We start from the raw sequence: 51,128 nt of genomic DNA on the forward strand, positions 1-51,128 counted from the left end.
TTACCAATGAACACTTGGAGGAAACAATAGGAGGAAGCTTTCTTGCTAAGTAATACTCTCAGACAGAAAATATCATTAACTTGTCGACTTTAATGAACATTTTCAATCGCACATTACTTCTTAAATGGCCGGCAGAGGTGATCTCCATTTGTGGCCACATCCCCCACGCCAGCCCGGGCAGGATGAGTGCGATGAGGACGGAGGAGAAAAGGTTGACGTGGTTGTTGTCTAAGATGGGTTTCCCACAGATCCACTGGGTGGTGGCAGATTCATAACTCACCACCTTCCTGATGCCCGAGTCAAAGCCTGGAGACGGACAGAGCGAGAGAAGACATTAAAGCTTCATTTGAAAACATATAATCTCTGTTGTTCTTCTCTTCAAACTGCCCACTCTGCGCTTTCAACCATGGTGGACTGATTTTACAGAACATCCTGTACTACTATGTTTTTTCATGATTTCAAATGACATGCTATACTGTGACATTTTTTTCATGATTTCGGATGACATGCTATACTGTGACATTTTTTCATGATTTCAAACGACATGCTATACTGTGACATTTTTTTCATGATTTCGGATGACATGCTATACTGTGACATTTTTTTCATGATTTCGGACGACATGCTATACTATGACTTTTTTTCATGATTTTGAACGACATGCTATACTATGACTTTTTTCATGATTTTGAACGACATACTATACTATGACTTTTTTTTCATGATTTCGGACGACATGCTATACTGTGACATTTTTTTCATGATTTCGGACGACATGCTATACTGTGACATTTTTTTCATGATTTCAGACAACATGCTATACTGTGACATTTTTTTCATGATTTCAGACGACATGCTATACTATGACTTTTTTCATGATTTTGAACAACATACTATACTATGACTTTTTTTTCATGATTTCGAACGACATGATATACTGTGACATTTTTTTCATGATTTCAGACGACATGCTATACTGTGACATTTTTTTCATGATTTCGGACGACATGCTATACTATGACTTTTTTTCATGATTTTGAACGACATGCTATACTATGACTTTTTTCATGATTTTGAACGACATACTATACTATGACTTTTTTTTCATGATTTCGGACGACATACTATACTATGACTTTTTTTTCATGATTTCGGACGACATGCTATACTATGACTTTTTTTCATGATTTTGAACGACATGCTATACTATGACTTTTTTCATGATTTTGAACGACATACTATACTATGACTTTTTTTTCATGATTTCGGACGACATGCTATACTGTGACATTTTTTTCATGATTTCGGACGACATGCTATACTGTGACATTTTTTTCATGATTTCAGACAACATGCTATACTGTGACATTTTTTTCATGATTTCAGACGACATGCTATACTATGACTTTTTTCATGATTTTGAACGACATGATATACTGTGACATTTTTTTCATGATTTCAGACGACATGCTATACTGTGACATTTTTTTCATGATTTCAGACGACATGCTATACTGTGACATTTTTTCAGGATTTCGAACGACATGCTATACTATGACTTTTTTCATGATTTTGAACGACATACTATACTATGACTTTTTTTTCATGATTTCGGACGACATGCTATACTGTGACATTTTTTCATGATTTCGGACGACATGCTATACTGTGACATTTTTTTCATGATTTCAGACGACATGCTATACTATGACTTTTTTCATGATTTTGAACGACATACTATACTATGACATTTTTTTCATGATTTCAAACGACATGATATACTGTGACATTTTTTTCATGATTTCAGACGACATGATATACTGTGACATTTTTTCATGATTTCAAACGACATGATATACTGTGATATTTTTTTCATAATTTCAAACGACATGATATACTGTGACATTTTTTTCATGATTTCAAACGACATGCTATACTGTGACATTTTTTCATGATTTCAAACGACATGCTATACTGTGACATTTTTTCATGATTTCAAACGACGTGCTATACTGTGACATTTTTTTCATGATTTCGGACGACATGCTATACTGTGACATTTTTTTCATAATTTCGGACGACGTGCTATACTGTGACATTTTTTTCATGATTTCGGACGACGTGCTATACTGTGACATTTTTTTCATGATTTCAGACGACATGCTACACTGTGACATTTTTTTCATGATTTCAGACGACATGCTATACTATGACTTTTTTCATGATTTTGAACGACATACTATACTATAACATTTTTTTCATGATTTCAAATGACATGATATACTGTGACATTTTTTTCATGATTTCGGACGACATGTTATACTGTGACATTTTTTTCATGATTTCAGACGACATGCTATACTGTGACATTTTTTCATGATTCCAGGCGACATACTATACTGTGACATTTTTTCATAATTTCGGACGACATGCTATACTGTGACATTTTTTTCATGATTTCGGACGACATGCTATACTATGACATTTTTTCATGATTTCGGACGACATGCTATACTATGATATTTTTTTCAGGATTTCAAATGACATGCTATACTGTGACATTTTTTTCATGATTTCGGACGACATGCTATACTATGACTTTTTTTCATGATTTCAGACGACATGTTATAGTATGACGTTTTCTGATGATGTCAGACGACATGCTATACTATGGTGTTTTTTCAAGATTTCAGACGATATGCTATACTATGACGTTTTTTCATGATTTCAAACGACATGATATACTGTGACATTTTTTTCATGATTTCGGACGACATGCTATACTATGACACTTTTTCATGATTTCGAACGACATGCTATACTATTACATTTTTTTATGATTTCGGACGACATGGTATACTATGACATTTTCTGATGAATTTGGACGACATGCTATACTATGACGTTTTTTCATGATTTCAAACGACATGATATACCGTGACATTTTTTTCATGATTTCAGACGACATGCTATACTGTGACATTTTTTTCATGATTTCGGACGACATGCTATGACATTTTTTCATGATTTCGAACGACATACTATACTATGACATTTTTTTCGTGATTTCAGATGACATGCTATACTATGACTTTTTTTTCATGATTTCAAACGACATACTATACTATGACATTTTTTTCATGATTTCGAACGACATGCTATACTGTGACATTTTTTCATGATTTCGGACGACATGCTATACTATGACTTTTTTTTCAGGATTTCAAACGACATGCTATACTGTGACATTTTTTCCATGATTTCGGACGACATGCTATACTATGACATTTTTTCATGATTTCGGACGACATGCTATACTGTGACATTTTTTTCATGATTTCAGACGACATGCTATACTGTGACATTTTTTTCATGATTTCGGACGACATGCTATACTGTGACAGTTTTTTCATGATTTCAAACGACATGCTATACTGTGACATTTTTTTTCATGATTTCGGACGACATGATATACTGTGACATTTTTTCATGATTTCGGACGACATGCTATACTGTGACATTTTTTTCATGATTTCGGACGACATGCTATGACATTTTTTCATGATTTCGAACGACATACTATACTATGACATTTTTTTCATGATTTCAGACGACATGCTATACTATATCATTTTTTTCATGATTTCAAACGACATGCTATACTATGACATTTTTTTCATGATTTCGAACGACATACTATACTATGACTTTTTTTTCATGATTTCGGACGACATGCTATACTGTGACATTTTTTCATGATTTCGGACGACATGCTATACTGTGACATTTTTTTCATGATTTCAGACGACATGCTATACTATGACTTTTTTCATGATTTTGAACGACATACTATACTATGACATTTTTTTCATGATTTCAAACGACATGATATACTGTGACATTTTTTTCATGATTTCAGACGACATGATATACTGTGACATTTTTTCATGATTTCAAACGACATGATATACTGTGATATTTTTTTCATAATTTCAAACGACATGATATACTGTGACATTTTTTTCATGATTTCAAACGACATGCTATACTGTGACATTTTTTCATGATTTCAAACGACATGCTATACTGTGACATTTTTTCATGATTTCAAACGACGTGCTATACTGTGACATTTTTTTCATGATTTCGGACGACATGCTATACTGTGACATTTTTTTCATAATTTCGGACGACGTGCTATACTGTGACATTTTTTTCATGATTTCGGACGACGTGCTATACTGTGACATTTTTTTCATGATTTCAGACGACATGCTACACTGTGACATTTTTTTCATGATTTCAGACGACATGCTATACTATGACTTTTTTCATGATTTTGAACGACATACTATACTATAACATTTTTTTCATGATTTCAAATGACATGATATACTGTGACATTTTTTTCATGATTTCGGACGACATGTTATACTGTGACATTTTTTTCATGATTTCAGACGACATGCTATACTGTGACATTTTTTCATGATTCCAGGCGACATACTATACTGTGACATTTTTTCATAATTTCGGACGACATGCTATACTGTGACATTTTTTTCATGATTTCGGACGACATGCTATACTATGACATTTTTTCATGATTTCGGACGACATGCTATACTATGATATTTTTTTCAGGATTTCAAATGACATGCTATACTGTGACATTTTTTTCATGATTTCGGACGACATGCTATACTATGACTTTTTTTCATGATTTCAGACGACATGTTATAGTATGACGTTTTCTGATGATGTCAGACGACATGCTATACTATGGTGTTTTTTCAAGATTTCAGACGATATGCTATACTATGACGTTTTTTCATGATTTCAAACGACATGATATACTGTGACATTTTTTTCATGATTTCGGACGACATGCTATACTATGACACTTTTTCATGATTTCGAACGACATGCTATACTATTACATTTTTTTATGATTTCGGACGACATGGTATACTATGACATTTTCTGATGAATTTGGACGACATGCTATACTATGACGTTTTTTCATGATTTCAAACGACATGATATACCGTGACATTTTTTTCATGATTTCAGACGACATGCTATACTGTGACATTTTTTTCATGATTTCGGACGACATGCTATGACATTTTTTCATGATTTCGAACGACATACTATACTATGACATTTTTTTCGTGATTTCAGATGACATGCTATACTATGACTTTTTTTTCATGATTTCAAACGACATACTATACTATGACATTTTTTTCATGATTTCGAACGACATGCTATACTGTGACATTTTTTCATGATTTCGGACGACATGCTATACTATGACTTTTTTTTCATGATTTCAGACGACATGATATACTGTGACATTTTTTCATGATTTCAAACGACATGATATACTGTGATATTTTTTTCATAATTTCAAACGACATGATATACTGTGACATTTTTTTCATGATTTCAAACGACATGCTATACTGTGACATTTTTTCATGATTTCAAACGACATGCTATACTGTGACATTTTTTCATGATTTCAAACGACGTGCTATACTGTGACATTTTTTTCATGATTTCGGACGACATGCTATACTGTGACATTTTTTTCATAATTTCGGACGACGTGCTATACTGTGACATTTTTTTCATGATTTCGGACGACGTGCTATACTGTGACATTTTTTTCATGATTTCAGACGACATGCTACACTGTGACATTTTTTTCATGATTTCAGACGACATGCTATACTATGACTTTTTTCATGATTTTGAACGACATACTATACTATAACATTTTTTTCATGATTTCAAATGACATGATATACTGTGACATTTTTTTCATGATTTCGGACGACATGTTATACTGTGACATTTTTTTCATGATTTCAGACGACATGCTATACTGTGACATTTTTTCATGATTCCAGGCGACATACTATACTGTGACATTTTTTCATAATTTCGGACGACATGCTATACTGTGACATTTTTTTCATGATTTCGGACGACATGCTATACTATGACATTTTTTCATGATTTCGGACGACATGCTATACTATGATATTTTTTTCAGGATTTCAAATGACATGCTATACTGTGACATTTTTTTCATGATTTCGGACGACATGCTATACTATGACTTTTTTTCATGATTTCAGACGACATGTTATAGTATGACGTTTTCTGATGATGTCAGACGACATGCTATACTATGGTGTTTTTTCAAGATTTCAGACGATATGCTATACTATGACGTTTTTTCATGATTTCAAACGACATGATATACTGTGACATTTTTTTCATGATTTCGGACGACATGCTATACTATGACACTTTTTCATGATTTCGAACGACATGCTATACTATTACATTTTTTTATGATTTCGGACGACATGGTATACTATGACATTTTCTGATGAATTTGGACGACATGCTATACTATGACGTTTTTTCATGATTTCAAACGACATGATATACCGTGACATTTTTTTCATGATTTCAGACGACATGCTATACTGTGACATTTTTTTCATGATTTCGGACGACATGCTATGACATTTTTTCATGATTTCGAACGACATACTATACTATGACATTTTTTTCGTGATTTCAGATGACATGCTATACTATGACTTTTTTTTCATGATTTCAAACGACATACTATACTATGACATTTTTTTCATGATTTCGAACGACATGCTATACTGTGACATTTTTTCATGATTTCGGACGACATGCTATACTATGACTTTTTTTTCAGGATTTCAAACGACATGCTATACTGTGACATTTTTTCCATGATTTCGGACGACATGCTATACTATGACATTTTTTCATGATTTCGGACGACATGCTATACTGTGACATTTTTTTCATGATTTCAGACGACATGCTATACTGTGACATTTTTTTCATGATTTCGGACGACATGCTATACTGTGACAGTTTTTTCATGATTTCAAACGACATGCTATACTGTGACATTTTTTTTCATGATTTCGGACGACATGATATACTGTGACATTTTTTCATGATTTCGGACGACATGCTATACTGTGACATTTTTTTCATGATTTCGGACGACATGCTATGACATTTTTTCATGATTTCGAACGACATACTATACTATGACATTTTTTTCATGATTTCAGACGACATGCTATACTATATCATTTTTTTCATGATTTCAAACGACATGCTATACTATGACATTTTTTTCATGATTTCGAACGACATGCTATACTGTGACATTTTTTCATGATTTCGGACGACATGCTATACTATGACTTTTTTTTCAGGATTTCAAACGACATGCTATACTGTGACATTTTTTTCATGATTTCGGACGACATGCTATACTGTGACATTTTTTCATGATTTCGAACGACATGCTATACTGTGACATTTTTTTCATGATTTCGGACGACATGCTATACTATGACATTTTTTCATGGTTTCGAACGACATACTATACTGTGACATTTTTTTCATGATTTCGGATGACATGCTATACTGTGACATTTTTTCATGATTTCGAACGACATGCTATACTGTGACATTTTTTTCATGATTTCGGACGACATGCTATACTATGACATTTTTTCATGGTTTCGAACGACATACTATACTATGACATTTTTTTCATGATTTCAGACGACATGCTATACTATGACTTTTTTTCATGATTTCAAACGACATACTATACTATGACATTTTTTAATAATTTCGGACGACATGCTATACTATGACTTTTTTTTTTCAGGATTTCGAACAACATGCTATACTGTGACATTTTTTTTCATGATTTCGGACGACATGCTATACTGTGACATTTTTTTCATGATTTCGGACGACATGCTATACTATGACATTTTTTCATGATTTCGAACGACATGCTATACTGTGACATTTTTTTCATGATTTCGGACGACATGCTATACTATGACTTTTTTTCATGATTTCAAACGACATACTATACTATGACATTTTTTTCATGATTTCAAACGACATGCTATACTGTGACATTTTTTCATGATTTCAGACGACATGCTATACTGTGACATTTTTTCATGATTTCAGGCGACATGCTATACTATGACATTTTTCAATAATTTCGGACGACATGCTATACTATGACTTTTTTTTTCAGGATTTCGAACAACATGCTATACTGTGACATTTTTTTCATGATTTCGGAACGACATGCTATACAGTGACATTTTTTTCATGATTTCGGACGACATGCTATACTATGACATTTTTTCATGATTTCGAACGACATGCTATACTATGACATTTTTTCATGATTTTGAACGACATGGTATACTATGACATTTTTTGATGAATTTGGACGACATGCTATACTATGACGTTTTGTCATGATTTCAGACGACATGCTATACTATGACATTTTTTCAGGATTTCGAACGACATGCTATACTGTGACATTTTTTTCATGATTTCGGACGACATGCTATACTATGACATTTTTTCATGATTTCGGACGACATGCTATACTATGATTTTTTTTTTCAGGATTTCGAACGACATGCTGTACTGTGACATTTTTTTCATGATTTCAGACGACATACTATACTATGACATTTTTTCATGATTTCGGACGACATGCTATACTGTGACATTTTTTCATGATTTCAGGCGACATACTATACTATGACATTTTTTCATGATTTCGGACGACATGCTATACTGTGACATTTTTTCATGATTTCAGGCGACATACTATACTATGACATTTTTTCATGATTTCGGACGACATGCTATACTATGACATTTTTTCATGATTTCAGACGACATGGTATACTGTGACATTTTCTGATGAATTTGGACGAAATGCTATACTATGACATTTTTTCATGATTTCGGACGACATGCTATACTGTGACATTTTTTCATGATTTTGGACGACATGCTATACTATGACTTTTTTTTTCAGGATCTCGAACGACATGCTATACTGTGACATTTTTTCATGATTTCAGGCGACATACTATACTATGACATTTTTTCATGATTTCGGACGACATGCTATACTGTGACATTTTTTCATGATTTCAGGCGACATACTATACTATGACATTTTTTCATGATTTCGGACGACATGCTATACTATGACATTTTTTCATGATTTCAGACGACATGGTATACTGTGACATTTTCTGATGAATTTGGACGAAATGCTATACTATGACATTTTTTCATGATTTCGGACGACATGCTATACTGTGACATTTTTTCATGATTTTGGACGACATGCTATACTATGACTTTTTTTTTCAGGATTTCGAACGACATGCTATACTGTGATATTTTTTTAATGATTTCGGACGACATGCTATACTATGACATTTTTTCATGATTTCGGACGACATGCTATACTATGATATTTTTTTAATGATTTCGGACGACATGCTATACTATGACATTTTTTCATGATTTTGGACGACATGCTATACTATGACTTTTTTTTTCAGGATTTCGAACGACATGCTATACTGTGATATTTTTTTAATGATTTCGGACGACATGCTATACTATGACATTTTTTCATGATTTCGGACGACATGCTATACTATGATATTTTTTTCAGGATTTCAAACGACATGCTATACTGTGACATTTTTTCATGATTTCGAACGACATACTATACTCTGACATTTTTTCATGATTTCGGACGACATGCTATACTATGACATTTTTTCATGATTTCAGACGACATGGTATACTGTGACATTTTCTGATGAATTTGGACGAAATGCTATACTATGACATTTTTTCATGATTTCGGACGACATGGTATACTGTGACATTTTCTGATGAATTTGGACGACATGCTATACTATGACATTTTCTGATGAATTTGGACGACATGCTATACCATGACGTTTTTTCATGATTTCAGACGACATGCTATACTATGACATTTTTTCATGATTTCGGACGACATGCTATGACATTTTTTCATGATTTCGGACGACATGGTAAACTATCACGTTTCTTTTGAGATTTCAGACGATATGCTATACTATGACGTTTTTTCATGATTTTGGACGACATGCTATACTATGACATTTTATTAAGATTTCGGATGACATGCTATACTATGACGTTTTTTCATGATTTCGGATGACATACTATACTATGACATTTTATTAAGATTTCGGATGACATGCTATACTATGATGTTTTTTCTTTCGGATGACATGCTATACTATGACGTATACTAGGATGATTCAAAGTTCTAATAGTTACGCAGATTTTGGGGGGAATATTTTTACAGACTAGTGACTGACATATTAATGAATGAATCAGGAAAAAAACATACATTTTTATTCTTGATTTATTCACATTATGAATACCGGTAAATCATCAGCCTATTATTCATACTTTCTATGTAAGTGTGCACTGTATACACAGGTGTATGCTTGAATGCCACTGTCAGCATGTGGCTGTTACACAGTCTATCCACCAGAGGGCGTTCCAACATTACCAATGAACACTTGTAATTACCAACAGGAGGAAGCTTTCTTGCTCAGTAATAATGTTAGGCACCAAATATCATTAACATGTTGAGTTTAATGAACATTTTCAATCACAGATCAGGTCCTAAATGGCCAGCAGAGGTGATCTCCATTGTTTACATCACTCTTTTGCCTATTCTGATATTTTAACGTAAGAGGCAAAGCAAAGTGAAATTTGCTAATTAGAGAAGACGATTAAAACACAGACATTTGAAGAGTCATGTCAGGATTTTATTTGAAATACTTTTTTGGCTTTCAGTTTATATTATGAGTAAGCAGTCCCACTTCTTGCCTGTCCATCAGTAGTATCTGTTTTATTGGGATGTATATGTGCAGTCATCTGTAGGACATCGTTGAGTTAATGTATGAAACACTACACAAAGTTTTCATCACTCTATTTATTTTCCTCTTCATCAGAGCCTCTCAGCATGTCCAACATAATGTCCCGTATTAATACAGGAGGAGAGTGTTGTTGTTTTAACCTTTAGTGTGACCAACACATTACTCAAATGTCTTTAATAATTCTGTCTGTGATCGGTCGTCTGGCTCCGTGTTGTTTATCCGTCTGTCAGTCTATCGTGGCCACATCCCCCACGCCAGCCCGGGCAGGATGAGTGCGATGAGGACGGAGGAGAAAAGGTTGACGGCGTTGTTGTCTAAGATGGGTTTCCCACAGATCCGCCGAGTGGTGGCAGATTCGTAACTCACCACCTTCCTGATGCTCGAGTCAAAGCCTGGAGACGGACAGAGCGAGAGGAGACCAGGTTAGAGAAGCAGCATCAGTTGCCATGGTGATCTAGGCAGATTTAAAGAGAGGGATGTACCATGATACCACTGGTCCTACCTGAGTACTGCATGTGAGCTCCCAGGAAAGAGTCCAGCATCGACCCCAGCAGGCCAGCCACACCGCCATACATCATGATGGGCCACTGAGGGTCCGCCAGGTGCAAGTCGCTGACCACTAGAAGCTGTGTTGCATAGTACGCTGCGCCCACCGTGAACCCACCGAGGAAGCTGGCGACAAGTCCGACAGTCGTGACCCCTCCGTTTGTTCCTGGAGGGCACGAGAGCAGAAAAATAATAAGTAGATCGCAATAAGCAGAAGAACCAGTGTGAACATGTTCAGTCCATAAACTAGCTCTAATCAATCAAAAACATTTCAGGGTCAAATTTAGGAAAACCATTAATTTGACCATCGATACAAAGAAACTGTGTGTGCTGCTGAACTTTTGCCTCCTCCGTCTGCGTCATCATATACATCCACACAAACAGCCTTTTACACTGAAGTCACACTTCACTTTACAGTCGAGTACAGTAGCTGTAGGTCAGTCGATTGTATCACAGACTGGAAAACTGATTTCATGTCAATGATATCACAGCAAACAATTCAATTCAATTCAATTTATAAAGCCCAATATCACAAATCACAATTTGCCTCACAGGGCTTTACAGCATACGACATCCCTCTGTCCTTAGGACCCTCACAGCTGATCAGGAAAAACTCCCCAAAAAACCCTTTAACGGGGAAAATGATCTGATGACACTTACACAGCAGACAGGACGGATTAGTGTTAAAGATTTAAGGAGTTAGGACTGTAAGCAGCTGAAACTTCCTTCAGTGTTCACTGTTCAGGAGCTGAATTATCCACAGATGTCTCTTCCTCGCCAAAACAACAAACCAAAAGGACTCATCTGATTAAATTTCAATCAGATTGGATCAAAACCTAAATGTGGATTGTTCATAAGAAAACAAGGATTAGCAATTCAGATTAAATCACATAATCCTGTGACTTTGTGGATGTGTTGAGCACCCAGTGATTGTTTTCAGCCTCTCACCTGCAGGAACTTCCTTCCAGGTGGTGATGAGTCTCGGCTGTGATTGGCTGAGGACGGGCCCCACCTCTGACGCCCAGGTGTCCCCGGTGCTGCATGCGAGCGCGCCCAGTAGAGACAGGCACATCCAGGAGGCCGAGTACTGTTTGCTGAAGTCAATGGGGATCTCACCTGGACCCACCTGAAACATGGCGGCCATTTTAAAGAGTCAGACACCACATTTACATACAACTGAAAGCATTTAAAGGATCAGCAGTTTGTTTTTTTGTAATTTCAATTTTTTTGTTTACAGTCAATTCTTATACCACATGTCGCAGTGGAAAGCTTTCCTGCTTATGAGCGCGGCGTGTTGGAAAAGCAACTGTACTTTACAGACAGAGAGAAAGAGGGTGACTCGGTGGAGAGACTGTGGTGGAGGAGAAAACTGGTGGTACTTTCCATCCATCCATTGTTGGGCTCATATCGGGGGGACGAGGAGTCTGCTTACAGGGACGAGGTACAGAGACTGTGCTGGACTGGAGTGGTGCTCAGTGAATAACCTCACACTGAACACCACTGAAACAAAGCAGATGATTCTGGGCTTCAGGAAGAAGCCTGACCCCTCTGCACCAGCAGAGCATGTGTGGAAAGAGGGAGTCCATGTTTCTGAGGATCTCTCCTGGTCACCCAACACCACGGTGACAATAAGAAGACCACAAGCATGCCCACTAGCTCACCTAGTAGAGCAGGCACCACATGTACAAAGCATGTTGCTGCATGTCATCCCCAGTCTCTCCCCCTTTCATGCTCAAATAAAAGCCCCAAAAATATCTTTAAAAAAGAGCACAACAGAGGCTTTGCGTCCTCAGGTGAAACAACATGGAGAGGAAGCTGCAGGTGGCGTTCTACAGGACAACCATCGAGAGCGTCCTCACATACGGCGTCTCTGTGTGGTAAAGAGATAAAAAGGCTCCGCCCTGCCCTGGAAGAATTCGCCACTTCACGCTACATCAGCAGTGCAAAAAACATCATAAAAGAAGGTGAACGGGACTTATGATGCTTGTTAAGGTCGCTTCACGACACGACTGTTCTCTAATAAATGGTGTGTGTTTACCTCAATCATATAAAGCAGTGCCAGCTCTGTGGGAACTCCTCCATTACAGAAGACCTGGACCCAGTTCCTCTGCCCCCCTGACACAAACACAGAGGTTAACACATTTAAATATGAATATTAATTTAAAGAAAAAAAGAGAGCACACCTTCATGTCTCTCACCTTCTTTGTACTCGGCGTCTATTTTCTTCTTCTGTGCTCCTCCCCAGCGGGTCAGTTTGGAGGAGGTGATGAAGAAGGCCAGCAGGGCGGAGAAGAAGCTGTAGTTGGCCATCGTCAACACAAATCCCACCAGCAGGGCTGAGAACACACACGTCATGTTAGAGGAACTCTTTTTTACTTCAACAACAGATGAATGTTTCTTAGAAAGCTGATCCATGTTCTCACTTCCTGTAAACACATCTAAGTCTTCAGTAACGATGATCTCAGATGTTCCAACACTCAGCAGAGGGCCATTTGACGTCATCTACTTTCTAACACATTTGACTTTTTATGTATATCAAATTGATTCATTAGGGCCACAAAGATTCACCCTGTCCTGACGACGAAGATGACGGCCTTATGAAATCAAACAAAAGGTTAATTTTTTTGGTCATTAAATAAAAGTTAAAAGAAAATGCTCATCTGTTCTCTAATAAGAAGCTTTGGTGTGAAAATGTGACCCAGAAAACTTCAAACAAAAATAAGCTTCACGTCAAACCTCTTGGAAAATCTCTTCAGTGACTCGATGATCTTTAACTATATCAGCTGCTTTTATAAAACACAGCACGAATCAAAGGAGAAACTGCTGCAAACATGTTGGACGTCTGCAGCAGACTCTTTGGCTACAAAGACTTTCAGTTGTATCACAACATGGAGGACAGGATGTGGAGATGACCTGTGGTAAACTTCCCTCCATCAAACCAGCAGCCAGATCTGCCTGCTCAGACTGCATCTTATATGGCGCCAACATGGACACAAAGGTATCGAGAGAGCCGCCCAAATTGTCAACAGTCATGGTTTGGTTTTGTTTGGTTTGGTCTGTCAGCCCGGCAGCAGGGATTTGCATCTCCATGACAACAGGTCCACCTGCTGAAGGTGTGTCTTTAACTGATGATGGCTTGTCTTGAGTGATGAGGTGTAAAAGCAGCGAGCTGATCCACGCCTAAAGTCCACTGTTATTTTGGCAGCAGGGCAGGTGAAAGAAGTTTACCTGTTGGAGGTGAGCTGTTTGTCTGCAGCTCTTCATCATCATCATCATCATCATCCTCATCATCATCATCATCTCACTGTGGCTGTTTCTGATTTCACTCTTCCTCCCTGCCGTATCATTAGACTTGTCTTTACTGAAGAAAAGCTGCTGACAAAGTTCTGCTAATTCGGTGATAACACATTCCATTTCCTGTAGATTCTTCACAATAAAAGTCTCCTGTTATTTTGTCATGTAAAAACTTTTATTGTGAAGCAGCAAAATAAGGAAATGTTGAGTTTTGGAGCAACAACTTCTAACACATAAAGTACAAACAGGATGCAGGAGAGAAAACACACACAGAGACTCTTCGCCTGTCTCTCTGGTCTCCTGCAGACAGACGGGAGAGTCTCACATCACACACTTGTTTCGGGGGGAGAAGCAGTGTCTGACTTTTGGACCTTCTCTGGAGAAGGTCCAATTCTGGCGCAGCTTGGTGTGGCACATCTAAACTGACAACGGAAACACAAATCGCTGCGGCATGGCTTTACCCAGCGCGGCCGAGAGTGACAATGGAAAAAGGGTGCTGCTGTGAGGTGACAATGCTCAACACTGCACCACCATGCCGCCATTTTTTAAAAACAAATATATATATATATATATATTTTTTTTTTTTACATATTACACATATTTTTTTTACTGCTATAGTTACTCATCAGATCTACATGAAATCATTATGATCAATATTAGACTTAAGACTTTCCTCTTTGATAAAGCTTATAGTTAGGGCTGGCTCAGGCTTGTCCTGTACCAGCCCCTAGTTAGGCTGACTTAGGCCTAGTCTGCCGGAGGACCCCCCTATAATACACCTTCTACTTGCAATGGGGTATTTTTATAGTGTTCAGGGTTGGAAATTAGAACCAGCCAAAGCAGCTGCTACATTTGCTTCATTCACCACCTAGAAAACAATGGTGATCAACAGATACTGGACCCAGCAGCATCAGTGGCAGGTGGACAGACGACAGATCACTGAAGTATTTCTGATGAATACGACCTCTGAAACAAACCATTATGAATGTCTTACATTCAGCCCAGAGCTGTGTGTGTTATGTATCGACCAGTAAAAAGCTGTGGTTTTAATGAGATCATGGAGCGTTCCTCCCAGTATGACTCAGTGTCTACAAGAGATACTGATGGTTTGATTTCTCAGAATCCTGAAAGACTGAAGGAACATGAGTGGTTTTACTGAAGGCATCACTGAGATGTAAAGAGACTGATAACTGATTAATGATACCCTGCAGGAGTCAACGGGATCATGCGTACGGTCCTGTGTGTGTGTGTGTGTGTGTGTGTGTGTGTGTGTGTCCGTAGCTAATCTCACTGACCACCAGACCAATCAGAATTATATTTTTGTGTGAACTTTGAGTGTTCCCTCAGAGACATTTTGTGGTTGCACTGATCCACAACTTTCAAAGAACCTGTTTCACTGACTTCAGTGGCTGCAGACTGTTGCTGATTCCTCTGTGATGTGTGTGATCAATAAAATCATGTAGCAAAGGGCATCTCTCCAGACATCGTCTCGGCTAAAAACAACGAGGCTTCCTGTCTGTTACAGGTCACGTTCTGAACTTTGTCACGGCTGAAAAACATCCCTAAAATCAGTTTGGTCTCATCATGAACTGAAGCTCCTGCAGATTAACGGAACACTTCGCCCTGACATGATCGTTTATATATCAGTTACTCAGCCTGTGTTACGTTGGATTCATAGAAAACTTTGTTTTTCTCTGATGCCTCTACGGTGAACGGAGAATCAAAAAACTGACGAATAATCCAAGTTTCATTGATCCATTCGCATCATCAGTACTTTACAAACACATGACTTTTACCTGAAAAGATTAATATTTAAAACACTTCCACATACAATAAGGTGACTGATGCTGGCTGATTGGCCAAATGAGCTTTTCCTTACAGGGATGATGAAGTTTCCCTCCACCACAGTTCTAGTGAACCTGCTGCTCTCTGTAAAGAACTGAGAGAGGGGTGGTGGTTGGATTTTAAATACCAGGCTGGCATCTCTGAGCTTCAGGATGTTTTCCCAGCTTGGACATGGACAGCTAGGGCATGCTTTTCCAGGATGGTGCAGTGGTGGTGGCGAATGGGTTCATTGTCTAGAACCTTCAAAGCCTGTTTATAAACTGACTGGATTGGTGACAGGGTGGTTCTACAGGTCTGAGACCAGCTGGTTAGACAGGATGTAAGATGGGACATGATTATTGCATTGAAGTAGAGTTTTGCTGTTTCCATGTTGAGGCAGTCACAGATGTATTTGAAGTTGGCGATGTAAAACTTTATGGTCTGTGTGACTTTTTTTACCTGCTTTTTGAAGGTGAGGTTTGAGTCCAGGGTTATGTCGAGAACATGCAGACAGTTTTCTTTGCATTAAGGTGGAGACAGTTATCGGAGAGCCATTTAACTATGTGAGTCATTACTGTGTTCAGTTTGTATGCTGCATGGGTTTTGTTCCCAGCATGTACATAAACTACTGTGTCATCTGCATACAACTTATTAAGGTTTGAGATATTTGTACCTAACTTGAATACTTTATTCATAAGTTTATGCTACTTTACACTCTGCAGAGAAATTCTGCAGCTTTCTTTCTCCAAACACACCTTTGTTTCTATTTTACCTTCATCAGTCCTCAGGACAAAAAGCATCAGGCGTGTCTCGATGTTCCTTCACTAACCTGTGAGTCTGAATTTATTGGTGAGGACACAGGACAGGTTTTCTTCTGATGACTCTTTCATGAAGGTCATACCTTACCAGGTGTGTCTGCACAGTACAACAGTGCACCACAACTCTTCCTTTCTAACAATCCTACGAGCAACTCTCTCACAAAGTTTTCAGCTTGACCTCCACAGTAGGGATGTCACAATTATAGATTTACTTGGTCTGATTATTGTCAGAGAAATAATCACGGTTTTACGATTATCACGATTATTATGCATTAATTGATTTCACACTATTAATGTGTAAAATCACATGAACACATAGATCTTTAAGTTTCATTTATTTCCATTATTTTTTGTTTAAATTACAATTTCATGTCTGATGAAGTGCCTGGGCCTGAAACGTTACGTGTGGTGATATTCACATGAAATCTTCGGAGCAGTATCTAGTGTGCAGGCTCACTTAACTTCATAGTTAACCAGCATGGCTACCACAGCATCCTGCAGCGACATGCCATCCCATCCGGTTTGCGTTTAGTTGGACGATCATTTATTTTTCAACAGGACAATGACCCCAAACACACCTCCAGGCTGTGTAAGGGCTATTTGACCAAGAAGGAGAGTGATGGAGTGCTGCGGCAGATGACCTGGCCTCCACAGTCACCGGACCTGAACCCAATCCAGATGGTTTGGGGTGAGCTGGACCGCAGAGTGAAGGCAAAGGGGCCAACAAGTGCTAAACACCTCTGGGAACTCCTTCAAGACTGTTGGAAAACCATTTCAGGTGACTACCTCTTGAAGCTCATGGAGAGAATGCCAAGAGTGTGCAAAGCAGTAATCAGAGCAAAGGGTGGCTATTTTGAAGAAACTAGAATATAAAACATGTTTTCAGTTATTTCACCTTTTTTTGTTAAGTACATAACTCCACATGTGTTCATTCATAGTTTTGATGCCTTCAGTGAGAATCTACAATGTAAATAGTCATGAAAATAAAGAAAACGCATTGAATGAGAAGGTGTGTCCAAACTTTTGGCCTGTACTGTATATCTTCCACACTGCACACTGACACTGAAACAGTCTGATGACTAAAAAAATGATTTGACCTCACGCTGTGTGCACACAAACTGCAAAACTATCCATTAAAAAAGTTTTTGAGACGTGCCTTAGCTTGTCACGTTGCACTGTAAGCCCAACTCGTATCATACCACTACGCCATTAATTGCAAATGACACGCTAACATATAATTTTTAATTCAATGTTACAATAAATAAATCGAGATTGAGGTATTTTAACCCAGTTATTGTGCATTTACCTTTACTTGCCCATGTAAAGCCGGGTGGTTTCCCGCAGGTGTTGTATCATGTTGCTCGTGTTTGATCCTTTGGCCGCGACTTTTTTGCGGCATGTTTTACAAACTGGAAAGCCGTCGTCAATAATGATCCCTTGGTCATTTTGCGATAGCCAAAATGATCCCACACGGCTGACTTTATCTGTTTTCTGGGGGGGAATAAGTCTTCATACTCCATCACTCGGAGACGCCTATTCAGCCGTACCGCTTGTGTAACTTTGTTTTCGTTCCGTGCGACTGCGAGTGGCGCTGATCTGCCTACTGTATATGGTTCCGCATAATCTTTGGAGAGTGACAGTGTTGAGGAATCTTTACGAAGAATTAACGTGGTGTTTAAAATCGCGGTTAATAGTGAAATCAAGTAATCGTGACATCCCTACTCCACAGTTCCTGTTAACTGCCATTTCTTAATGCCAAGACCAAGTGAAGACTTCTTCTAGTCTTCATCAGGTCTTTGAGTGTTCAGAGTGCAGGCAGCTGTTTAGAGGAGCCCATGGCTGCTGACTGTTGGGACAAGCTGTCAGGAGTCATCTGCTCTGTCCTCACCATGACTGTCAACAAGCTCACTAAGGTCTGAGACCCTGGGAGAAGTTGTCTGAGAACTCCAATGTCTCGGGGTGTCCAAACTTTTGGACGATGCTCCTTTAACTTTTTTCACTCTAAAACTGTACAAAACAAAAATAAAACACTGATCTTATTCAAAAAGTTGAAAAGCATGTTTCATCTTTAACTTCATGCCTTTTGGAGATCAGCTCATCTTCTACTCACTGAACTACTCACAGTAAAAGACACTTTGACCAGGCACTGTTAATCCTGTTTTTACAATGAACACTTGGGCTGACCTGAACGCTTTGAAGCTCTGATCACTGCTGTGGTAATCGACGTCTAAATCAGTATTCAAATACTGGCATTAATTGACTAGATGTTGAAAAAGTCAAATGTCTGGAATAGTTTCAAACCTCTGAAGTTGTAGGTCAGAAAACCAAAAGTTTGAGCCGAGGTGAAACACATCGTCCCCTCTCTACAACCTTCACATTTCACAGTCACTCAATCTGCTGTTGACACAAATTCATCAGTGCAGCTTTATGGACACACCTCCCAGAGCTCCTGAGTGGGTCAGACTGCTTCTCTTCAGCGCCCGGAGCGTCAGCACAAGAGGAACCAAGATGGAGAACAGCCATCGCCACGGTGACACAGGCTGCAGTGTTCCTGTAAACAGACACGCACACACAAACTCAGACCACCGTCACAATCGCTGTAACATTCTCCACCTGAGAGAGATCTGGTGGTTTCACACGTTTTCTGAATGAGAGGATCGTTTGACAGCAGCACAAAACCCCCTCAGTTTAATGAACACGTGCAGCGAGCAAAACTAAATCCCAACGAGCTTGTAACCGTCCATTGGGGTCGCTCTGGTGACAGGAAGGCAACTCTGCAGACACAGATACACTGTTTATGTTTTTATGGGCTGATCCTGCTGTTTTTGTTTGAATTTTGTTTTTTTCTTCAGAAATGTTTTTGCAGATTTCTGCGAGATGTCACATCACAGACACATCAGACTTTCACCAATGACTGGAAGTTGCGTGCAAATGCTGCCAAGAAATATGACCCCAATTAGCCAGATGGTGGTAATTAGACTTTACATTTTGGAAAGGCCGAATTGCAGTTCGTCACAGAAGTCAGGCTCAGTCTGCTCTACAAAAAAACCTCAAGTCTGACCTCCTAGATGTTCTGCCATTCTGAATTTCTGATGTTTATTTTTCATGTGAAATTATTTTGAAATTTCTTAATAGGGGGCGCCTCCACGCAATTTTGAAGTTTTCAAAAAATTATTTTTTAACATCTCCTAAACAGTACGTCTGACTTGTACCAAATCTTCTGTGGATCGTTACTGGATGAAGCTCATTGATAGTTATCACAAGCTTGTTGCAACCACCAGGGAGCACTACAAATTCAAAAAATGGGCGTGGCATTAACACAAATCAGACTATAAATCAGAAACTGTTTGTCCAATTATTAGAAAATGTCCAGGATATATACCCTGGAAATCCAGAGTTCTCCCTAGAGCACAATTTGAATTTGCTCAGCGAGTCACTCTGGCAATCAGTAATGATGCTCATTACCCATGCACAGCTGCAACAAAGTAGTCCGGAATCAGTCAGTAAACATTGCAAGATGGCTACGGATGAACACCAGTTGTTTAAAACAGCTTTGGCCGCTACAATGAACGAGTTAGACTTGGCTTTTTCTCTAAAAGAGGAACAGAAGACGGCGCTCAAATCTTTCCTTTGCAAGAAGGACGTTTTTGCTGTTTTGCTGACAGGATACGACAAGAGTCTACTCTACCAGTTAGCTCCGCTGGTAGCTAAGCTCTGGATACGTCACCCCGTGTGTTGTTCTGATTGGTCGTAGTGTTATCCAATTGCATGCAGTGATATTTTCAAATGCATGCTTGGGGCCGCCCCTCGAGTTGGGCCATTTGCATTACTCATAGCCAGACCCTAAATCTTTCTAGATTTTAAATTTTGAATTTAAAAAAAAAAACCCAACTCATTTTTGACATCTCCTCTTAAACTGTACGTCCAATTTGTGCCAAATTTTCTGTGAATCATTAATGTATGAATCTCATTTTTAGTTATCATAAGCTTGTTGATATCTCATTGTATTTTGAAAATATTGACCTATGAACTTTAAAAGGGACAAAGCTCAGCATGTTTCTGGACCTAACTCCACAACCGTTTGGCCAATCATCACAAAACTTGCAGAATATGTCTACATAAGTACCTGAATTGAATCCTAGGAGTGTCATTTAAATCGAACACTAGGGGGTGCGACAAATGCAAAAAACGGGCGTGGCATTATCAAAAATCAGACTATAAATCAGAAATGTTGTCCAATTATTACAAAACTGCAAGATGTGTTAAATGATAATGCTGAGCCACGTGTGTAAAATTATTTTCCAAAAATGTTCATTGGCGCGGCCATGAATAGATGAACGTTTGTCCAAACATCACCAAACTGGGTGGATGTTAATAAAGCTATCGAAACAAGTGTCCAAAATGTTTCTGCTATTGACCCCCAGGGGCCGACAGTGTCGCCAAAGAAAAGCATTGCCCAGCAGAGATGTGGACGTGAATGAGAATCTGTTAAATCGTCATAAAGCTAGGGGTGGGTGATAACAATATTCTTGACGATGTGACAGATTTCAGAAAAAAATTAAGAACACAGAATCACAACTAATTAAGTGATCTAGTTTCACAGTTTGCTTCAAATATTCTGTAAAAACGAAAGAAAAATTATCTCTCGTTTCTTTAGTTTGTGAACAACAACAGTAACTCAGAGTGAGATTCAGATTCTGTTACAATATTAATAGTTCAACTAAATCTTATCTACCACTAATTACACATTTAAACAAATGTCCCCTGGGATCTATATATATATATATAAATCATCTCTACCCATCAGGCTGTAACCTGTGACAGGCTGTTAGGACACAGTCACATATATAGAGTTTATTCACGTAGGTTTCCAACAGCAAAGGAATTTTTCATATCATATAAAAAACTAAACCGGTATTATCGTGAACAAGATGATGTGACACAGCCCTACATAAAACCTGTCAGTTATCTTTAATGCAGGTGTCAAAGGTCGTGACCCTTTGCAGTCCATGCTGGCCTGAACCCCAGAATTACTGTTTTTATTGTGCAGTTTTCCATTACATATTTATTTTTCTGGACCTTTGCAGTACATGCTTTTTAATTTACTCTCTCCATGTTTATCATGCACCAAAACACTGGGGCAGATTCTTCTAATTGCGAAAGTTATTTATATGTAAACCCGATGACACCCTCCTGCTCAGATGAAGAATTTATTGCGGACACGGTCACGCAAGAAAGCTACTAAAAATTACACTGATAAGATCATGGCTGAAGAAACAACTCCAAACTGGACAGAGTGTGACGTTACACGATTTATGGGAAAACCATAACAAATGGTGCTGTTGAGGATGATTCAGGAGAATTTACTGTGGTATTTGGAGCAGAGCACATGATTTGATCTGACTTTTTTTGAGGACATTTTTCAGAATAAATTTTAAAGGTTTCACGTTACCAGATGTGTTTCCACTAAATGTTTCTCAACACATAATAAAAACGTAAACACTGCAGTGTTAGCGTTCACCAGACCTGGATGTTTGTTCAGACTCACCGTAGTAGGTGCTGATGGTGAGGGAGACGACCCAGAAGAAGAGGGACAGTGCCAGAGTGGCACACAGCACGATCATATCAGTCATCATCTTGATGCTTTCCTTCATCAGCACGTCATTATCAGAGTCCATGTTGACGGACATGCCGAGCTGCAGACAGGACACACGGTCGGATACATGATGTCAGCGTGCACAGAGAAATTCAGGCATTTGGTAACTTTAAATCTTACATATCGTGTTTATCTGTCATGGTTACATTTTACTTGCCACCTTTGTGCTGAAACTTGGGCCACAGCAGCAGGTGGTCAGGTCGACCTGCAAGCTGAGCAGGAAGTGGATTCACCGCGCAACACAGCTGTTAGTCTTTACACGTGACTCAAGAATAAAAGTTTAAGATGATGTGACTGAACTGTTTGAAGCTCCAAAGCATCATTCAGCATGTTGACATTTGGATTCTGAATCAAAAGTGGAATGCTGCGCAGCTTTTTTCTTCGATGGTTGATTAAACAACACTAATATTATTAGTATTATACTGTTAGTAGAATTAGAGTCCAGTTGTGGCTGCGTATCACTGTTTGAGACTTCTGTGATCTGAGCATTTCTGATGACACCTGTGTGCTGTCCAAAAGTCCAAAAGCTAAAACCATTATTGAAAACAGAGAGCTGTGAAATTCACAACATGTTTTTATCAAACCGAATATTCTGCTTCAGTCGCATTTATCAATTCAGTTCAATTTAATTTAAATTATTTTTTTGACCTGAGCTGGATGAGAGTAGGAAGTGAGGGAGTGAAAACTGAGTTATGATGTTATAAAATATGACGACAGACATTCAAAGCTTAATTTGAAAACCTCAAAAAAAATTTCAATGTAAAATATTACATTCTGTACAACACTGATTTTTGTTCAACTAAAGGTTTGTGGAACGCTCACGTTTCTTGTTAATGTTTCCCAAATGTTTATAATAAAGGCAGACAGTAATATTTTACCATGACTGAAAGAAATACAAAAAATAGAAGAACAGCACCAGGTTACAGTGTGTGATGTCAGACAGCATGATGACATCACAGAATAAAAAGAAGCGTGACATGTAACACATCAGCGTCGGCCTCTAGTGTGACATATAACATACGTGTCAGCAGCTCTTTATAAACAATAACAATGACATCACATGTCAATAACAATCATTTAGTGTCCCTGTTATGTGGCGGCTGATCTCGTCCTCTGCTCGGAGGGTAAGGAGCTCCTGGACCTCACTGTTTTCACTGTTTGTTGACATTTTCAGCCGCTGTTCTTTTTCTTCGAGTTAGCTGCTAACTGCTATCAGCTGCCGTTCTTATTTTTTGAGTTATCTGCTAACTGCTTACAGCTGCTGTTCTTCTTTTTTGAGTTAGCTGCTAACCACTAACTGCTACTTTTTAAATCTCCTGCAGTGGGTCGTACGTAAAACACATTGTCAAAACATCACGCCGCCCATGATCACGTCCTGCCGGCTGTTCTTTTTTACACAGATGTCATTTTGGCGCGGTTACTACCTACAAATTTGGCTTAAAGGCAAAACAACTCTGTCCCTCCATTCTGTGATCGTAACTTTAATATAGAATGGAGTGACAGAATAACAGCGTGATATTTAGAGTATAAACTGAAGATGTTTTGATATCTGCCATCGTTGTAACACAGCAGCACACAGAGAAGTGCCTCTCTCTGTTTTTTAATTGTTGTGAGCTTTTTCTGACCTTTAACTTTGAAATGTTTATTTAGTTATGAATATTTGAGGTTATAGAAAAATTCTAAAAGGACCGATTCACAATGTCTTCCTGTCTGTTTCTTGCTCATGCTGACCTTTACAAAAATCCCCTCCTGATTGTCAGTGTCAGCGCTGGGGCACAAAATCCACACAGTCCTCGTTCTGTGCTAAAATGTATTTGGATTTTTATCCGAGGGGGATAAAAGGCTTCAGCAGACCAGATTATTATAATAACGTGGATGTCTCAAGTCTTCCTGGTACAAAATTCCCTTTATATTCCCACTATCCTTTGACCACAGCTCAACAGGGAAACTGCTTGTGGAAACACAAAGAGGGAATTGTACACTGAGGAGACTGTAGTTTTATGAGGTACCCGCTGAAACTGTTCAGACTCCTGAGCACTCAAATTGATTTTACTTTGTAAAACAAGGACTGATTATTTCTTCCTCCATCACTGACACTGCACCACAAAGAGATGGTTCAACAGGAGGAATGATGACCGCCAGCAAAACCAGTTTCAGGTTTCATGTGGTGGAAGAAGTATTCAGAGCCTTTACTGGAGTAAAAGTACTAATCATGTCAGCATGTCAAGTATCATGTCATGTCAAAAGCATGTACAGGAGAGCTGTCAGAAAAATTTAGTGCAGTAAAAAGTACATTATTTCGCTCTGAGATGCTGAGGAGAAGGTGAAAGTAGCAGAAAATGGAAATACTTTAGTAAAGTACAAGTACACTGAATTATGTACAATAATTAGTGCAATAATTCACTTATCTTTACATACCAGTTTTACACATTTATATGTGGCACAAGGCACATATCTTTATATTTTTACACACTTCACACACTCATATCAAAGTTTTATATTTTAAATACTTTAGACACTGGTGTTAACACTGAAGCATAATGCACATTTTTTACTTTTGTATTTTTGACATAGTTTGCACTTTGTACTTCTTGTTTCTAATCCTATAATTCCATATGCTTTACATCAGAACGACTGTGACAAATAGACTGAGGAACAGCTTTTTCCCCAGGGCTGTGGCCTCCATCAACCCCCTGCACTCACATACACACCAGCCCCAAACTGAGGAACTGACCTTTGCACTTTGAACTGCACCGTTGCACTTTACCTCACCTTGCTGCTGTTTTTACACTGCCTGCTGCCTCTTTTATCGAAGTTTTTATACTGCTGCTATATCTCTCACACACTTTATTGTTTTTATACCTTACTGACGTCTTTTTATATTTATATTTATATTTATATACTGTCTGTCCTTTTTATTGTGCTGTTATCTTGCCGAGGGTACTACACGTAATTTCGTTGTGCAGTGCACAATGACAATAAAGTCTTCTTCTTCTTCTTCTTCTTCTTCTTCTGTGAGGAATCACAATTTCCTCCTGGGGATCAATGAAGTATTTCTGATTTTGTTTTGAAGTATCTTTTTCATATTTTAACGGTATTTTTTCTTTTTAATTTTACAATTATGTTAATAAGTTTATTGTATATTTAATGCAAACACCAAACACCAAAGCAAACTCCCTGTCAGTAACAAACCTTGTTGGTAATAAATCTGACTCTGATTCATTTCTCCACCTGTGGACTGTTGTTTGAAGCACACTGAAAAGGTTCATTAACTGCTGCACTTTAACGCTAACGGAACCGAGGTTAGCTAACGTTAGCTCCGAGCTAACTGTCACCTGTGCCTTTAAATCCAGTTTTGTAAATTATGAGTGAAACATTTAAACAGAGATATTTCACAACATGTCAGTCATTATTTTATTAACACTTTCTGAATGTTTGTAAACTCACCCTTTAATTCAGGAGCCATCGTGACTTCTGTACAGAAACCTTTATCCTACTTCAGAAGCTAACTTTAACTCCAGCTGAGACGAAACTGAATCTTTCTCCTTTAAACAGCGGCCTACAACACAAACTGTTTCCCTGATGATTAGGGTAACTAAGATCAAATACAATAGTGAGTAACAACGAAGTGACTGTGGCTCGGTGATAAAACACTCAGACACCGGAGGGGAAGACAAGACCGAGACATTTAGTTAACGGACCGACTTCCGCAAACAAACCGTTGACAGCTCTTAAAGAGACAGTAACATGAAACCAACCCAACGAGCGTCTTTAAAAGAGAAGTACACACATTTACTAAATTCATTAAACACACAGTTAACACACATTAAACACACAGCAAACACACATGAAACACAGATTAAACACAGATTTAACACACATTAAACACACAATTAACACACATTAAACACACTAAACACACACCAAACACACATTAAACACTAAACACACATCAAACACACATTAAACACTAAACACACATTAAACACACATTAAACATGGCTTAATAGAGACAGTCTCAAACACAAATCAGCTTCACTATAACTCGCAGCATTCACAGACAAACACTTGTCTTTATCTGGACACATTTTCCCCACAAATACAACATGCTAACGTTATTAGCACAAGCCTATGGCATTTTACATTGTATAAATTAGCCTAGCAGCTAGCAATCTTTTCCTCTTCTCATTTAAAACCAGGGACAGCAGCAACATGTAACAAGCATAAGGGCACACATTCGGCTCCATTACAACTCACAAGGTTCACTGACAAAACAACTGTCTTATACTAAACACGTTTTGCAAACAAATACAACATGCTAACATTATTAGCACAATCCTATGGCATTTTACATTGTATAAATTAGCCTAGCAGCTAGCAGAGATTTCCTCTGCTCATATGAAGCCAGGATAAATCACACACAGGACTTAAAAAGCTATTTTAGTGGAGGCTTTATTGTCTTCACAATTTATTGTTTCTTCTCTGTGAAATTAAAGTAAATCAAATCTTCCACTGAGGGAAATGGTTTCAGCTCACAGAGACAGACAGGAGGTCTGCGTCACTGTGACATTACTTTTCTGGGGAGGTGCACGTCAGGCTGCGGCGTAGGTTACGGCGTCCATTCAGCAGAAGTTTAAATTAGCTTTTACTCCTGCGGTCTGAGAAAGTCCAAAAATATTGATGAAACTAAACAACTCTCTCCCCAATCCAAACACTAACTCAATTTATGATGTCATAGTGGATTGTGGGGCAGCTCCACAGACAATGATAAGATAACTTTATTTGCCATTTGCACACATGCACACAGTCTGGGTACAAAGGACTTCTTGTGCAAAAACACTCAGAGCCAAGTCAGAAATAGACATGTAATAAATAGTAAAAAAAATTACGTGCACACAACAAGGTATAAAAAGTATGATAAATACAAAAGTGTAAACTCCACCTGCAGGGCATTCAGAAAGTGTCACTGTGGTTAGTTCGTCCCTATTTGCTTTTGCCATCAGTCACAGTGAAGAAGCTGTTATAGCATCGTGTTGTGTGTGTGTGATTCTGCCGTCCGCTCTGCCGTGTCTCAGGCTGTGTGCTGAATGTCTGTGCCTGAGGAGGGTGTAAGCTGAGTGTTGTATGTCTTTAATGCATACCTTTGTTACAACCTCTTTGCTCTAAATGCGGGGCTTGAGTTTAAGGGGAGCACCTCTACTGCAGAAGTTTCCAGCTTCCTGGAAGAAAAAGAAGCACCACCTTTCTTTTGGACATGATGCGTTGATGACAGATCAAAACGTTCAGAGACAATCCCTGATCACACCTGGCCAGACATGTTAAGCCAAAATCTAAAAACCCTGAAATCTCAGCTTTTAAAAACTCTCCATTCACATTGAAGTAATTTGCACACACTGCAGGTGAAAATGTGGTTAGGTGGGAATCACCAGAGACCCCACGGTACGATATTATCACAATACATTAGTCACGATACAATATTACTGTGATTTTATACATTTTGCGATATGCTGAGTATTGGGATAAAATATACCGCAATATAGTCCCCTTTTCAGCTGCAAATTATGTCCCCAAAGGAAAACTTTGTCAGATAAAATAAAGTAGTTAGTCTGTTCATCTCACTTCAGTCATTTTTATTGCAGCAAAATTAATCTAGTAAACTGAAACAGCTATTGATTTTATTATTCTAGATGCTAAAGTAAAAAGCTTCAAACTTAAGTCTCTTAATTTTACAGATACTTAAACACTGTTCAGATATGTAATGCTGGTCTAAAGGAGACCTGCGGGGTCCCCCAGGGGTCAGTTCTGGGCCCCCTGTTGTTCTCTCTTTATATGCTACCCCTGGGGTCGATATTTAGGAAGCATGGTATTCCCTTTCACTGCTTTGCTGATGACGTGCAGGTGTATTTGCCGTAAAAGATTCTGTCCAAAGATTCCCTTCAGGCCGTGCTAAACTATGTAAGTGACATTAAAACATGGATGGACTTAAATTAAATGAAAACAAAACAGAGGTTGTCCTGTTCGGTCGTCCTGGTGTGGTTCAGGTCCTTGCCAGCTCCCTGGGCCCACTAGCACCTCACATGAGATCCCATGCTAGGAATCTTGGTGTGATTATTGATGGTGCTTTTAAGCTAGACAAACAGGTCAGCTCAGTGGTCAAGTCTAGCTTTTTTCAGCTGAGGCTTTTAGCCAAAGTTAAACTCTATCTAAGCCAGAAAGACCTCGAAACAGTTATCCATGCTTTTATTACCTCTCACTTAGATTATTGCAACTCCCTGTACGTCTGCATTGAGCAGTCAGAGCTTAACCACCTGCAGCTTGTTCAGAATGCAGCAGCTTGTCTCCTGACTGGGACAAAGAAACACGAGCACATAACTCCGGTGCTCTCTTCACTTCACTGGCTTCTGGTTAGGTACAGGATTGATTTTAAGATTCTTTTATCTGTTTTTAAGTCTCTGAATGAGCTGGCTCCAGAATACCTATCTGACCTTGTTGTGTTGCATCGGCCCCCCAGAGCCCTCAGATCAGCGAATCAGATGGTCTTGAATGTTCCTCGATCACTCTTAAAAACTAGAGGAGATCGAGCCTTTGCAGTCGCGGCTCCCACTCTGTGGAACGCATTACTGTTGACTGTGTGGACTGCGAATAGCCTCTCCACTTTTAAATCACTGATTAAGACTCACTTGTTCACCTCGGCCTTTGGTTGAGTACAGTCACCTCTATTGGGTCTTTTATCTTTGTTATATTTCACTGTATAAATGTTTTTTGTGTTGTTGTTTTTGCTTATTTTAACTGTAAAGCACTTTGATTGGCTGTTGGCTGTTTTAAAGGTGCTATATAAATGAAGAGACAGGAGCTGCAGAGGCGGCACAAATTCCTCAGCATCATAACATTACGCTTTAATAAGCATGCTAAATGATCTGTCTGGGCTGATTACTGGAAACACCATGTTTCCATCATAAACCTCGCCATTGCCCCTTTTAATTCCTGTACTTCTGCTGATTGTGATGTCATTAAAAACAAGTGTACAAGATGCTGCCTGTAATCTGTGATCACATGGAAACCATCTTTCCTTCTAAAAGCAGAGGAAGCAGAGGAGCACAAACAGAGCTCTGTCTGAAAGCATCCACACGACTGTCTCCTGCCACATGATCACAAATTAATTGGGACCATTTTCTCAGATCATTTGAGAGCTTCTTAAAAATACATCCAGGACCACAATGTGCTTTTTGTGTGGGGAGCATGGAAGTAAAAAGGAAAATGTATCATGCCACTGATCAGATACACTCAGTGAAATTTAGCAAAAGATACCCTTTAACATTTATGAAGAATTAATTTGGCACATGATTTAATTCTCCATCAAGGAACAAGGATATTTTAATAATCTCCAAGGAGCAATTTGATGTGCAGCCAGAAGGACCCAGCAGATAAATAATAAACACTGAGTTTTTAAAAGCTCAATAGCAGCAGGGAGAATGAGTTCTACTGTATGGTATCTGTGGCCAGACAGGAGCAGCTTGAAATCCTTAGACAGGGGTTGGCGAGGCCATCTTTAAGTCCGAACCTCGTACAGATGAGGAAGGTCATTCAAGATGTACCTCTGATGCACACGTTAACAAAAACCTGCAATCTGTTTCTACTTTTGAGGGTGAACAACCTGTACCAGTTTAAAAAGGTGAGGACATAAAGCAGCGATGAAACATTGTCATGAGAGTACTGTCGACGATAAAACTTTGAAGCTTAAGATCAAAATGCACTTGCTGATGGGCTTTTCTATACACCTCATCGACATCATTAAGATATTTGTACTGCTGAACAAAACGCGCTCACAGACCAGCAAAAGCACGTGAACACACATGAAGGCGGTGCCCATGTCTCACGGTCTTGCACAAGCGCACACACGTGAGCGCGGTGCCCAGAGAGGCAGTCAGAGCTACAGGCTACAATGAGGCTAAAAGCAGAGTTCAAATGAGGTTTTTCCAAACAACTTTTTATGTCGGGGCTTCAGGACACTTGGATCACTACGGACGAGCAGTATGGAGATATTTTGTGGTTTCAATGATGTGTTTTTGGACGTTTGAATCTGGGGCGCCGTCAGCCTCCATTAGGTGGAGTTGTGTTGCTACCTCCTCTCCCCTTGGATATCTGCAAGTGATGTGAGGACTCTAAAACTTCACCTGAGCCTCCCTCGCCATATGGGTGAGTAGATAATGGCTGAATTTACATTTTTGGCTACACTATCCCTTTAACTAATTAAAGGTAACTCTTAGAAAATATTTAATATTAGCGACACCAAGCAAACGAGCACCTGGGCATCGACCAGAACAGTAGGAAAACAAGATTAACTGTTATTGACCATCATCATGTTGGTAGAAAGCTGAAAATAAATGAGATCTGTATTATCTGTAATGTTCCTATATTTCATTTGGACCGTTTGGTCCATGATACTAAGTTGCTTGCCGTTTGCAAATTAATTTTTTAGCTTACGTTATGAAGCAACCAACCGTAGATCCACAAAAAAGTAGCCAAGTTACAGCTAGCTGGCTAACGTTACCTCAGGTTATGGTTAGCTAGGCGCCCCTGCATCACTCTTGGCTAATTGAACGTGCTTTGTACTGTACATCATTTCTTGATGGCCAAATATACAGTTTGTCATAATACCTAAGTTAGTTTCATAGATCGCGTTTGCTGGTGAATCAATTTAGCAAGCTAGCCAACTGACATAGCCACTCAGATAGTATTTTGCTAGCAATAATGAAAAGTTAGCCAAAAAGCTGTAACTGAGCTACCCTGCATTGATCTGGCGTTGGTTGCTTGGTAACATTAGCTGATAAGTAATTTTCAGATTGAAAGCTGATGAATTTTCCAGCCAGATCAACCCTTAAGTCTGGGTGAATTAAATGACGTTAATCACTCGACAGCATTTTTCTACATTTGTTAGCTAACAATTCGTCCGCGTTAGCAAGCCAGGTAATCAAGATGGTTAAAATGACAAGATCACAAATTATTTCACGTCAGTGTTTTCTCTATCGCGAGGATTTTTTCTTTTTTTTTGTTTAGATAGATGATAGATAGATAGATAGATAGATAGATAGATAGATAGATAGATAGATACTTTATTGTCCCCGAAGGGAAATTTGTCTTGGACTCCATGAGCTGTAAAATTACAGAAGGAGAAGAAAGGTAAGTTACAAAGTTGCACATTTGCACAACAAACACACAGATAAACAAAAGTTGCACGTATGCACAACAATAAATACAATAAATAAACATATAACACATTCCCACATGTGCCCATACAAGTACAGTAAGGGGATGGACCAGAGGGCTCTGTATCGTTTGCCAGATGGTAACAGTACATATTCTGAGTTGAGGATGTGAGCGGGATCGGATACGGCTCTCTGTGCCAGTCTGAGGACAGACTCTTCATAGATGGACTGCAAGGAGGAGTTTTCAGTCCTCCCTATGACCTTCATTGCAGTCTGGACCAGACGGTTAAGTTTAGATGTAGAGTGAACAGAGAGATTTCCGTACCACGCTGACATGCCAAACCTGATGATGCTTTCTAGCACAGCCTGATAAAACAAAAACATAAGCTTCTGGTCCACCCCAAAGACCCTGAGTCTACATAAAAAATATAGCCTTTGCTGAAGGCGAGAACACAGCATGTCAACTTGATTTTCCCAGTTAAACAGATTATCCAAGTGAATGCCCAGATATCTATAAGAACTGACCTGGTTTATTGTTTGATCATGGATTAGTAGTGGGGAGTTAACACCTACTGACTTAGGGTCAGTCAACATCTCTTCTGTTTTCTTGACATTAATAATGAGGTGGTGGTCATCGCACCACTGAACAAAAGACTGAACCTCCTCAAAATATGATGAGGGGTCTGAGTCTTTGTACAGCAGGCTGAGAATTGCAGTATCATCAGAGAATTTAAAAACATAATTCCCAGGACAGCTGCTGATACAGTTATTTGTGTAAATAGTGAAGAGGACAGGTGAACTAACGCAACCTTGAGGTGCCCCAGTGCTAATCACCCTTGGCTCTGAGAGTGTTGTTGAATCTGACAAGCTGGGATCTGTTAGTTAAAAAAGATTATAAACCATTTGATGATAAAAGGGTTAACAGTCATCTGCCAGAGTTTCTTGATCAGCAGGTGAGGCTGTAGGGTATTAAAAGCAGAACTAAAATCAATAAACAAAAGACGCGCATAGCCGTTTAGCACTGGAATTATGAAATGGGGCATTGAGTTTGATCTAATTTTTTATCAGACCACAAGTGAGTCAAGAATTAGCTAGCTAGCACAGCCCACGGACCCTCCACCTGAGTCCCCACCTCCAGGTCACCTCATCCCCGGAAGAAGAGCGGACAGCAGCTTGAACCTTAGCCATTGTAGCAACTTGAATTCAGCTAGCGCAAACATCAGCCCTGGGGTCTGCAGTGCACGGGTGGCCAGTAGCAGCTCTGTGTCTAAACTATGTAACTGCAGCAACAGAAAGTTTGCTGATCCAGCAAGGACTTGGGACGGACAAGAGGCAATCCAGGATCAGAACCCCAGCTCCGTCTCTGCAGGGCAAAAAGTAGGCTATGTAATGAAAACACAGCATGTGTGGACTTCATGTTGTGGTGGGTAGCGCTCGTTTATTGACGCTGACTTCAATTTTTTTTGTTAACTCAGCAACTTTCTGACGTCATCAGTGACTTCGATAGCAGTGTCCTAGAACGTGCTCCAAACTCTGATTAGCTCCATGTCTCCCGTGACTGGCGGCAAGTTTTGTGGTTTGTTTACACATCGTGACCTCAACAATCAATCAATCAATTTTATTTATAAAGCCCAATATCACAAATTACAATTTGCCTCACAGGGCTTTACAGCATACGACATCCCTCTGTCCTTATGACCCTCACAGCTGATCAGGAAAAAAATGGTAGAAAGCTCAGGAAGAGCAACTGAGGAGGGATCCCTCTTCCAGGACGGACAGACGTGCAATAGATGTCGTACAGAACAGATCAACATAATAAATTAACAGTAATCCGTATGACACAATGAGACAGAGAGAGAGACAGAGAGAGAGAGACTGATGTGACACAGAGGTCGTCCAGTTCTTTCCTTGAGATTTACATTTGAATTGTACATTTGAAAACCACAAGCCAGTTGCAAAAAGCACCTTAAGTTTGCTCCTTAAGGTTGACACTTTAGACTCACATAAATCACCTTGCAAATAACTAACTTGGGAGATCTCGTTGCATAAAACAGCAGAGCAATAATTAATTGTAATGGGGCTTTGGAAAGTTGTGTGATCCAACTCCAAACTGTCAAACTCATAAATTGACTTCTGCCAAAATTTAAAGTGCAAAATCAGTTGCTCATCAGAAAGCGTGTCCAAGCGTGGAACACTCCTCTCAGGATGCCTTGAGTTTTCTCATTTATCTCCATAAATTCAACCATGTTGCAGGAGTCAGAGGTACTTTGTGTTTTTGTCCTTACTTTGGTTACTAAGTGCAACAAGCAATTTCTTAAGTATGAGACCAAGATAAGAGAAAAACTTGAATCCTTAAGTAAACATTTTAAGGAAACCTTAAGGGGAACTCTTGAGTAGGGATGTAAGCGATTAGACGTCTAAACAATTGAACATCCGCTCCTTCGTTAGTCAGCACCAGAAATATTAGTCAGTTAAACCTATTAGTGTTTTATTCATGTACAAGGCAGCTTAACTGTCATGCAGCCGCCTGCCACTAGTGGGTGCTACAGAGCCGTCAGACAACAGTCCCCCTCCCCGCGGTAATGCTCGAGTAGACTGAAGTTTTAAAACAGCACGGTGGGAAATTGGAGAGATGTCCTCTCACAAAACCAGTGCGGTTTGGCAGTACTTTGATCTCGAAAATGAAAACAAGGTAGCGTGTAGGATGTGTCAGAAAAAAAAGGCATATAATCACTTGACTGCAGCAATGCGCAACCACATTCAACATGGGCATTTGGATGTTAACCTGCATGAAATGATGGCTGCTGCTACTAGCGGTGCTAGCCACACACAGCCCAAATTGGCATCATTCACCCAGAGACGTTGTGATCCCCCGACCGGACTGAGAAGATAACGCAGCTGATCACGACTATGACCTCACAAGATATGCTTCCACTTAACTTTGCTGAGCCTGAATGTTCATGTTCCCCATAGTACGGCGCAAAGTGTCTCGTACTTCAGCTGCATTTAATATCCAACATGGTTGTTGAAGATTGTGATTAACAGCAGAAGAGTTTACACACTGGTGAGCTGATTTCCTCATCCTGATGAATGACTCACAGCCGCACGCCACCATCATCCAACACCAACCACAAAAAGCACCATCAACACTTTCATAATGGAGATACAGCACAGATTCAGCAGAACTGACAGAGAGGCGATTGGACATGTCCGTGCCTACATCATTACTTTTTAACTGGCTTCTGTAGTTCTCTGTACTGAGTCACATCGCCCTGGGTTAAAACTGATATTTCACTGATTAACTGGCAGATTTGGAGACCAATGGTTTGTTATATGGTTAAATGGAAACTGACTTTCAGGGAATGCCCAAGTCCTCAGTGGTGCCATATGCAGACACAATCTACGTGAGTTCATTCAGACATTTTATAAACAAGTCCCAGTCTGTGCAACTAAAAATAAAACCTCTGTCCAGACTGGAACTGAATGTCGTTCGAATGTCGATTTCTAAGAACTTTCCTGGTTTACAATTATTAAAATCACCCTTAACAAAGTTTGTTGCTTCCGGCATGCAGTATTTTTCTCCCCTCCTATGGTGAAGGCAAAACCTGTCCCACTCTACCCTCCTCTGCCTCTGACTGGCTTACCCTGATATTCTTACCATGTTGCTCTTACCCTAACCAATCTCATTCTTTGTGTCTAAACCTAAACAATGGGCTGTGAGTACTGGCCAATCAGAGAGAAAAGAATGGCGTGTCAATTCTTTGCCATATTATACAAAAACTAGAAATATCACCTCACGGTTGTATGACTCCACCCACCAGTCCACCCTGTGGTTGTATGACTCAAGAATGAGACATAAGCAAGGTCACAAAGATCTTTGACCTATGACCACTAAAATCGAATCAGTTCATTGTTGAGTCCAAGTGGACGTTTGTGCCAAATTTTAAAAAAAATTCCTCCATGACATTCTTTATTGTATTCACGGGAATGGGATGGACAGATGGACGGATGGACAACCCAGAAACATGACCTGTCAAGGCATGCACACAGGACCTCTGGAGGGTGTCCTGTGGTGTCTGGCATCAACGCATTGGCTTCAGATCTTTTGGGTCCTGAGGGTTGTGAGGTGGGGTACCAGCACGTCCCACAGATGTTTGATCAGATTGGGATTTGGGGACTCTGGAAGCCAGGTCAAGGCCTTGACGTCTCTGTCATGTTCCTCGGGTCATTCCTGAGCAGTTTTTGTGGTGTGGCATGGTGCACTGTCCTGCTGGGGGCAACAGCCATCGACAAGTGCCATTGCCATAAGGGGTTTACTTCATCTGCAACGGTGTTCGAGTGGGTGGAGCGCATCACGTAGCATCCACATGTATTCCAGGACCAAAGGTTTCCCAGCAGAATATTTTACTGTAACAAGGTGATCAATGTTGTTCACTTCATCTGTGCTTTTAATGTTTTGGCTGATCGCTGTATGTTTCTGGGTTGTCCATCCGTCCATCTGTCCATCCCATTCCCGTGAATACAATATCTCAAGAATGGCGCGGAGGAATTTAAAAACATTTGGCACAAACGTCCACTTGGACTGAAAGATGAACTGATTAGATTTTAGTGGTCAAGGTCAAAGGTCATTGTGACCTTGCATCTGTCTCATTCTTATGAATGCCATATCTTCAGGATGCATTAAAGGAATTTCCTAAAATTTGGCACAAACGTCACTTGGACTGAAGAATAAACTGATTAGAATTTTGTGGTTGAAGGTCAAAGGTTACTGCGGAGTGTTGCTACCACAAGGGGGGGGTACCTGGTCTGCACTGGTGTTTAGGTGGGTGGAGCGTGTCAGGTGGCCTCCACATGAATGTCAGAACCCAAGGTTTCCCAACAGAACATTATATTGTAACAAGATGATCAAAGTTATTCACTTCACCTGTCAGTGGTTTTAAAGGGGTTTTTTTTGGGGAGTTTTTCCTGATCAGCTGTGAGGGTCATAAGGACAGAGGGATGTCGTATGCTGTAAAGCCCTGTGAGGCAAATTGTGATTTGTGATATTGGGCTTTATAAATAAAATTGAATTGAATTGAATTCAATGTTTCGGCTGATCGGTGTAATGTCTCCGGTGTGATCACCAGCGCAGAGGCATAAAGACTTGCATTTGGCGCCATCCCTTGAAGCCGCTTCAAGTTCAAGAGTTGATTCGTAAACATTAGCCAAGTCAAACAGGTTAGAAACCAAAGCACGCCGCACAACTGCTGCTGCACGTCGCCATTTTTACTGTGTGACATACTGAGGGTCAGTGATGGACTGTAACAAAGGACTGTCTTTGAACAGATTGCATCAGAAAGGGAACAAACTGATTTTAACTGGTTTTCAGGAAGGTTTTACACAGTCATCAATTTTTGTGTAATCCATTCAGCAGATATATTTCAGTCTGAAAGCAAAGTGCCATTTTAATATTTACACCTTGACGCTGAGCTCTGGACCTTCATCACACCATCAGAGTGAGGAGATAAAAACAATGCAGTGATTTGTGTTTTGATGTGTTTGTCTTCCATTAAAAGGATTCTCCCAGCGTCTGCCAATGTTTTTAAAAGCACAACGTGTGATCCAAACCACCATTCAAATTATAACCACAAAATTTAAACTTGTTTTTCCTCTCAAAATGAATGTATTTATTGTTCTTGACTATCTTGGGTTTTTTGTAATAAAATAGAGCATTTTTATGTTCCTGAAAATATATTTCACTTCATAAATGTGGTCCTTGACGACGTTCTCTCTTCTGACAACAACAATAACAACAATTCAGACTTTGTATCTGTGATGAAGTTACTCAGAGTTTGCATCTCCATCGCCAGCAGGTGTTTAACTCGTCCAGCAGCCGTGCATAGATTCAACTGAGGCTGCAAGATAAAACCATGCTCACCGCTTGAAAACATCTGTATATTGTATTTTACATCCCATGTGAAATTATTAACATTAATCTGAGGTTTCTTTGTGGCTTTATCTCCATAATGAACCCAGTGCCTTGCTCAAATGCAAATAAAGGAAACTGCAACGATAATAAGAGTCTGGTTCTGGTCAGTCAACGTTATCGCCTAAAAATGAGTCAAATTATCTGAAAATACAAATCATTAAAACACAGCACACGAGGAGGAGAGGAGGAGAGATGATGTCACCTACCGAGCAGGGAGGAGCCGAGGAGGATGAGAGTCAAAGTGATTTCTGCTCATTTTAATGCTGTTGACACGTTTTTAAAGGCAGCGAAGATCCACCCCTGAAGACAGAGAGGGAGAGAGGGAGGTTTGATAGCATGCGTGTGTCAGAGGCTCATGGGAAATGTAGTTGTTGAATGTCACCAAGATAATCATTGTAAAATCTCAGTAGTTTTACATGTGAGAATAAAATACTGACACTGTACAAACCACAGATATGTTGCATACGTTTCATACCTATGACATCACTCAGATTACATGTCTGTGAGCTGAGTTTCTCATCAGTGGGTGGAGGGGACGGTGGCACCTCTGTGACAGCAGCAGACCTCTGTTCCACACCAACAAAAACTCTATTTTTTATCAACAGGTCACGACATGTCCAGCTGTGCTTGCAGTGACAAATGCGGGTATTTTTTAATGATAGGTTGTAACATAGCCAGCTGTGTTTGTGGCATCAAATGTGGATATTTTCTAACGAGACGACGGGACATTTCCTGCCATGTTTGCAGTGAAAAAAGTGGGTATTTTTCAAAGACAGGTCATGACATTACTAGCTGTGTTTGTGGCCAATAAAAGTGGGTATTTTTTAATGATAGGTTGTAGCTAGCTGTGTTTGTGGCATCAAACGTGGATATTTTCTAATGAGGCAACGGGACATTTCCCGCCATGATTGTAGTGACAAAAGCGGGTATTTTTCAAAGACTGGTCATGACATTTCCAGCCATGTTTGTGGCAATAAAGTGAATATTTTTAACAAGACTTTGGGACATTTCCAGCCATGTTTGCAGGGACAAAAGCGGGTATTTTTTAACGGCAGGTCATGACATTGCAACCGTGTTTGTGGCAACAAAAGTAGGTAGTTTTTTTTATGAGATGTTGAGACATTTCCAGCTGTGTTTTTTGCGATGCAAGCAGGTATGTTTTAATGATAGGTCATAGCATTGCTAGCTGTGTTTGTAGCCACAAAGTGGGTATTCTTTAATGATAGGTCGGGGCATTGCTACTGTTGCTACAAACGATAGACTTTTGGCAACAAAAGTGGGTATTTTTTCAAGGGACATTTCCAGCAGTGTTTGTTGAGATGCAAGCAGGTATGTTGTAATGATTGGTCATAGCATTGCTAGCTGTGTTTGCAGCAATAAAAGTGGGTAATTTTTGACAAGAGTTCATGACCTTGCTAGTTGTGTTTATAACAACAAATTTGGATATTTTTTGATGAAAGGTCTGGACATGTGCAGCCATGTTTGTAGGAACAGGGGACTTGTAGCCAAAACTTGATCTTTTCCTAACCAGTACCAAGTATTTTTTGTGCCTGAACATAACCACATATTAACCATAGTGTTGTCACATCATGAAACTTAAATTTGAAACGTTAATTTGCAACATATCCCCTAGATATGAAAAGTATTTTGTACAATGCCAACAGTTATTCTGGTGATGAAGTTGCAGTCTGGCTCTACTAATTAGAACTTGCGTGGATACACTAGAGAAAGTGTCAGGGGATGATCAGAGTCAGTAGGATTCATCTTCTGGGCACCACCAGTCTCTACAAAATAAATGGCAGCAGTTGTTGAGATATTTCAGTGTGGACCAAAGAGTTGGATCGACCAGCTAACTGATCATCAACACCACCCCTCATGCCATCGTCTGCTGCTTCCAGCTTCTTAAATTTGAAAGATTAACCAAACCAAATCTGACGATGTCACCTCGGCTTCTTGTTTGGTTTCTGATATTTTTAAACTAAATGATTATTTGGTTGATTCAGTTCCAAATTCACAATAAGAATAATTGTTGGGTGCAGCCCTACAGACATGTATTTGGTGCCAACCATCACGTAGATGTTGAGATATTTTACAGGATAAATGAAAACTTTGACCTACAGGTGGTGCAGGGGGAGAGGTTTGAGGATCATTAATGTCTGCACAAATTTTAATTGTGATCCATTCATTAGTTTTTGAGATATTTCAGTGTGAACTGGATCAGCAGACCAATTCACTCTGAGACACACCGCCATTCACAGAGTCATGCTGCTACATGTGGCGGGGCTGAAATGTTGCATCATGGTGTTATACGATTATTTCTGACCTTTCAGCAGAACAAACTCTACAAAGTCATGGCTGTTCACCATGTTAACTATCTCATAAAACCTCTTCAGCAGAATCAGCACGTGATCTGCTTCCTCTCAATGTTCATTTCTAGGAATTGCTTTGGGTTAAAACCATAAAACACAGTCATGATCTCACTGGTTGTGCTGAGCCCCAGTGGGCAAAACCAGGAAACCACAGAGTATTCAGTGAACACATACATGAAAATCAAAGACAGAGCAGAGATGCAGACTGCAGTTTGCTTTGCTGTTAGAATATATATGTGGTTATTATTAGAGAGATACAGACGTGGGAGGAGGGTTGTGAAACTGTCTCAACAGGTGTGTGAACCTGTAAAAGAATTTAAACCGAGATTTGTAAAAGTGAACAAAAATCTCTAGTATACACTGACGTTAGTAAATGTGTACGAGCTCCTGAAGCTAAACACCAGGCCTCACAGATCTGTTGCACCTGTACAAATCTGAGCACACACACCTACAGGTACCACAGCAGCCGAGGACAGCTGTGCTTCTAATTATTTTTAATGCTGTCATCTCGTGATAACCATATAACGAACCAGTTATCATGAGGAAATAAAAGGACTTCTTCATTTTGTTATCTTGAGATAATGAGATAATTATTTCACTGCAACAAGAAACTGAACTCTGTCATCTCGAGATGATGTGACCAACACATTTTCACAAGGAAATAAGGGTCATTTTATGTTGTTATCTCCGGAAAATGAGCTTTATCATCACGAGTAACGAGATCTTTTTTTCATTATGTTGAGAAAACGTGCTTTGTTATCTCGAAACCAGATAATTTTTTTAACATGTCAGGAAACACGCTTTGTTGTACCAGCCTGTCGTCACGAGAAAAAAAAAGTTTATTTCTTTATGTCGAGAAAACGAGTTGATATCTGCAGCTTAAATCAGTTGCTACAGTTGACAGACACCATCACTACATGCTGCCACAACACTCCTGATCTCTGGTAAACATTATCAACAGCCTAATAAGAGGAAACATTTTTTATAACGAAATAAAACAACCTTTTATTTTCACGTTAACAAGTTGCAAAGATCATTTTATCGATAGTGTAATAATAAACGTGATATGTATATTTATATAAACGTAATAATACACACACATTTGTAAGTAATATTTATAAGAGAACAATAGTACCCCACAGTTCTGTCTAGCTCTACTGCACTGGTTCCCAACCTGAGGGTCACGACTCAGGTCAAGACACCCTCTTGACTTTAAAGGGTGTAATGTCCTCTATACACTGTGTGATTTTATCAGTCTTATCAGACCACTGCATGACGCACTGTGACACGTGGATCTAATAAACTTTGGGACAATGTCAAGTTTGATGTGTGCAGATTGTGCGATGGCCGTTTACTACGGAAACGCAGGTTACGACGTACGTCAATATGCAATGTCATCAGCGTACATCATCCATCTGCGCCACCATAGGTAGCCTGCTCACCTGGAAGTTGCAGTTCCTCCGCAGTTTCCTTCCATGCAGCGTCTTTTTCTGGCGGTCATGATAGCAGCTGGAGGAAACATCAGATCAACAAGGCTTCTGCTGCCACAGCTCCACCAAACTTTCCACACACTTCTTTTTGTTCCTTTTGCCTCCATGACAAGCGATCATGTGTTTGGGTTTAGCGCCAGTGTCGCTGTGACCATTGTGTCATTTCCTGCTGCATTTCTATTGGTTGATTAGTAGACGTAGGTCGTAGCAGCTGTCACACTGTGAGATAGTCATCCTAAATTTCTGACACTGTCAGAATTTTATCTCAGGTTATCTTTGGTTGCAAGACGTTGACACCGGCCGTCCTTGAACCTGTCTCACAGTGCGACGTAGGACCACCGCTTTAGAGCCACGACCAAAGATATCGCCACGTTTCTCCCACGATGGCCATTTTTCATCTGGGACAGCCCAAAATTGCACAGTGTGTACCGGCCATAAAACAACTTAAACACTGTTGGCCATGAATTATTATTTAAGATAAAAAAAATTTGAAAGTCTCAGGTTAATATTCTCAGAGCCTTCACTCTGTGCTACACAGCCTGGACCTGCATTAGAAAACTACAGTGTTAAAACAACCAGAGAGATAACAGAACACTGAATTTGAAGAGTTTTGCATTCAGCGTTTGTAAAAATATAAAGAAAACTCATCTTGGAATATTCACAGTAAATAATCTGCTGCAAATTCACCCAAATCGCTCCTTTGACTCAAACTTCCTTTAATTATTGCGCTCACTATGTGGGTTAATTGTACAGCTTTAATTATAAAATATTGTATTTGCCTTTACAATAAACTGTAATACTATATTACATACTTGTGACAATAAATAATAAACCCAGTGTCCCCATATGTGGCATTTTTCATGCAGTGGTCAACTTTGAGATTTTGGGCTAGTTTACTGGTTGAATATGTGTTCTTTCAAACTGCTATAAAGAAAACATTTAAATTATACATTTAGACATTTATTTTATTACATTTTGTCTACTTGTGGCAGTAAGTTTCTCCTGAATTTACCAAACAGTTAGCATTGTGCAGTGTAGGCAAACATGTTGATTAGTTGGGTTACTACAGCTGTAGGCCTTATGCCATGTTATTAAATGATCAATTGAAATATACTCTAACATTATTACTAAGGGCCTGAACATTTATTCTGTTTGTGAGCAATTGTTTCCAATAGAAATGTATTAAATTCCCCTATGTAAATCTTTGAATGCCGTTTTCCCAAAATGAGTTTTTTGCCGCACTCCAAGTGGAACGGCTCAGCCTCTGTAGCACCTATGTTCACCAAACTTTCCAGTTACACACCTAGCTATATTCTGAAGATATTCACAGAGGGATTTGTTAATAAATCATTCCTAGCCTGATTTATGTGACATTTTATTCCCAAAACTATGGCGAAAATCAACATTTTAAGGCTATGGACACTATATTTTGATTTTCTAGGTAATAAAAGCAGATATCCTTAAATCCCTCTGTATTTTTTTTTCATCGTATATGTAAACAAAATGGAAAAAAAAAGAATTTTGCACCTGGCTTTATCAGGTGTTCAGATTTATCTTCCTAATATATATGCAGATTAGCACATATTCAATGAGATAATGCCTAATTTGCATAATTAAACATTAAATCTTTTAATACATTTTTTTTCATACTATTGTAAGTAATCAACTGAGGAAGTTTCATAATGATATCTATTATTTTACCCTATTCACCTGCAGTGTCTCACCTTAGAAACAAAAAAATACCTCCAGTTCAAAGACAGTGCTTGTTTTTATATATTGATCAGATCCTAGTAATCACAAATATCTGGGAGAAATTTAAAATGCACAGAAAACATGAGCTGCAGCTCAGGAGATAAACGAAAACGTTTGGAAACTGCTGCTCTACTGCAGCTCCTCCAAACGCATTCTTTTTGGTACTCTTGGCTTGCCGTAGTATTTATATCCGGTGTAGCCAATATGGCGTCGGGGTGTTAGCTAGCTAGCTGGATACTGACAATTTTTTTACATTTATTGTCGGTTTAAATTGACATTGAAGGCATTTACAGGCGTTATTACATAAGGCATGTTTTTAGAATAACGTCAGCCCGTGTTAAAGTCAGTAAACTGTGAGTTTGTGATTTAAATAATGATGTTTTCTCACCGTGACGTTTCTCTGTCACAGTGCTAACACAGTTAGCTAGCCGTTAGCTCGTCCTGACAGGCGGCTTCAGTCGGTCGGTTACCGGGAGGATCTCTGCCCGGCATGACGGAGGTGGAGGAGCTGCGGCCCGTGCCCCGGGAGCGGGCCATCCTGGAGAGCTTCTTCACGCAGCTCGGGATGTTTTCTTTCGACCGGGCGAAGGACTACGTGGAGAAGGAGAAGGACAGCAGCAAGAGCGCCGGAGCCATCTGGGCCGCGCTGCTGGCCGCTCTGGCTCACCTGGCCGCCGCGGAGAAGGCGTATCACAACATGACATTCCTCGGACAGAAAATGGGTAACGACATATATGATAAATATTTCATAGGAGGAGGGAGACACATGAAGGGAGGCTGTGTCATTAGCAATAGTGTGTGTTTTAGCATCGGAAATATTCAGCTTCCTACATGTGAAGACTGGTGGAAGGTTCAGTTAAAGCAGAACATGGAGAATCATTAGTGTCAGTGTTATTTACGTGAGCACATCGATTATTATCCAGATTATTATTATGCTGGTTTATCAGTTTAACCCTATATAACACTTACTGCTCTGAACCTGTCAGGTTTTATTCTCAATGCACTTTATTGCACTTAAAAGTCGTCCTGTCCATGACGAGTGTCCTGTTGGCTGCATGTTCTTTGCTCCACCTGGATTCATGAGAAACATTTCGTTCACTGTGTGCTGCTGTACACAGAGTGACAGTAACACACTGAACTGACACTCAGTGTGTTCATCTGTAATCTGTAAATATAAAGCACTTTCCACAAATACAGAATAAAATGTGTAAACCCCCAAAAAATATAAAACGAAGCTGCAAATACACAAATTACATTTAATCATTTATAAATAACTGAAAAGCATTGACTGATGATTCCCTTTTTAACATTTACGACTTACAGATAGTTTTGAATCCAGTCTTAATTTGTGACTCTCAGTTCAACGCCTGCAGCAAAGACGTGAATAGAGACAGTGCAGGTGCTGTGGTTGCACTGGGGCCTGTGGGGTTAGAGGCCCGCTGTCTGTAGAGCAGCCACGTTTAGCTCACCACCTCAGAGATCTATAAATGCTGTCATACATACCCTCGAGAAGGTAAACTATCTCCGTCAGTGTTTCTTTTTTCTTTAGTGATCTAGTTAGTAGAAACAGAGTCATATGTTTATTTTACATAATCTGTTTTAAAATTTGTATTTATTGTTAAAAAATATATTTTTTATTTGGTATCTTTTTTGAGGTACTGATTTGCAGTGATGATCAAGTATGTTGATGTTGTCCAGTGTCAAGTCTGTATTTGATCATATGATGATACAATAAAATATACAGGAGCTGTTTAAAGGTAAAATCTGGCACTGGGCCGTCCTCAGTGCTGTAAGCCATCGGCCTGCATTTAAGCACACAGAGTCTTTTTTTATTTGCAGGTCTGTTTTATATTTGCAATTTTTTTTTTTTAGTTTGCAGATCTTTTTTTGTATTTGTGGAAGCTGTTATATATTTATACGGAAGCGTATTGCATTCACTTGACAAATAAAAAAAATCTGTTTTATTGAGTAATTTTTTATTTTTCTGTTTTTCGTGGTATTTTTTAAGTAAGTTACGAGATCAATAGAACAACAGACGCTTTCATTCCTTTCTTCTGTGGTTGTTCAGACAAAAAGCCCATTCAGATCTGCTGGACACTGCAGTGTTTCTCCAGAATCAGTTGGACACATATGGCAAAACAAAGCAAAACTGGATTCAACTAAACAAGCGGGTCATGTTTGCCTCTATTATATGGAGCTCTCAAGAAAGGAATGAAAGCGTCTGTTGTTCTATTGCTCTCTTACCTCAGAAAAAATACTCAATAAAACAGATTTTTTTTTATTTGTCAAGTGAATGCAATACGCTTCTGTATATTTACAGATTACACATGTCATGCACACACATATTTTCGATCTGTTCACACAAATGATGTTGAGACAAATCTTTCCTCAGAGAGGTGGAAGAATTATTCAGATTTGTTTTTTAACTTCCGTTAAAGTAGGAATACAAGAGTGCAGAAAAACTCCTAAAAATAACAGTCCTGCATTCAAAGTTGAGATACTGGCATCAAGATTAACTGAAAGTAGCAAAAGTAAAAGTACTCATAATGCAGAATGGCCTGTTTCAGAATATTATATAAAGTTATAATGATGTTGGATTATAACTGATGCATAAATGTGTTGATCAGGTTAATGTTGCAGCTCATTTTAAGGACTTTATATACTGCTGGGTAGATTCATCTGTAATATTACATCATCATTTATTAGTTGATTTATATGTAGTATTAATGATCTGAATCTTCACAATTTTAGTTGTCAAGTGAATGTAATGGAGTACAAGTACCTTAATGTTGCCTTTAGTGTAGTGCTTGAGTAAATGTACTTAGTTAATTCCAATTCTGTAACAGGCAGCACTTCCTGATAAACCATCTGTTAATAAGGCTCAACAAATTCTGGCTAGAAGCTAAAATACATATTTAAAGAAATAAATCATTTTGTAAACAAGATTCATTTTCTTTTGTCCCAAAGACAAAACCTGGCAGGCTACTTTAAAGTCTCTGTGTGCTTCAAACTACTGTACTGTTCAATACAGCTGAAGAATACTTAGTATGTCCCATTACACAGGATCTCAATTACATCATGCCAAAAGTACCAGGATGTTCTACTGCATACAGTCCCATTTAATAATAATAATAATACATGTTATTTAAAGGCGCCTTTCTCACACTCAAGGACACCGTACAATACATTAAAAAATTAGGAAGAAACAATGAAACCATAAAAATGACACAATATGACTTAAAAACAGATTAAAATTAAAATTGAAACTGGACAGTGCAGTTGAGATCATATGGAGAAAGCAAGCTGGTATTTAGCAGTGTGTACGCCAGCATGCTTTACTGACGTTTTAGACCCACAATCCTCTGCACAGCAGACAATACATCACACAGACTGAGACGCAGTCAGAAGCCATAACAATGGATGACAGCCTATTCAAGTAACAGATGATGAGTCAAACAGTAATAACAGGAATATGAACAAAATAATCATAACCAGCAATCAGAAGAACGTAGCTATGATAACAACAGTGATGGAGAAATGCAGACGTATTTTACTTTACTGAATGTAACATGTTAGAAGCTACAGTTGAGCTGGAAAGATAAAATAATCTGATGTAATCCATCAGAGAAAAAGACCAGGTCACCCTCACTGATGATGTAACAACCTCATGTTTACTGTGTAAATAATAAAAGTTGAACCCTGAGAGACTCTTGTTACCTTGATCTGAACATGTGTGAGATGGACAGCTTCATATCTCCAACACCAGATGGCGCTGCAGCACATGACCACAGGAGGAAGTCGACCATCTTCTCCAGTCAGACTGAGTTCTTCTTCTCTCCTCTCTCTGCAGGCGGCCAGTCCTTCTTCAGCCGTAAGGACTCCATCAGAAACATCTACACCTCCCTGTACAACGAGCTCAGGAAGGTGGTGACCATGGGGCGTCACAGCCAGCCGGGCTCCGCCTCCTACCTGGAGGACCTGCTGTCGCACCTGTCGGAGCAGCTCTGCCACTTCACGCAGGCCCGCATGGAGATGGCCGACCTGTACGAGAAGATGCACTCGCTGGGCAGCCAGAAGAGCATCAACTCAGACGAGCTGGTCACCACGCTGGAGGCCGTCCTGCATAAATACAGCTCCAAGTGTGTATCTGAGTGTAACACAGTTACTCATGTACTGTACTGTGGTGCAGTACTGGGGTACTTGTACTCTACTGGAGTATTTCTGCTACTTTAAACTTGCACTCCCCTCCATCTCAGAGGGAAGTATTATGTAAAATCTGATGTTTAAATGCACAAAGTAATTTTATTCCTGGATTGAGTTCCTTAAAGGGATAGTGCACCCAAAAATGTAAATTCAGCCATTATCTACTCACCCATATGCCGAGGGAGGCTCAGGTGAAGTTTTAGAGTCCTCACATCACTTGCAGAGATCCAAGGGGAGAGGAGATTCAGTATGGAGATATTTTGTGGTTTCAATTCTGTGTTTTTGGACGTTTGAATCTGGGGCGCCGTCAGCCTCCATTAGGTGGAGTTGTGTTGCTACCTCCTCTCCCCTTGGATCTCTGCAAGTGATGTGAGGACTCTAAAACTTCACCTGAGCCTCCCTCGGCATATGGGTGAGTAGATAATGGCTGAATTTGCATTTTTGGGTGCACTATCCCTTTAAGAACTCAATCAATGAATAAAATTACTTAAAAAGCAGATTTTGTGCATTACACATCAGATTTGACACAATACTTCCCTCTGAGATGGAGGGGAGTGGATGTATAAGGTGGCAGAAATACTCAAGTACAGTACAAGTACCCCAGTGCTGCACCAAAGAACTCTCAACTGTCCAAAAATCAAGTGTTTTCAGTTCAAGTTTGAGGTTGTTCCTACAGTTGACTTTATGCTGTTCCAGTGCAGCAGCTCAGCTACAGGGTATTTATACATGTTTAATTAAATTAAAACCAAAGGCACCTGTGCTGAAACGACAGTTGACGTTTTAGGACTCAGTTATTTAGTAACACACCTTTACAGAGGCGGAGAAACAGCCTGAATGCGTCCTCCACCACAGATCTCTGCTGTGACCTGGATTACAAACAAACAGAGAGAAATGAGCGCGATCAGAGACAAACTTTAAAGAAGAGCGTGACACATTGAGGCTGGAGGAGGAAAACTTTCTGCTTAATCCAGCAAACGCAGAATTCCACCTTTTCCCCCGAGACGTGTCAGCAGAACCGTGTCCTGCCGCCATAACAGGAACACAAGCTGCATGACTGAGCTGTTGACTGAGCTGCAGCAGGACGCAGCGTGACACGCCACACATCACTGATGTGACCGAGCACTGAGGGGTGAAGGTGATGTGCTCGTCAGCAGACCTGCAGAAATATGTGGAGCCCAAATATAGACTGTGTGTGTGTGTGTGTGTGTGTGAACTTAAATGTAAATGTATTCTCAGCAGGACGAAGTGACGGCTGTTTTCAGGTCGTTAAAATCAGGTCAGCTTCTGTTTGTGTATTTATTGTCTCGTGTTCTCACTAACCTCGTGTTCCTCGCCGCTCCAGGTTCCACCACCCGATCCTGGGCCGGGTGGAGGAGGGCTTCCAGACGGAGGTGGACGTGGTGACCCAGTTACTGCGCTGCCAGGCCCAGGTGTCCGAGTGGCATTTCCTTCCCGCTCTGCTCAGCCTGCACGGCGCCAACTCTAAGCTCATCACCTGGGGTCAGCTGTTCCAGCGGCAGAAAGAAACCCGCAAGCATCTGTTCGGAGGTCAGTCCCAGAAGGCCGTGCAGCCGCCGCACCTGTACGTGTGGCTGCAGCGCTTCCAGGCGATGCTCCTCGCAAAGTTCAGCTTCTACTTCCACGAAGCCCTGAGCCGGCAGACGGCCCCGGCTGACATGAGAGCGCTGACCGCGCGCACCACGCCGGACTACCACGGCAAGATCTGCTCCTTCATCCGCAAACACGACGCCAGCAACGTGTCGCTGGTGTTCGACAACCGCGGCTCAGAGAGCTTCCAGGGCCACGGCTACCACCACCCGCACTCGTACCGAGAAGCACCGAAGGGCGTGGAGCAGTTCCCCGCCGTGGTGTCCCTGCCGTCAGGAGAGCGGCCACTCACGCACTGGCCGAACGTCATCATGATGATGGGAGACCGCGCCGCCGAGCTCAACACTCTGGACAAGGTGGTGCACTTCTACGACGATAAAGTGCAGAGCACCTACTACCTGACGCGCCCCGAGCCGCACTTCACTCTGGTGGTCATCTTTGATGGCAGGAAGTCGGAGAAGGATCTGCACATTGCCGCCTTCCTGCAGGAGATCTGCGGCTCGCTGAGGAACTCTAAACCGTTCAGCACCCTGAAACCCGGCTCGAAGGGCTGAGACACGACGAACTGACGATCAACCTGCGAACATTTCACATTCATAAGATGCTTAAACATCCTGTGGACCAACGTCTGGATGGTTTAACGTCGTTCACGTTGAATCTCATTTTACCAAAAATGTTTCAGACCAAAGAGACGCAGCGACACCTCGTGTGTCACTGACCCGACACGCAGTACGCTGAAGTGCTTCAAACCTTCGTTTATTTAAAGATTTTAATTATTTTGCATCAAGTTCTGTTTTATTAATATTTTTATGAACATCTCATATTTACTGTTCTTGATACAGTTTAAATAAAGCTTTGACATGATTGAACAGCTTGTTGAAGAACTGACTGACGTCAGTGATGAAAATGATTTGTTAGTTTCAGCCCTGATGATGTCATAACGTCCTGACGATGTAATAAAACTTGCTTCAACCTGATTAAACATGTAATAAAACCCAATGATGTAATAAAACGAGCCGACTGATTGATTGGTAGGAACTTTAATTTAATGCACTTTTACACCAGACATCTGTCGTTAATTAAAGTTCTACATGAAGCCTCCAGGTTACGCTTTGATATAATAGAGTCAGATGTTTTCAGTTACACAAAGTTACATTTCCTAAAAAAACACTGTTTTAACATTATTACATCATGAGTTAAAAAAAAGAGATTCTCCTTAAAGGTTTTTCATTACTGCTGAAAATCTTCCTTTAATATCAGTCAGGACATTTTATGTTATTTTCTTTTACATTTTTAATCAGGTCAGATTTTATGACTTTTATCAGGTGTTAACATTTTCAGGAAGTTATGACTGGATTCTACAAGCTCTAAATGTCATGTTGAGACTGGGTGTTATGTTACAGCTGTGACACAGAGCTGAGCAGATTGTCTGCATATGGTTCTCAACATGGAGGTGGCTCAGCCGGTGGCTAGCAGCTAACAGTGCTAACTCAATGGGCAATGAGAAGCAAAGTTGTGTT

The 51,128-nt window shown here is 39.7% G+C and overlaps 2 protein-coding genes across 5 annotated transcripts; one reads left to right on the forward strand and one right to left on the reverse strand.

Moving 5' to 3' along the window:
- Nucleotides 1-10,337: 10,337 nt before the first annotated feature.
- tmem19 (transmembrane protein 19) lies at nt 10,338-38,468 on the reverse strand. 4 transcript variants are annotated; one of them, XM_033615329.2, is made up of 8 exons: nt 38,393-38,468; nt 22,905-23,052; nt 19,794-19,907; nt 13,619-13,756; nt 13,459-13,535; nt 12,369-12,546; nt 11,377-11,586; nt 10,338-11,266 (listed from the first exon to the last, which is right to left on the reverse strand). In XM_033615329.2, exons 2-8 carry the CDS (start codon nt 23,044-23,046, stop codon nt 11,106-11,108), a joined length of 1,020 nt encoding a protein of 339 aa, XP_033471220.1. In that variant the 5' UTR covers nt 23,047-23,052; nt 38,393-38,468; the 3' UTR covers nt 10,338-11,105. The 4 variants fall into 4 exon arrangements, with proteins under 4 accessions (XP_033471220.1, XP_078021574.1, XP_078021572.1 ...); XM_078165448.1 differs by lacking the exon at nt 38,393-38,468 and adding an exon at nt 27,955-28,099; XM_078165446.1 differs by lacking the exon at nt 38,393-38,468 and adding an exon at nt 27,586-27,728.
- A 5,520-nt stretch (nt 38,469-43,988) lies between these two features.
- On the forward strand, nt 43,989-50,620 carry kics2 (KICSTOR subunit 2). Its single transcript, XM_033614204.2, has 3 exons — nt 43,989-44,519; nt 47,648-47,936; nt 49,343-50,620. Exons 1-3 carry the CDS (start codon nt 44,288-44,290, stop codon nt 50,160-50,162), a joined length of 1,341 nt encoding a protein of 446 aa, XP_033470095.2. The 5' UTR covers nt 43,989-44,287; the 3' UTR covers nt 50,163-50,620.
- Nucleotides 50,621-51,128: the final 508 nt, after the last annotated feature.

This window comes from Epinephelus lanceolatus, chromosome 23 (genome assembly GCF_041903045.1).
Source record: "Epinephelus lanceolatus isolate andai-2023 chromosome 23, ASM4190304v1, whole genome shotgun sequence".
Classification (NCBI taxonomy): Eukaryota; Metazoa; Chordata; class Actinopteri; order Perciformes; family Serranidae; genus Epinephelus; species Epinephelus lanceolatus.

Coding starts and splice junctions, on each gene's coding strand:
- kics2 (XM_033614204.2), top strand. CDS start 44,288: ATGACGGAGGTGGAGGAGCTGCGGCCCGTGCCCCGGGAGCGGGCCATC. Junction 44,520..47,647: donor ATTCCTCGGACAGAAAATGG/GTAACGACATAT, acceptor CTCTCTCTGCAG/GCGGCCAGTCCTTCTTCAGC. Junction 47,937..49,342: donor CTGCATAAATACAGCTCCAA/GTGTGTATCTGA, acceptor TCGCCGCTCCAG/GTTCCACCACCCGATCCTGG.
- tmem19 (XM_033615329.2), bottom strand. CDS start 23,046: ATGTCCGTCAACATGGACTCTGATAATGACGTGCTGATGAAGGAAAGC. Junction 19,908..22,904: donor CACCATCAGCACCTACTACG/GTGAGTCTGAAC, acceptor GTCTGTTTACAG/GAACACTGCAGCCTGTGTCA. Junction 12,547..13,458: donor CACTGCTTTATATGATTGAG/GTAAACACACAC, acceptor GCCATGTTTCAG/GTGGGTCCAGGTGAGATCCC.